The sequence below is a fragment of the Microcaecilia unicolor genome, chromosome 2 (assembly GCF_901765095.1).
Source record: "Microcaecilia unicolor chromosome 2, aMicUni1.1, whole genome shotgun sequence".
Lineage (NCBI taxonomy): Eukaryota > Metazoa > Chordata > Amphibia > Gymnophiona > Siphonopidae > Microcaecilia > Microcaecilia unicolor.
Window position 1 is genome coordinate 310,469,600 of NC_044032.1, and position 72,089 is coordinate 310,541,688.

The following is a 72,089-nucleotide window of genomic DNA, read 5'->3' on the forward strand; positions in this document are numbered from 1 at the left end:
AAAACAATATAACACTTGTAGCCTTTCTACATTTTCTTTTCCCAGTTTTCGAGGGATTATCTAAAAAAAACTGTTTGTGTCCCTCTTTTCATATCAGGCAGCTAACCTTTTGAATTCTTTTTCATCGATGTTAATGAATGTATCTAGTTATACCAGTTTAAAAAGACATTAAAAACCTGTCTGTTCTCTAAATTTGTCTTAAAGAACTGAGATACAGTAGCCATAATTTGGTCAATCATTGATAGTTTTTGATAACTTTGTGAGTTTACGAGTATTAAGTATTATGTGAACTGTCTTTTGTTGCATCCTAGATTGATATGTAAACTAGTTTCTCTTGGTTGTAACCCACTTTGAACTCATTTGTTGGTATTAGTGGGCTATAAATCAAATAACTGTAACTGATTATAGGGCGAAGACGGATATTACAGAGCCAGTTTAATGAGAATCTAAGCTAAGTAACTGGCAGCAGTCACACATTATTCAATTGTAAAGGAAAGTAAAGCATAGATATTAATCCTGTGTGCTATGGATACATGAGATGCTTAGCGGTATTTTTTTGTATGGATTGACTACTGTGGAGTTTTTTGTGGCGAGATGATGGTGCACCGTGCCTATGCCTTATAGTCGGTAAAGTTCTAGCTGGCTGGGTGGTGATACTGAAGCCTTTTTCTCCACTTACAAGAATAACAAGAAGAAAATAAGAAAAATATAAAAAATTTTAAAAAATAATAAAAAAAGAAAGTAGAAGAACAAGTGATACTGCTGGGCTATAGCGTGTTGTGTATCCATTGTAATACACAGCGTTTTGAGTTTCAGACTGATTATAGAAAGCCAGGACATTCACACCTAAATCATGAATATGTGCATATTATTAATATTTGGATATTCCTCACATCTTTTCCTGTATTCCTTTTTCCTTTATATGACAAGGGACTTGGCCTGGATGTGTTTTGGACAGGACTAGGGCGGGACTAAAAAAAATACACATGTATTCCCCTTTTCAGAAGAGAAATGCACATGGGCAGAAGAACATTAATATACCTATTGGAAAACAAAACAAGCTGGATTAGTACAGATTAATTTTACACAGATACTTGATGTTAACACAATACCCAGCCTTTTTCACACATGAACAGAGGTGGCCCCTCATGAAGTACAGAATAAGCAGGAACTGGATCAGGCTCTTGAAAACAGACTCAGGATTCCCAATGTGAAATTAAAGCTGTTTATTTAAAATGACTAGACATGGTACCATGTTTCAGCACACACATGCCTGCTTCAGGGCATTTTATGTTTTTATTACATTTGTACCCTGCGCTTTCCCACTCATGGCAGGCTCAATGCAGCTTACATTGGGCAATGAAGGGTTAAGTGACTTGCCCAGAGTCACAAGGAGCTGCCTGTGCCTGAAGTGGGAATCAAACTTAGCTCCTCAGGACCAAAGTCCACCACCCTAACCACTAGGCCACTCCTCCACACTTTTTCTTTCATCAACAGTCTTTAAAAGACCAGCTTATTTTTATTTTACAAGACTTATTGCCAAGGATAGATGTGATTGTCAAGTATACATATCAAGACTCCTGAGAAAATATGGTACCGTGTTGAGTTATTTAAATAGCTTTAATTTCACAGTGGGAGTCCTGAATCTGTTTTCACAGAGCCTGATCCATTTCCCACTCTTTGTTCTTTGGCTTTGTCTATCCCATGAGACTTTTGTGTTCTTTCCACTTTTTGTGGAACCACAAACTACAAACTAAACTACATACTAAAAATAGTAATATCTACGTAAAAATTAAACTGAAACCCCAGGAAGCCATAATCTGCATACAGGGCAAACCCAAAGAAACAGTGACACTTCCCTTTGTACCGTGCAAAATATAAAGAGAGCAGATGTAAATTTCAAAAACTGACATATTCCAAATGCTACATTAAAAAATGAACAAATAACAACAGAAAACAAGATGATACTTTTTTTATTGGACTAACTTATTACATTTTTTGACTAATGTGGAGGGGCATAATCGAACGTCGCCAGCGAAATAGCTCACCGGCGATCTATTTTGGCGGCAACGCAACAGCTGGCCGGAACCGTATTATCGAAAAAGATGGTTGGCTATCTTTTTTTTCGATAATACGGTTTAGCACGGCCAAATGCCAGAGTTCACCGGCTTTGAGATCGCCAGTTTTGTTTTTCAGCGATAATGGAAAAAAATGCCGGCCATCTCAAACCTGGCGAAATCCAAGGCATTTGGTCAAGGGAGGAGCCAGCATTTATAGTGCACTGGTCCCCCTGACATGCCAGGACACCAACCGGGCACCCTAGGGGGCACTTCTAAAATTTTTAAAAATTACATAAAAACTCCCAGGTGCATAGCTCCCTTACCTTGGGTGCTGAGCCCCCCAAATCCCCCCAAATCCACTCCCCACAACTCTACACCATTACCATAGCCCTTATGGGTGAAGGGGGCACCTACATGTGGGTACAGTGGGTTTTGGCGGGTTTGGAAGGCTCAACACTTAGCACCACAAGTGTAACAGGTAGGAGGGGGATGGACCTGGGTCTGCCTGCCTGAAGTGCACTGCACCCATTAAAAACTGCTCCAGGGACTAGCATACTGCTGTCAGGGAGCTGGGTATGACATTTGAGGCTGGCATACAGGCTGGCAAAAAAGGTTTTTATTTTTATTGACCATGGGGAGGTCATCCCCCATTCCCTCCAGTGGTCAGTTGGGGCACCTTTTTGAGGCTTGGTCGTGAAAATAAAAGGAACAAGTAAACCCGGAAAATACTGCTTAACGCCGCTTTTTTTTCCATTATCCACGAAAGCCGGCTATCTGGTAGCCATGCCCATGCCCAGCCATGTCCCGCCTTTGCTAAGCTGCCGACACGCCCCCTTGAACTTTCGCCGGTGAGGCGACAGGAAAGCGGCGATGCTGTCAAAAAAGCCGCTTTCGATTATACCGATTTCACCGCATTTGAGAGATCGCCGGCCATCTCCTGATTTATGTCAGGAAATGGCCGGCGATCACTTTCGAAAATTTATTTATTTATTGCATTTGTATCCCACATTATCCCACCTCTTTGCAGGCTCAATGTGGCTTACAATTCATCATGGATACTGGAAGTAGAAGAGAATATACATTTGGTTTACAGAGGGTTATGTGTTACATGGTGGTGAAATACATAATAGTGATAAAGCAGCAGACATTATAAGACAATTCTAGAAGTTTTAAAGATTGTACAGTTACACATATTGATCTTTGTGATATATCTTGTCGAAGAGATAGGTTTTCAGTAGTTTTCGGAAATTGGTCAGTTCATAAGCCGTTTTCAGGTTCCGTGGCAACGTGTTCCAGAGCTCCGTGCTTGTATAGGAAAAGGTAGATGCATGCATCAATTTGTATTTCAGACCTTTACATTTGGGAGGATGAAGAATAAGGAAAGTGTGAGAAGATTTTTTTGCATTCCTGGGTGGTAGTTCTATTAGGTCTGACATGTAGGCTGTGGCGTTACCATGGATTATTTTATGGACTAGGGTGCAGAGTTTAAATGTGATGCGTTCTTTTAGTGGGAGCCAGTGTAGTTTTTCTCGTAGGGGTTTCGCGCTTTCATATTTTGATGAGCCGAATATTAGTCTGGCTGCCGTGTTCTGGGCCGTCTGGAGTTTTTTAAATATTTGCTCTTTGATAGTGTCTCAGCCTAAGAAGTAGGTTTTGGCCTTCAAACGTTAGTCAAAAAATGTATATAGTCTATTATAAAGGTGTCACCTTTATATTGTTTTTTTCTTTTATTTATATTTATTAACTTTTAAAGTGGGCTAACATGGCTACCACATTACTTCATCCCAAATTAAAAATAAAATTATTTTTCTACCTTTGCTGTCTGGCCATTTAATTTTTCTAATTGTGTTGGTCCCAGTCTCTGGTTACTGCTTCCTTCACCAGTCTGGAAGTTTATATCAGAGGAGGTGGTCTTGGTGCAGAAAGCACTAGGGGCACTGCAGAGAGCCGAGCCCAGTGTGTCTCCCATGGTAGTTTATTAGCGCGAGCACAGCAGAGGTGCAAAAGGAGGGAGAAAGCAAGACTGTGCTGCAGGGCCATGGAAGATGAAAGGGGAGATGGAGTGGACACAAGCACGCAGTGAAAGTATGGTTCAGGCTGAGAAGGCAGCTGAGTCTGACAACAACAAAGTAATAGCCAATCAACAGCAGTTCTAGGCAGGTGTAGAGGGCAGGGACTAGGCAGAGGCATAGCTAGATGGGTTGCCAGGGAATCAGCCACTCCCCCAAATGGACTTCTGATGGTGCCAGTGCCTATTTTTGACATGATCTGTCACATTTAAAATACACACCGGTGCCATCGGCAGTCTGCTCTCTGCTCCCCCCATACCCTCAACCTGGCTAAGCTTCTGAGACTAGGGTTTCCAGGTAATGTCAGACCCTGGCTTGTATCTGATTGGGTCCGAACTACTGGTTCCAGCTCAGCTGTTGGGAGTAGACGTTTAGGCCCAATCCACTGCAAGTGATGTCTGATTTTGCTTGGAAAGCCTGAAGAGGTGGAGAAGCAGAGGGATGGGAAATACTTTTTTTTTAACTACTGTCCAAATTTGTTCTTTGTTACTAAGTACAAAAGTGTAACTTAAATGTAAAGTGGGAAAATGTAGGGTATAAATGTACCACAAATAAATAAATAAACTCATTGCAAGTAAAAAGTATTTAAAAAAAATTTAATTTGTTACAAGTAAAAGTGCTTAAGTACTTGAGGCCCTTTTACTAAGTCGCGTGAAAGGCACCTATGCATGCCCAAAATGCCCCAATTCAGTACTACCTGGCTACCGCGTGGTCCGGGTGGTAATTTCCTTTTTTATGCGTGCCCACTACAAGTGCCGGAAAAAACATTTTATTTTCCAAAGAGCTGTGCTAACTAGGTGGTAATCGGCATTGTATGGGCACTAACAATTACTACCCGATTAACGCATGAGACCTCACCACTAAGTGAATGGGTGGTGGTAAGGTCTCAGGCCCAAAATGGATGCACAACAATTGTCATTTTGCTGCACTTCCATTTTCGGCCCCCAAAAAGGCCTTTTTTGCAGATGCACTGAAAAATGGACCTGCACACATCCAATACATGCGTCTACACCAACACAGGCCCCTAAATACTGTAACAAAGTTACAAGTACTTTGTTACTACCCATCTCATGTCATTGTGGGGGGGGGGGGGGGGGGGGGGGGGTTGGGGGTCTTTTTAGTTGCAATGGCCATTTAGGGCCTTATTCTATAAAACATGTACTCCTAAATTTACACTCCTAATATATGAGCATAATTTATGCTCCTAAATGTATGCTCTTAAATTATGAGCATAATCTATTTTGAAGCATAGAACATGCTCCTAATTTAGGAGCATAAATTTTCTCATAAATTTTAGGAGCATAAATTTAGGAGCATAACTTATATAGAATAAGGCCCTTAGGGGCCCTTTTATTAAGCCTTGGTAAAAAGTGGTCTGTGGTAGTGTAGGCCTGTGTATTAGGTGCGCACCAGGCCAGTTTTTACCACATCTGCAAAAAAGGTTTTTTTTTAATGTAACGGCAAAAGGGCATATGGTAAAACTGAAACCAGAACACATGTAAAACCATTTGGTTCCTGTTAGCTATTAAAACAGAGGGAAAAGACTGAAATTAATAACACTGGAAAGAAATCTGTCATTTTGGGGTTTATTCCTGTCATTTAGGATTAGAAACAATGTGAAACAGCAAGGGAAATATAATTTACATTTCCAATGTAATTTCAAATGGATGCCCTTAATGCCACCCATTGATCTAGCGGTAAGGGCTCACGTGCTACACGCGTGGTGACCGGTTGGCGCACGCCAACTTCCGATTACTGACAAAACAGTGCAAGTGGGAGGAAATAAATAAATAATTCATCCAGGTGTTATGGGCATGCGCCAAATCTGAATTTACTGCCAGGGGAGGGCATTGGCTTGGTAGTATTCTCATTTGGGTGTGTGCTGTATGTGCATAGAGCCTACCAAGGCTTAATAAAAGTTCACCTTAGTGCATTGCCAATAGTGCAGATAAAACCATACTATCTGCAATGCACACGGAGGATTGATTTGATTTGACTTGATTTAATTGCTTAGTATATCGCTTAATAATTCTATAACAGGATTCAAAGGATAAGGAAGTGAGCAATTGAGTATTTCAAGCCTATTCAATAAAGAAATGAAGGCACCTGGCTGGAACCCTGCTCAAGCTCTATATAAAGGAGTAGGTGGGACCAGAGAAATAAGAAGCAATAAACAATATTTTCACATAGGTATGCATATCATCCAGCCTATAAACAAAATAGGCACTTGCAATCAGAGAGGTACTGATTCACCTGGTCCTTCCAAATCAACAGCTTACCAAATTTAGCAAAGGATGAAAAATGTGCTTACTGTTAGTGACAGTAGATGCTGACAGAGCTGGCACCCAATATCTAAGAAGATTTTATAATTTATAGTGCAAAACGTTTCTACAAAGGATGAAGATCTAATCACTGCAGACATGTATTCATCGAGGGAGCCCTCTTACTAAGCTGCATTAGACACTAAGGTGCATCTAATGCAGGAAAAATATCCTAACACAGCACATGCCAAAATGTTCCGTATTAATTTTCTCATCTGTGCACACTAACCCCTAAATTCCATATAGTGTGACTTGAATCATGTGTACAAATCTGGGCGTATTCTGATTTGCATGTGCAGCTCAATTAGTTAACAAGCCAATCAGCATTATCAGGAGTGAAAACTGAGCTGAGACCAACAGGGCAGACCCCTCCTCCTTTTCAAAGGCTTTCTAGAGTACAGAGAAAATAAACTGCCAAACAATAGTCAGAATATAAGACAGCCTCATGTAGAAGTGAAGGACAACATCTCAGAATGTGAAACATTCTATTGGCCACAACTTGCTATCACATAAGAATAATAATAAACTTTATTTATCGCCCACATATCTAAAACATTCTAAGTGGAGATGCTTTGACTTTATACTAACCCTACTATTCATTAGCTATCATAAGAACATAAGAATAGCTATATTGGATCAGACCGATGGGCCATCTAGCCCAATATCCTGCTTTCAACAGTGGCCATTCCAGATCACAAGTACCTGGCAGAAACCCAATGAGTAGCAACATCCCATTCTACCAAACCCAGGGCAAGCAGTGGCTTCCCCCATGTCTATCTCCTGCAACTTGTTCAAACCTTTTTTAAACCCAGATATGTTATCCACTGTTACCACATCCTCCGGCAACAAGTTCCAGAGATTATTTGAGTGAAAATATAAATTCCTCCTATCTATTTTAAAACCGAGGTGCACATGGAAGGGTGTGTTCAGAAAGGCTGCATCCAACTGCCAGGTTAAGGACTGCAACAGACATATTTCCTCTATGTTCCCTATGCAGGTGACAACATGGAGACAAAGCTTAGAGATAACATGCTTAGTAGATAAGGTGCTTTTTTTCATTGTTCACAAGATATAGAAACCAGTGCATACTTTTAAATGGGTCAAGGAAGGCAACCGTCAATCAAGCCATATGAATGCTTTTGAAATTGTCCTGAAGGTGACTTGTTAAGGTCATGAGTGGCAAAAGGAAAATCAGACTGTGAATTCCAGTATCTTGGTTTTCAGGTAAGCAAATATTCCTCATATGTATTTATTCCAGAGATTCAAAAAACAGATGGGGTGGGAATTGATCCCATGACCTTGGCATTGTTAGTACCAGGTATGGACCAGCTTATGCTGCTAGGCAGAAACATATTTATACTTAATGAAGGTTTTCCAATGATAGATATGTTAATTGGAGTCAGTATGGTAAGCCCATGAGATGCTCTTAAAGAAATACCTCAACATTTTAATTTCTTCTACACAGAGCTTTATGTTCCTGATAATATTGCCATTTATCCCCTGGAAATGCTCACTAGACACAAAATAAACAGTAAAACAGTGCAAAGAGTCGTAATAACAGACTATATAAAAACACAAACGACACTGTTTCACTCAATTGCTTTCAAAATAACCCTATTTCCCCATTCATTGTGTAGTGCCAGCAAAGAGCTATTCTGCTTTATACAGTATCTGTTGGGCAGATAAAATCCTGCTTGTCATACACATTCTGAGTAAATATATGTAGTAGGTACACAATCTCTCTTCACCTTAACACCTTCCTTGTTCATTGGTATTTTACCTATCACATAGTTCATAAATTGTTTTAGCCACAATGGGTTTGTTTTATCAAGGGCTTTCTTTTCCCACAGGCTCAGAATGGGAGAAACACCATAGATTAATGAGACTCACTGTTTTTGTTAATAATTATTTAATTGCTTTCCCTTTATTTGTTTCCTCAGTGACTTCCCTTGGTAGCAATTATCACTTGTAGAAAAAATAACTCTCTGAGGAGAATTACATTGCATTTTTGGGTTGGGTATGTCTTACAGTAAAGGTTCATGGTGAATCACCAGATTCTTCTCAAATATCAATGAAGTGGCATTATTTACTGCCACAATAGCCAACTTTCACTGGAAGGCTTAAGCAAGAACCCACTGGTGCCAGGCTGTCTTCTTTGAAGTTCTCTGTGCAACGATTAGGCTTGAATTGCACTTCAAAGGTGTTGATTGTCTACAGTGGCTTGATGCCACTCAGAAAACACTGAGCATCACTCAGCAAAACCTACAGATTTTTGAACATGTTTATTTCCTTGTTCCTATGTTGTGTACTGAACTTCATGTTGGTCTCCTAGTCCCTGAACCATGTTATTATGGAAACGAGAACATATGCTAGTCCTGTAAACTGTACCCAGAAGAATCCATGGTGAAAACTCACGTTATTGTAGTATTCTTTGAGCAGATGGGGTAATTTTAAAAGGCTTGCATTGGTCTATAGGCTCCTAAAAATTGAGGTTGCATACATACAAAATAAGTTATACGCATGAAGCAATTTTTAAAAGAAAGGTGATGTGTTCATATAGGAGAGTTTGTGCATAACAGTGAGGGTAACAAAGGTTGTTTGGGAGCATGCTGGTATGTGAGTATAATGTATTAATACCTCTCCAACGGGGGATAACTATACTGTCTAGGAGCAAGAGCACACATAAATTATCAAAATCAAATGCCCCTAATAAAGTTATTAACAATACCTTTATTTCAATATTTTATATCTACCCAACCACCCCTATTCCATACATTACAGTCTCAGGAACTCAATCTCGCAAACCTTTCACTGCGCCATTCAGCTTCCATACCTGTTCCTTATTAATTGAACATGGTTCATCCTAACTTATTTAACATGCTAACCCGCTCACACAATACACAATACTAGTATGGTCAATTTAACCACCTAGAGCAAAACACCATCCAGGAGCTAGACTCCCAGATGTATTGTCCATGTGTGTTGTGCCTATGCACAAAGTCCTTACTGCTGAAGCAGAGTAGCCTTTATAGAAAATAATCCTTTAACCAGGTGAACCTTTGTCCATACACAGGTTATGATCACAGGTCAGCTCAATGGATCAGCGTAGCTTAAAGAGAGCTTTCGTTTGACTGCACCAAACTTGCATTAAAATTCCTCTCCAGCTTTATGCTCCTCTATGCGAGATCACATTTTGGTTCAACCTTCCTCAGGAGGACCAACTCCCAAAACCTGAAAAAATAAAGAATCATACTCATACCCACATGTCAAACGCCAACCTATTATTAATCTCATCATATATAATTTAATGCAACTATTAGAGGCAGCATACCTTAGGGTCCAAAGCGTCCCATCACACTGATCGATTCAGCTGAATGAATGAGCTGCACTAGCTACTCACCCCCTTATATCTCTAAGGTTAACCACTTACACCTGAAAGTAGGAGCAGATAATCTGTCAAAGTCACTCCACCTCTAGGTTTAGACCCCTGGGAGCCACCGTATTCCAGTTACAGATGAACCTTTGTTCCATGGTGCACAATTGTGTAGTGACGTCACCACTACACTAACATAGTAACATAGTAGATGACGGCAGAAAAAGACCTGCACGGTCCATCCAGTGCCCAACAAGATAAACTCACATGTGCCATTTTTTGTATATACCTTACCTTGATTTGTACCTGTCTTTTTTAGGACACAGACCGTATAAGTCTGCCCAGCACTATCCCCAACCCCCAACCACCCGCCCCACCTCCCACCACCAGCTCTGGCACAGACTGTATAAGTCTGCCCAGCACTATCCCCGCCTCCCAACCACCAGCCCTGCCTCCCACCACCAGCTCTGGCACAGACCGTATAAGTCTGCCCAGCACTATCCTCATCTCCCAACCACCAGCCCTGCCTCCCACCACCAGCTAAGCTTCTGAGGATCCCTTCCTTCTGAGCAGGATTTCTTTATGTTTATCCCATGCATGTTTGAATTCCGTTACCGTTTTCCTCTCCACCACCTCCCGATGGAGGGCATTCCAAGTATCCACCACTCTCTCTGTGAAAAAATACTTTCTGACATTTTTCTTGAGTCTGCCCCCCTTCAATCTCATTTCATGTCCTCTAGTTCTACCGCCTTCCCATCTCCGGAAAAGGTTCGTTTGCGGATTAATACCTTTCAAATATTTGAACGTATGTATCATATCACCCCTATTTCTCCTTTCCTCCAGGGTATACATGTTCAGGTCAACACTAGTATTGTGTATTGTGTGAGCAGGTTAGCATGTTAAATAAGTTAGGATGAACCATGTTCAATTAATAAGGAACAGGTGTGGAAGCTGAATGGCGCAGTGAAAGGTTTGAGAGATTGAGTTCCTGAGACTGTAATGTATGGAATAGGGGTGGTTGAGTAAATATAAAATATTGAAATAAAGATATTGTTAATAACTTTATTAGGGGCATTTGATTTTTATAATATAATGTATTAATGCCAATAGATCATCACATACACACACATTTACATCTTCTGTATAAGATGGTATGGGAAAACTAACTTGTTTGTTGGGACCCGGTGATAAGATTATTTATTTATTTATTTATTTATTTATTTATTTATTTGATTTATTTTAAAAATGTATAGACCACACTATTTTACAATTCTAAGAAATTTCCAAAATACATCCACAATAAAATCTTAACAAAGAAGATACTATTCTTCAAACATATTAGAAAAGACAGAGAATAAAACATTAAGGAAAAAAATAATAAGAATAAAACTTAACATCAGTCCTTAATTGTTAGCTGAAGCTTGTGTAAACATCTGAGCTTTGAAACATTTTCTAAACTGTAGAATAGAGCAAGTTTTGCGCAGAACTTCAGGTAGGGCATTCCAGAGAAAGGTCCTTCAATATAGAAAATTGAAGAATGATACACATCCAATCTCACCTGCCGAAAAGTAGGAACTTCCAAGAATGATTTACCACTAGATCTCAAAGATCTAGTTGGTTGCAGATTTTCCAAGCACTGGCCAAAATTAAAGGACCATTGTCATTCAAAACTTTATTGACCAAGGTCAAAACCTTAAATATAATCCTTGTGCTAGAGAGATTTGACTTCTTGATTAGTGCTTGTCAGTCTTTGTACTTCTCTGTCTTTTTGGTCCTTTTACCATGCTCTTTCTTTAATAACAGGGGTGGGGGGAGGTTGTCTCTGATGTGATTAATGCCATTCTTTATCTTCCTTAAGTTTCTGCCTACTCTTTGCCTCTATTGATTTTGTATAATTAACTTCCTGCTTCTGCTCTTTGGGGCTGGGGTTGTGTGTCTGGGCTTCTCTCTTTCTTCCCCCCCCCCCCCCCCCCCCTGTGTGTATATATATGTGTGTGTGTGTGTGTGTGTTTCTGTTTAGGATTATTGCAATGATTGTGGGTCTAGTTATATCATTGGTGGTAATATTTCTAGTATAATTGCACTGAATATGTACTATGTGTAAGATCTCACATAGGAGGGGACATCAGAGGAGAAGTAGATATCATCTGTTCAGGATGTACCAATACAGGACTCAGTTCCTGAACTCATCAGAGGAGCAATGACTACAGAGGTTTAGATTCGTTAAGGTGAGTATTAATCACCTCTGCCAAGACTTACAAAATGAGTTGCACTTTTCCATTTGGAATGGATATGCCATGCAGTACATTCAAAGGACACCACAGCTATCACTTTTATGGCCACTGGACGATTCCAGAAGTGGGATGGGCTGTCATTAGCAATGACATGGAAATGTTAACGATATAGCCCATGTTATTAACAAATGAAACTGAGCAGAAAAACCCACATTTTATGTTTTCTTTTCATTTGCTGATTAGAGTATATACACAAAAAAGGTGCACTATGTGCAAAGAGGGCACACTTTTTTGAAAGAATGTGCATTCTGTTCCCGATAGTGCACCCATTCAAACTGTTGTGTATGCACAAATCATCATGGATACGCAAACCGCTGTAAATGAAAATGAATAAAATAAACATTCCTAAAAACAACACAGGAAATTACATGAAATTTAAATGTTCTAGTTGCCCATCCAGAATTTTGAAATCTAATGAACAGAAACAGGGGCAGAAGCTGTGTGAAGTCGTAAGTTACCCAGGGAACAGCAATATTCAGTGACAGTATCTGAATAGCTAGTCAAATAACTTACAGTAGGAAAAAAGCTGTCCTAGGTTTTCTGGATTGTTATCCAGATATTGATGCTGAATATCACCATTATCCAGATAACAGTGGCAGATGTCGCCATACCCAGATATTCAGCACCAAATATCTAGATATCAGCTGACACTTAAGTGATAATTCCATAGTGGGAACCTCCTTGTAGGCACCCTGATACCACACTGTGAAACCCTATTGTATAACAGCATCTAGGATCCATTATTGTAACAGTGTTTTTTCAGGTTGCACCAAAGCTTCATTGCATAGTTTGCAGGTAATACAGAATAGGGTGGCCAGGCTGATTTATTCTCTGAATCGATTTGATTCAGTTACATCATATTTGTTTGAGATGCACTGGCTGCCAGTGGAGCTGAGGGTGCAGTTTAAACTTAGGACTCTCGTTTTTAGGATATTGCATAGTGAGGCACCATACTATCTTGTAAAAATGGTTAATATTTCAACTGGTTTTAAGTCTGATCGTTTAAGAAAACAATGTTTGCAGTACTTTCCGTCGGTACGTAATGTTAGATTTAAGGGACTATTTTCTACTTCTATTTCTTATAAGCCAGTATCATTTTGCAACTCCTTACCATTAGAACTTAGATTGATGGAAAATTATCTATATTTTTAGGAAGTCACTTAAGACTTTTTTTCAGAAGTATTTCAATGTATAGAAATTAGTCCTGTACTTATTAACTGAGTGATAGACTCTGTGACCTTCAGGTTGGAAGATAGTTGCCTTCCAAGAGGAGCTATTCTGTCTCTTGGGAGACTGCTATAGCCAGCCTATACCTAGCTGTATCCTACATTTTTGGAAATCTGTGTTCCTGTTTCCTGACTGGCTCTTTGCTTTCAGAAGTCTTTGTGTACTTTTTTGTAATAGAGGCACTTCTTCGAGGTACAATGACATTAAGAATTACTTTGAACAGGAAGGGAGTATGTCACTGTGAGTGATGGCTGCCTGAGCTGTTTCCTCATCACTCCTCACCACTAATCGTTGCAATATCCTGGGCATTGCTTGGCAAATCAGTGCTATTTTGTGCTGTGCTCTATGTCCTCTGAATTGAAGAGGGTAGATTTGACCAAGTTGTCTTTTTCTAGCATGGCTCAGACCCTTGATATTGATATGAATATTCTGAATAAACTGGTTTTTGATATTATCTCCCTATTGGTTTGCGCATTTGTCAGCCTCTACTTTTGCTGTTTTGCTTTGACTTTCTGTGGAGGCTCCTTCTGTCTTCTTGGATTTGCTCAGACCCTGAAGCAACATGGCAGACAACCCACATGTGATAACAGCAGAGCCGGAACTTATGGCTGCCCAAATCAGTGATACTGAGTCCAAACTAGACCCCATAGGAGAAATTTGAGCCTGGTTTCAGGAAGTAAAAGATGATATTAAGGCAGTACGCAATGAGCTGACCACCCTAGGTGCTGACCTTGGTCATCAGATTTAAGAAGTGGATCAGTGCATAGAAGAGCACTCAGAAGCATTGTTATCTCTGGATAAACAATTTGGTGAATTAAGACCTGAGCAGCACAAGGTAGCTTTGAAATTGGAAGACCCTGAAAACAGATCTCATCACTTCAATGTTCGGGTTTGCGGTGTGCCTGAGCTTCCTAACTATGTGGATTGTGAAAAAGTGGTGCAAGGGGTGGTAAGTAAGTTACTATCTGAAAATGAAGTACAAGTGGCACCTACAGAAGTGGTGATAGTGCAAGCCCAGAGAGCACTGGAAAGGACCCACCAGAGTGCAGCAGAGATAGCATGGCCTACTTTCAAGACTACAAAATGAATGATGCTCTGTTAAAAGTGGCCCATGCTAAAACTAAAATTACCTGGGACTCTTATGACGTATCATATAAAGATGTGGCAGCTGTAGCTTTTCACCACTAGGGGGAGCTACATTACCTGATGGCCCGCCTGCGTGACGAAGGGATGAGATATTGCTGGCAATTCTCCGTTGCACTTGTCTTCACCAGGAATGGCCCGATATACTGTATTAAATCTAAAGAGAGGTGCTGCAACTATTCCCTGATGATGCCCAGGATGCGCAACATAAAGAATTCAGTGGGATGACTCACAGTTTTAAAGAGAAGGCTTGGTGGCAGGCGAGTCATCAATGGACACAGACTTTTGCAGTGGTAGGCCTGTGCCACCAGCATGTTGGGAGTTCCACCAAGCTGAAGGACTGGTTTCCTGGCAGTGGAGAGCCACAGTGGCTCATTTTTACTGGAGTGAAGGTGACAATGGTGGGGTGGTATACATGCTGATATACTTCAATTGTTATCTGTTAGATTTTCACACGTATATGACTATGTGCTGCAATGTTATATTTGTTAGCCTGGAGTGTAATACCATACGCTTTTTACTGCAAATGTTGCCTTCCTGTATTTTATGTTGTGATCCTTTGATTTGTGCTATGGGTGTGGATGTTTAATCTATTTTGTTGAAATGGAGGGCTGGAAGATGAAGGGGGAATCACTTTTCTCTGAGGAGGCCTGTCTAGGAGGAAGATGACAGGGGTCTTATTAGGCACTGAGTGGAGTGGGGGAGGGGGAAGGGATATGAGACAAAGGAGGGAGGATAGTGGAAGGGGAAGGGGTTGATTTTTAAGTTGCACTTGGTCACGGAATGTCACCAGAGGGAGTTCTATTTGATCTGGAATTCCAGCTTAATTTGGGAGATTGCCGGTGAACCATGGTCAATATGAGTGATCTTAAGTTTGTGTCTATTAATGTAAAATGTCTGAACTCTCCATATAAAGAGCTGTTAAGGCTTTCAACTTATATTTGCTTTCTGCAGGAGAACCATCTTTTACGCCTAGAGAAGAAACTTTTTCATTGTAAACCAGGGTTATCCAACCTCAGCCTGTGCCAGGTCAAGTTTTCAGGATTTCCACAATGATTATGCATGAGATCTATTTGTATGCAATATAGGCAGTGCATGCAAATAAATCTCATGCATATTCATTGGAGAATTCTTGAAAATACGACTGAACTGTGGCTCTCAAGGTCCAAGGTTGGATACCCCGTTGTAAACAATATCCACATAAATTTTTTGCCTTGCTGACATCACAAAAAAGCAGATGGTGGGTGTTTTAATCTCCCTTACACTTACTCCAGTAGTCATAGCTAAAATCATTAATCCTAATGCCTGTTACAATGCATTACAGGTAGAGCTTCAGCGTACATTGTACAATTTGGTTATGTTCCAAATGACAACCAGAGACAGATTTATATTGCATTGGAGCAAGCTCTTCTTAGATGAACTGAAGGTCTTTGGGTGATTAGGAGGGATTTTAACATGACCTCGGCTTCTATCTGGATTCTACAGCCTGTCATCATTATAGGTGAACAGATAGGTGGCATTCAAGGGGTTTCACACTGTGGCACTCTCACTGTGCCCTCTAGACCACCCCCACTATCCTTCTACTTTATCCACCTGGCTGTGTGGCTGTCTGGCATCTTGGCTTCTGAGGTACACAGTGCTCAGTGGTGTGCTGGTAAATTTTTAACAACAGGCTCTCTCTCCCCAGTCCCCCTCTGTGCCCCCACGTCCCCCTCTGCATCCCCCAAATTGCAGAGTTGGCTATAGTCAGGGAGATAGCCTGGGGGGGGGGGGGGTGGCAATGCATTACTCCAGGAAAAAAAAATTAAATGATCCCAGGTTCCAATCTAATTCATGTTTAATGTGCGATAAAAAGCCATAAATAAGTAAATAAATATAAACTTTTAATTTGAGCACCTGATTCTCAAAGTGAACATATTCCAAAAACTATAATGAAAATAAAATGATTTTTTTCTACTTTTGTTGTCTGGTGACTGTTTTTCTAATCATGCTGGCCCAGTATCTGATTCTGCTGCCATCTGTCCTCTTAACTCCGTCTCCATGGCTTCCTTTCCATTTATTTCTTTCCTTTCCTCCTTTCTTCTTCATTTCTGGACTTGACTGTCCAGTGGATCCAGCTTCTGCCTATTTTCTTCATCCATGTACAGTTTTTCTCCTCTCTTCCTTTTCCCTCATCTCATCTCCTTCCTCACGCTTCCTTCCCCTCCATCCATGTCCAGCATTTCTTCTCTCTCCCCTCCTCTTCCCTGCCCTCCATCCACCCATGTCCAGTGACCCTTCTCTCCCCCTGCCCTCCATCCACCCATGTCCAGCAACCCTCCTCTCCCCTGCCCTGCATGCACCCATACCCAGCGAGCCTCCTCTCCCCTGCCCTGCATGCACCCATACCCAGCGACCCTCCTCTCCCCTGCCCTGCCCTCCCCTCCATGCACCCATACCCAGCGACCCTCCTCTCCCCTGCCCTGCCCTCCATGCACCCATACCCAGTGACCCTCCTCTCCCCTGCCCTGCCCTCCATCCACCCATGTCCAGCGACCCTCCCCTCCCCTGCCCTCCATCCAACCAACCATGTCCAGCAACCCTCCTCTCCCCTGCCCTCCCCTCCATCCACCCATGCCCAGCGACTCCCTTCTCTCCCCTGCCCTCCCCTCCATCCACCCATGCCCAGCGACTCCCTTCTCTCCCCTGCCCTCCCCACCAGCCACCCATGACCAGCACGACTCTCCTCTCTCCCCTTCCCCCCTCCAGCCACCTATGCCCAACGATTGCCCTCTCTCCCATGCCCCCCTCCAGCCACCAATGCCCACCGATTGCCCTCTCCCCTGCCCCCCCTCCAGCCATCCATGCCCAGCGACTCCCTTCTCTCCCTTGCCCCCTCCTCCAGCCACCCATGTCCAGTGAATCCCTTCTCTCCCCTGCCCCCCTTCCTCCTCCATCCACCCATATCCAGTGACTCCCTTCTCTCCCCTGCCCCCCCTCCAGCCACCCATGTCCAGTGACTCCCTTCTCTCTCCTGCCACCCCCTCCCGAGTTGTTTAGCGAATTCTTCGGGGCAGGCAGTCTTGCCTGCCCGCTACTGGAGCTGACTCTCCCACGTTGCCGGATCGCTCTTCAAAATGGCTGCCGAGACTTAAAAGGGCGGCCTCCAAGACTTCAGCAGAAGTCTCGCGAGGCTGCCTCTGGAAGTCTCGGCAGTCATTTTTAAAGAGCGAACCTGCAGCGGGGGAGGGTCAGTGCCAGCAGCGGGCAGGCAAGACTGCCTGCCCCGAAGAATTTGCTGAACAACTCGGGAGGGGGTGGAAGGGGAGAGAAGGGAGTCACTGGACATGGTGATGCATTTCCTGTTTTCCGCGAGGGCGGGACACTGTGTGAAGAGGGAAGGGAGAAGCTGGAGGCGAGCCTGCAGGGCCTTCTTCTTTCCTGATGTCACTGCCACAGAAGGTAAAACACGTGGGGGGGGGGAGGAGGAGGAACAGAGAGGAGACAGGCTGCCAGTCGGTGAGCCGAGCCGGGAGGGAAGGAGCCCTGCGCTTGTGGGGGCAGCAGGGGAAGAAGGTCACGGTTGGGCCGGCACAAAAAAAGCACTGGTTATATGTTTTACAAACCTTGCCACTGCGTTTACTCCACTGGGATGTCAAACCATTGCAGAAGTTGCTGAGCACTTTTTTCTGGTTGGGTAGGAAGCCAAAGATGAGATGGCAGTATATGATTGGCAATTGGAGTCATGGCAGTCTAGGTATCCCAGATATAAAACTTTACAATCAAGTGTGTCTGCTACGTCATCTGCAGGTTTGCATATCTTTCTTATGAATTAGCTTATTTCCACTCCTGGCCCTGAAGAGCACAGGTACAAATCAAAGTAGGGTATACACAAAAAGCAGCAAATATGAGTTATCTTGTTGGGCAGACTGGATGGACCGTGCAGGCCTTTTTCTGCTGTCATCTACTATGTTACTATCAAGCTCATTTTCAAAGCACTTAGCTTCCCAAAGTTCCATCGAAACCTATGGAACTTAGCCTCCCAAAGTGCTTTGAAAATATGCCTATATGTTACTATTGCTCTTCTCCACACTCGGTTGGCGGATATTCCACATCAGCTTCAGAGTAGTCTTCTAGCATGGCCTCTGTGACATCTTTGGAGGGGATTATTCCCTTATTGCAGTCAGAATCCTAATAGTAATGTGCTCTTGCCTCTGATGGGTAACATTACGTTCCAACCTGGCTTAGATAATGTTATATTTTCCAAGCTGGAACTAGGTTTGTGAGCCCTTGGACCACTGCCGAGGAGCGGCAGGGGCAGGCAAAACCACCCCACACCAGAAGCAAGGCAGAACTCTGACAAACAGTGAGACGTCACCTGCACATGGCCACCTTTCACCAGGAGTTGAGCCCCCGGCTGCAAGTGGCCGGCAGGACTTATAGGACAAGGCAGGAACAGGATCCCAACAAGGCTGCACAGAAACTGAGGGTCAGAGGGGAAAGGAATAAACAGGGACCGCAGGGCAAGGAAGGGATAAGCTAAAGGACTGAAAGCTGCAAGAAGCCACTAAAACAGGGAACAAATACTGACAGCAAGGAGACAGGACTGGAAGCTGCAGAGCAGCCACAAAAACACAAACAGACAAGGACTAGACACAAAACTACAACCCAGGGACAAGACTAGAGAACAAGCAACAACCTAATCTAAACTACCCACAGACTAACTAGAACAGACAAGAATCTCAGGCAAGAATCAATACAATAAAAACAGACTAGGCAGACTTACACACAGCACACCGACAAACCTCAGGGCCTTAGGCGATGCAAAGGCCAAGCAGAAAGATTTCAGAATGGCTAATAAGCCCAGCAGCAGCTGAGGCTCAGATGCAGAAATCCCTAGGCAACTACCGGGGCTGTGCAGGTTCAAACAAACAGAGCAAGTCTGGCAGTCTGGAAGATCCGGACCAGACTGGCCTGAAATCTGGAACGGGTGACAATAACTAGACAGTTCATTGCAGCCACCAGGTCTGGCCACCAGGTGGCGAGAGGAAGGAGAGCACGAAACATGGGCACAACCATGACAGATAACATGATATTTCGGCATTAGAGAACTAATGGCATCACTTTTGTGGAACATTTAATGTATTCTGATAGTTCAGTGCTGTTTTGTGCAGAGTTTCAACAGCAGTTCACCACTACCCCATCAGATATGTTTGCATATGCCCAATTTGCTTATTTCTTTCATAGCCTGCCTTCCGCTAGTTTCACTTTTCGGTTTGGGTCACAGTTGTGGGAGTTTCTTGAAGGTGATACCATGGGTCAAACCTCTATATCCTGATTCTATAAGCTGATGAACAAATGTAAACCCCCGATTGTTACAAGATAATGGACTAGAGATCTTGGTCAGCTCTTGGGATTTATAATTGGGGCTCATCTCATTTCTCCCACCCCCACTTTGGTTTATCAAGCTGAGTTATAGGAGTGTCACTATCGAGTGATGTATAGAACTTATTTCTCACAGAGTAGAGCCTTTCGGACCATTTGTGTGGACTCCGCTAGTTGCTTAAAAAGCAGTGCACAAGAAAATATGCTATCTCATGGATTATGGTCCTGTAGGAGGTTCAAGGCATTTTGGGTGGCTCTTCTCTTATATTTACAGTTACTTTTGGGGCATCCTCTATCTTTGTCAATGTAAGGTATTCTGTACAATAGATTAACTTTGTTGGGGGTCAGAGGCAAAGGGGCCTGCTCGTTTTTGATCAAGGCGTTTAATTTGGGTAAGAAATGTGTACTCAATCATTGGACACAGGCAGTACCTCCCACCTTTTGGTTTTGGAGGAATAAATTACACTCACTGATATTATGGGAATCTTATGGAGCTTGTAATCATCCTAAATGACAAAAATCTTTTTTGCTTATCTGGGACCCTTATCTAGCAAAGATCTCCCCAAATGCATGTAGCCAGTTTTGAATACATTTAGGGACTATAATTAGATACTGTCATAGCTTATGTGAGTGGGTAAGGAATAGAACTGTTAGGGGGAGGGACCTTTGGGGTTTTAAAGGAAAATATGGGGGTTTGAGGTCATAAAAGACCAGACCTTGGACCCAAACTGACCTTTTGTATGGATTGTCTTTTGATGTGTTGTGGGGGATTGGGGGGGTGAAGGATGTTTAATCTTTTTTTTATTTTGAAGTGTTCTTTGCCCATTGTATTGTTTCATTTTATCAATAAAAAGATATATTAATAAAAATAAAACATGTCCTTTGTTGTTTCAACCTATGCTTGCAGGATTAATCATGGAGTACTCATCTACCTACTTCTCCAGCCAGAGGACCACTGTGTCATGGTACGATTACAGCAGAAGAGTAGCATCAACAGATAAGAGGACTTCAATCTTTGCTGATATCACAGCTGTTGAATAATACAGGACATCCAATCTATCAACATCTACATAGAAGGAAAGAAAGAAGACAGACAAAGGGAGAAACTAGGGCAAGAAACCATTGCACAAGAACGAACACAGGATCAGAGAATATTAAAAAGTAACAAGATTAATCAATCCCACCATGAAGCAGAGGAAAAGGCAAACAAGTCTTGCAACAGGGAACACCTACACATACATACCTCAGATGCAGCAGGCATGTGGTCACATGAACATGCACAACAAATATATGAAATCATAATTGCAGGGAAAACACACATCTTATGTTTTGAGAATATAGTTTAAAAAATGCATATTGTGAAAGTATCCATGCATTTTCAGATACCAAAAATCCTCTGGCTTGGACTCTAAACAGGTTCTTCTACAGCTGACCCATTTAGCCCAGGTATCCATCAACAGACTCCTCTGGCAGGAGGAACAGGGCATTTGCCAGTCCCACATTCGCCTGTCAAACACAAACATGAAAACACATAAAAGGCAGTTGTATGAGATGACACTTAAATTTAGGTCCAAAGAAAATAAATGGGAACAACAAATTCTACATAGTTCTCCTTAATAATATAAACAAAATATGTGACTACTATTAAACATTACATACATCATTTTATTCAACCATAAATACCCCTCAATCCCATGGACCAACTATTAAATCGCAAAAATGGTTTTTATATCAATCATATCCCAAATATACTCCCACAATACACAAGAATATATATATATATATATATATATATATATATATATCTACCAACGCAGAATGTCTCTTTGAAAAAGAAATACATTTTAACTTCAGTAATATATAGTAAGTCAATTCCCTTGATTCTGTATCTTCTATATGGAAGAAGAAAAAAAGCAATCCAAAGATCAAATCCATAAAGAAGCAGTCCAAAAGACTTCCAGATGATCCCAACTTGTGCTGAAATATGCAATGAACATTTCCTCTCAAAATAAAGCCTCACAAGGCTTCATGATGTTCAAAACAGCTGAATGCAGTTCAACATCAATTAAAAAGCAGCTCAGTCCATTTATAAACAGTGCGACACAGTTCTGTGTTTCGCCTTATGGCATCTTCAGGAGCCGTAAACTACTAGTGAGAAATGACGGAACCTCCATCAGGAATTGACTCTGCTAACTGGTAACTGCTATGTATATTTTTGTTCCCAGTCATTTCAGGGGATTTTGATTGTTTCGAGGTCTTCCCTATTATTATGCTGTTATTACATCAGTTATATCATTTCCTGCCGTGGGAACATTGAAAAAGGCCATTCTATCCATGATCTCAAGTGATAGAAGGGTGGGAGAATGGTAATTATGACAAGATTTTAAATTATAAAGAGCAGCACTGGATATTTTCCTTAAACACTGTGAACCCAGCTGGGCCCAATGCAGAAACAGAGTAGATAACAGTAGTTTGAATCCAGGCTTGTGATTGGCTGTCTTAGGTATCAGCTGATAATAAAAATTAATGCTGGGGAGACGCTGCCACCATTGCTTAAATTTCTATATTGGCAAGATATGTCGGATATGTTAAAGAGAATTTTATCAACTAATTAAACTGTTGGGTTTAAGTGTTGCAAACACAACAGTAAACCATCATATATTTTTTTTTTCTGTAGTGGGTAATCCTTGAAAAAACTTATTTAAGCAAAACACGTGCCGTGTCGGATGAGAAGAACCCTTAGCCATCAAAACTCAAATGCGTATTTTTTTACTACATATAAGTTTATGTGACAAGTTAAGAGTATAGAAAGAGTTACTTTAAAGAGGACCAATGAAGAGGTGGCATGTCAGACATGATGGTGAAAGTTTAGCTCCATGCATTGTGTCTGAGGTCCATAGTAACACATATATAATTAATTGTGTTTGAATGTCTAGAATGCTGAAGGAGGTATTTCCTAAGACTGTCATAATCCAATCTATAAAAATGTTAAATACTTTTTCTTTTCTACCTTTATTCTCTTGGCATTTTATTTCTTCAACTGGATTGATCTCAGTCTCTCTTTTCTATTTTCCTTGTGTCAGTCTTCTCCTAAGTTCTTTTTCAGAGTCTCTTTTCATTTCTTCTCTCTCAACAAACAGTGAACTACAAATAAACAGCAGATATAAATAACAAAATGAATAAAAATATAAATGTAAACTCCAATTTATTTATTTAAATTTTTTGTATATCACCAATCTAGATAGTCTTAAAAAACATGGACAATAAATATCAATAACAGACAAACCTTAAAAATCAGTAACAGTTCACAACAATGAATAAAATCACTCACTGCATATTCAAGCTGCTTTTACTTGAAGAAAGAGAATTGGCTTTTTTTTCAATTGTTTAAAATCCTTTTTCATTCATAAATTATCTAGATGGGAATTCCATGTTATAGGACCTATCACAGAAATTATTTGACTATGAGCAAATGTCTCTTTGCCACCTGCAATGAAGGAATGTATAGTAAACTTGACCTTGAGACTACCATATTGGGCTTACCACCTATTAGTAAAAGGAGCCCTAAGGCCTTGTTTACTAAGCCTGGCTATAGGCATGCTAACATTTTTAGCATGCACTAAAAATTAGCCTGCACTAATGCTTGAGACACCCATAGGAATATATGGGTGTCTCTAATGTTAGCATGCGCGAGAAAAGCTAGCACACCTTAGTAAACAGGGCCCTAAGCAGGGCCGCCAAGAGCCAGAGCCGGGCCCGGGACAAGGCCGCTCCCGGCCCCCCGGGCCCCCCACCACCACCTGAGGTCATCGTCGTCGTCGCCGGGCCCCCCTCCAACCGCTACCGGGCCAGGCCCTGCACTAACCTTAAACGCCTCCTTTCAGCACGTTTGCAGCAAGCAGCAGGGCAGACCTCTCCTTCCTTCCGTGCCCCGCCCTCGCGGACGTTACGTCAGGTGAGGGCGGGACACGGAAGGAAGGAGTGGCCTGTCCTGCTGCTGCTTGCTGCGAACGTGCTGAAAGGAGGCATTTAAGGTTAGTGCTGGGAGCGACGGAGGGAGGGCGGGTCGGGGACTTTTGTCTCCCCTGTCCCCCCCTCTCGGCGGCCCTGGCCCTAAGTATTTAATTACATCTGTTCCTAACTCGTTTTACTGGTCTAACATTATACGATGTATTTTACTTTCTGTTAATGAATTTTGAACATGTTCATGTTTTTCAAATTGTTATGTAAGCCACATTGAACCTGAGCTCTACTTGGGCTAATGTGGCATATAAATGTCATAAATGAAATAAAATAAATAAAAGATGAAAAAGTAAAGGAAGGAAAGCCTCAAAGAGTTCCAGCTCAAACTGAACCTTCAGAACTGGAACTTTTCATCATAGGCATTAAAAACCTTCCTGATTAACCATCTCTATAATTTCATTAATCTGTATTTTGATAATCCGCTAAATTCAAAGTCCAGTATCAAAGAGTGCAAGTAATAGCTAACAAGCTTAACGCATGCACTTATCTTTCAATATTCAGGATGGGGCGCAACCCAGCACTGAGCCATCTTCATACTTCATGCTTTAGTAGACAAGATATCAAACTAATGACCAACGATGGCCAGCATTTCGCTATGCTGCTTCAGGGTCATGCAATCTCAGATGTCTAACAGCATACTCCTGCTGTTTTTTTGTGGCTCATCAGTTAAGCTTGTTAGCTATTACTTGCATTATTTGAATTTTGCAGATTATCAAAATACAGATTCTATCTTAATGTAGCAATACATTATTGTTTCTCATTATTATGTTGTGGGAATTGATTTTGCTTTGATATTTACTATAGTGTTTGCACATTCCCTCACTGTCTAAGTGGCTATAGTGGATGCTTAACAATTCCACAACTCCCCTACCTGACTGCTATTATAGCATAATTTAGTTTTACAGCAGGAAGAGTACATGCAGAGGTCTGAGCAAAGGCTTTTCAACTAAAAGTAAGACATGTAGCAACTTTTTTCAATCAAAGTGTGATCTGTCATAGAAAAGTGAGCAAACTTCCATACCTTATCTGAAAGGACATCTGATCCAGGTCACAGTCAACTCTAAAATCTAAAGTCTAACAATATTTACTGTGTCAGAGGATCACAGCATGAGTAAAACCAAAATCATAGCCAGTAGAGGGCAGTGGTCACCAGTACATGTGCAAAAGCTTCAATGCAATCTTACAAATAGAAAAGCAGATTTTGATTTGAGTAGAATCACTTTGAATAGTGACTAAACAGTATATGTAAATCAAAATAATAACTTTTAATGTAACGGTAACAGTACACCTGCAAATTGAATATAATGTATAGTATTAAAATGTAACAGCACAATACTAATATGTTTTAAGTACTACAGCAAATATCCTTGTGAAACTTTTGTTTTTGACATTTCCAGGATGTTGCATCCTTGGCATGAACTTTTCCCCTCTACTTATGTAGAATTGTATTATTTTTATTGGACGTTTGGCATCATTCTCCTTATGTTACAGTTCCTGAAAGCTAGTCACAGAAGTATTTTTATTTGAAATAGAGATATCACCTACATGTTTGTTGACCATTATCATTCTGTCCAGTCCTACAGAGTGTTGGAAAGAAATTATACACAAGGGGTTTTAGAAGGAGGCAAAGTACTTTTCTGAAAATAATTTCTGTTTCTGCTCTTGCCCGCCTCTTTTATTTCTCACTGAATTCTGCTCTTCTGCACTGCTTCAGTCTACATGGCTGTCTTTCTTCACAGATTTCTCACTTATCACAGAGTAGCTAACTATGTGGTAGTCTATGCCCAGAGACTGTAGGTAGTGTCATTCCTTGGCCTTGGCTTGCACCTGATGGTAGAGGTCCCACATAGAAGTCATTACTGCACTGCTCCTAATTAAGCACAGCTGGGTTTATTATTTATTGACTTATTTGTGGGTGCTTTTAATCTGATTTTAAAAATCTGTCATGGGACATCACAGTTGACATCATCAGTCCCATGCAACTTGAAAATCTCTTTATGGCACAGATTACGATCATTGTGTCACCGTAAAGTATATAGAGGGGCATAATCGAACGGCGCTGGCCAAATAGATGGCTGGCCATCTTAGGGGCCGGCTCCACAAGGGGGCGGAGCCAACCGTATTTTCGAAATACAGTTGAGGCCAGCTAAATCGATCGCCAGGTTTAGAGGAGATGGCCGGCTTCGTTTTTCTGCCATAATGGAAACCAGGCCCGGCCATCTCAAACCCAGCGAAATGCAAGGCATTTGGTAGTGGGAGGAGCCAGCATTTGTAGTGCACTGGCCCCCCCTCACATGCCAGGACACCAACTAGGTACCCTAGGGGGCACTTCTAGAAATTAAAAAAAATAGCTCCCAGGTGCATAGCTCCCTTACCTTGGGTACTGAGCCCCCCAAATCCCCCTCAAACCCCACTCCCCACAACTCTACACTATTACCATAGCCCTAAGGGGTGAAGGGGGGCACCTACATGTGGGTATAGTGGGTTTTGGGGTTTTTTGGAGGGCTCAACATTAACCACCACAAGTGGAGCAGGTAGGGGGGGGGAGATGGGCCTAGGTCCACCTGCCTGAAGTGCACTGCACCCACTAAATACTGCTCCAGGGACCTGCATACTGCTGTCAGGGAGCTGGGTATGACATTTCAGGCTGGCATAAAGGCTGGCAAAAAACTTGGTGGGAGGGGGTTGGTGACCACTGGGGGAGTAAGGTAAGGTCATCCCCGTATCCCTCCGGTGGTCATCTGGTCAATTGGGGCACTTTTTTGTGACTAGGACCTAAAAGTAAATGGACCAAGTGCAGCTGGTGAAATGCTCGTCTGAGCCAGCCATCTTTTTTCCATTATGGGGTGAAGCTGGCTATCTCGTAACCATGCCCCTGTCCCGCCCCCACCTCGCCCCGTTCCGCCTACTATACCTTCCCTTGAAGGTTGGCCAGCTCCATGATGAAAAGCAGTTGGGGCCGGCTAAAATCGGCTTTCGATTATACCGATTTGGCCAGGACCAGGAGATTGCCGGCCATCTCCCGATTTGTGTCGGAAGATGGCCGGCAATCTCTTTCGAAAATAAGCTCAATAGTGGCTTAAACAGGACTGGTCAGAACATGGGAAGAGTAGAAAGCAGTGGGTCAGATCTAACAGGCATCTGTAGTAATACAGCGCTGCATAACCCTAAATTGTACAGCGCTGTGTAACCCTAGTAGCGCTTTAGAAATGTTAAGTAGTAGTAGTAGATGTAGTTTAGTTTCATTTATTTGATACACTACCTGCATGTCTGTATCAAGGCAGTTTATAATGAATTTACAAATATCACATGAATTTTTAATTATACAATGATTGAGAGAAAAAGAAGGTAAGATCACATCAAAGAGAAGAAATAATAGGGAGTGTAAAGGTCAGAGGCTGAAGCAAACGTCAGTAAGAATGGAATAAGACAGACAAACAGGATTAGTGAGCCATTGCCACTGCCCTTCAATTTTGGGTTAAAGCATTTCAGAGACCTCTGATTATTCTGTTTCCTCAAACACTATGCAAAAGATCCAGGTCTTTAGGCCTGCTTTAAAACACAAACATGAAGGTTCAATCCTTAGAGAGGAAGAGCATTCCAGAGGGATGTAGTCATATAAATCAGAGTATTGGGTCAATTCCTACCTTGCTTTAGAAAGAGGTGGGACAGCTAGTAAGATACATAACAAGGAACTGTGCTTATGCATGGGTTTATGGGGCAAGTAGGTTCACAATAAAAACTGGTGCTGAGTGGTAAATAGCACTATAAGTGGGTGTTATACTAATACTTTTTAAACAAATAGGAGAAAATATTTTTTTCACTCAAAACCTTAGTTAAGCTCTGGAATTTATTGCCAGGGGATATGGTAAAAGCAGTTAGCTTAACTGGGTTTAACAAAGATTTGGGGAAAGTCACTGCTTATCCCTGGGTATAAGTACAATGGAATCAGTGGTGTAGCTAGGGTAGTTGACACCCGGGGCCGGTCATTTTTTAACACCCCCCTCCAAAATCCAGTATTAGGCATGCCGAGAATTCAAAACACTCAGGACCTATAGAGCAATTCTACCATACCATAAGCAGTCATTTCTACGAATCACACAAGGAAAAGGAAAGCATCTTAAAACACTACAGTGAGCACTAGAACATCAATTCACCTATTGTAAAATGAAACCAGACAGAATAGTACAGATAGTCGATCCTGCACAGTCAATGCCAATTGAAAGCCATGTCTTTTTCACAAACACAGATACACCCTAATCCACTATAGAATAAGTAGTAATATTTAAACTTTCTATTTAGACAAAAATTAAACTGAACCCCCAAGATGCCAGACTCTGTATACAATGCAACACCACAGAAACAGAAAATGTCCCTTAGTACTGTGCAAAATATAAAGACAGCAGATGTAAATTTGAAAAAAAACTAACAAATACCAATCACCACTTTACAAATCAACAAATAGAAATAAAACAAATATAGAAAATAAAATAATACCATTTTATTGGACTAATACTTTTAGCTTTCAGAGGCCAAAACATCCTTCCTCAGGTCAATACAGTATAGTACTGTTACAGTATCCTATCTTGACCTGAGGAAGGGGGTTTTGTTCTCCGAAAGTTAGCCAAAATGTATTCAAATTTATTAACACAGCTACAATACTACTTTATCCTAAAGCAAAAAAATAAAATATATATTTTATTTACAGTTTGTTGTCTCTGGTTTCTGCTTTCCTCATCTTATTTTCACTGTCTTCCTTCCATCCAGCATCTGTCTTCGGTCTCTCTCTGCCATCCAGTGTATGCCCTCTCTGCTGTACCCTCCATCCAATGTCTGCCCTGTCTCCCTGCTCCTTCCATCCACATCTGCCCTCTATCTCTGCCCCTTCCATCCACCATCTGCCCCTGTCTGCCCTCTCTCTCTCCACCTTCCATTCACTGCCTGCCCTTTCTATCCCTTCCATCCACTGTCTGCCCTTTCTCTCTGCCCCTTCAATCCACCATTTGCCCTCCCTCTCCCATCCATCCAGGGTCTGCCCTCCCTCTCGCTCCCCCTTCCATCCAGGATCTGCCCCTCTCTCTGCCCCTTTTTTTAGCCCCCAGTTCCAGCCACACTATCCCACCAGTCCCCTGTTTCAGCCCCAGCCCTTTTCTCCCATCAGACCTGAGCTTCAGCCCCCAGCCACTTCTCCCTGCCCCCTTTTCAGCCCCCAGTTTCAACCCCAGCCTTTTTCTCTCACCAGTTCCAAGCTTCAGCCCCAGCCACTTCTCCCTGTCTCCTTTTCAGCCCCCCAGTCCCCACAGTTTCAGCCCCTGCCCCTTTTCAGCCTCTAGTCCCAGTACTAGCCCTCTTATCCCACCTACCCTCCTTTTCAGCCCCCAGTTCCAGCCCCCTTCATCCACATGCCTAATATTAGGGCCCCCCTTTTCAGCCCCAGAACCATTCTCCCACTTGACCCACGCATGCCCCATTTTCCCACCAGCCCCAGGTATGGCCCCCATTTTCCCATATGGCCCCTTCTCAGACCCCAGTTCTAGCCCCCTTCTCCCATCTGAGAGCCCCCTCCCCTCCTCCCATTTGAGAACCCCCTCCCCTCCCCTCCCCACCCTAGTCCCTTTCTCCCATCCAAGAACCTCCTCCCCTCCCCAGTCCCCTTCAACCATCCGAGAACCCCCTCCCCACCCCTTCTCCCATCCAAGAACCCCCTCCCCACCCCAGTCCTCTTCTCCCATCCGAGAACCCCCTCCCATCCCCTCTGAGAACCCCCTCCCTACCCCAGTCCCCTTCTCCCATCCGAGAACCCCCTCCCTACCCCAGTCCCCTTCTCCCATCCGAGAACCCCATCCCCACCCCAGTCCCCTTCTCCCATCCAAGAACCCCAGTCCCCTCCCCACCCCACCCCACCCGTCCCCTCCTCCCATCCGAGAACCCCAGTACCCTCCCCACCCCACCCGTCCCATCCAAGAACCCTCTCCCCTCCCCAACCCCAGTCCCCAACCCCAGTCCCCTTCTCCCATCCAAGAACCCCCTCCCCTCCCCACCCCTTCCCCCATCTGAGAACCCCCACCCCAACCCTTCTCCCATCTGAGTCCCCGCCCGACCCAACCCAACCCACCTACCAGCTCCGTTCTCCTGCCAGCACCCTCACTGCCTTTAAAAAAAATTTGCGAAGCGCCGGAGTGGCAGGCAGCGCCTCGCGTCTGCCCTGCTAGTAAAAATCTCCTCAACGTAGTTGGGCCTTCCCACACTGAGTCCCGCCCACCCTCGAGAAGGCCCGACGACGTCGAGGAGATTTTTACTAGCAGGGTAGACGCGAGGCGCTGCCTGCCACTCCGGCGCTTGACAAATATATTTTTAAAGGCAGGACAGGGTGGGAGCTGTGGGAGCGGAGCACCCCCCCCCACCCACTGACACCCGGGATGGACTGCCCCCACCGCCCCGCCCTTGCTACGCCACTGAATGGAATCTTGCTATTTGGGATTCTTCCAGATACTTGTGATCTGGATTGGCCACTGTTAGAAGCAGGATATTGGGCTAGTTTAGAGGAAAGGTCAGGGATTAAAGAACAAGAGTGTGGATCAACCTGAAGAAAGAGGTGGATTTCAGCAACACACACACACACATATATATATATAAAGACCAAAATGACTGAATAAGGAATGCAAGAGGAGCAGAAAAATATTAAGAAAAAATTTGTCAAGAACAGATGCCTAAGGGTTACTACAGTGGAATAGTAGGGAAGCAAAAACAGAGTTTGACTATTGGACCTGAAATAGTCTATTAGCCAAATAGAATTTAAAACAAATAAAACGGTTCCTGGAATGTGGAATTCTAGAAGCCTATGAAGAAGAAAAGAATGTTTTATCATAGCAAAGGTCTCCGATAGTAGAACAGCTTTCTATTTATCAAAACCTAATGTAATCAATCGGAGCCAAAAGACTAGTTTCAGTACTATAGCCAGCCCGGAAGTCGATGGAGTACACTAATTGAATTATGGAACATACACAAATTGAGAAACAATTGTCTTTTCAGTGACCTTAGAGAGGAAAAATAAAGTAGAGATTGGATGGTAGAGATTCCCTCAATTGAAACAAAACTGAAACAGTATTACACTCATAAGGCACTACTCCATCCCAGAGGGTACAAGTAATTATAGAAAAATAGTAAGGAAAGAAATGAGACAAAAAATGCTTCATAAGTAGAGTATGCAATGTATCAGCAGGGGAAGTAGAAGAGTGCATGGCAGATATCATGTAGACTAGAATACTATCCCCCTCCACCCCCCCCCCCTCCTACTGATATTCATCTGGTGTCAGGCTGCGTGGTGACTGCCTGACGCTGGTGGTCATTCTGGATAGTCAATGCTGGGCAATATCCAGGGACCGGCATTGAATATCCAGTTTGTGACCATGGAAACTTAGGGGTCCTTTTACAAAGGCGAACTGAAAAATGGCTTGTGGTAGTGTAGGCGCGGGTTTTGGGCACACGCTGATCCATCTTTCAGTGCGCCTGTAAAAAAGGCCTCTTTTTTGCTGAAAATGGACATGTGGCAAAATCAAAATTGCCGTGCGTCCATTTTGGATCTGAGACCTTACCACCAGCCATTGCCCTAGCGGTAAAGAATCCGGGCGGTAATGACCCACACGCGTCAAATGCCACTTGGCGCACGTCTGAAAATAAAAAATATTTTTCAGACGCACGTATCTGACGCACACCAAAAATGAAATCACCACAAGAGCCACGTGGTAGTCGCGCGGTAACTCCATTTTGGCGCACGTTGGGTGCGCTTAGACGCTTATGTGGCTTAGTAAAAGGACCCCTTAACTTGTTAATACAATATTCAGTACTAACTGGTTAAGCGCTTAGTGGTTAAATATAGGTCTGCTATTTATGCAGCCTATTTTAACTGCTTAACATAGCCAGTTTGGCACTGAATGTCAGTGCCTAACTGGCTATGTTGCATGATATAGTTGGTTATCTGCTAACTGCGAATGTTCAGTGGGAGATAACCAGTTATCTCCTACTGAATATCAGTGATTAGGTATTAAAACACTATTTAACTAGCCATGAGCCATTCCTAGCTGGTTAAATCGTTTTGAATATTGGCTAGTATAAGTTATATGCACGTAGACAAGAGCATTTGCACCAGCTCTATGGCTGGCGTAAGTGCTTGTGCTCAAACACATATTAGTGTACATACTTGGGTTATGCATGTATTCTATAAAAGAAAGTAAGCAGGCCTCTTCCCTTGCTACAAAGGCTCCATATAGCCCCCCCCCCCCCCCCCCCCCCCCCCCCACACACACACATACCCAGGCTCCTAAAGTTAGGTGTCCCTTTACAAAATTACCCTCAGAATATCTATGCTTTTGCTGTTGGATTCAGATCATAAAAGAGTATTTCAAATACAACAAACATTAACTAAATTTACCTTGCAGGCAGGCAGATATCTAGCAGACCCAGGTGGAGGGGCATCTGAGAGATAAGGAGCCTATGGCCCCATACAACTGGGGTATAAGTTGAAAGAGGTCCAAAAAATATAAAAAGCCATGTATGGAAAACAATTACCGTGAAAGAAGGAAAATTAACACCTAATGGAGGAAGACTTAAGAGAATGGCTGTTGGATTATCACTGAGGAGGGACATGTAACAATCAGCTGGGTTGTTACACTTCTCTCCTCAGCTTAGTTGTGGGACGAATGATATAATGGCATTGTATCGTTCCATGGTGTGACCGCACCTTGAGTATTGTGTCCAATTCTGGTCACTGCATCTCAAGAAAGATATAGTGGAATTGGAAAAGGTGCAGCGAAGGGTGACGAAAATGATAGCGGGGATGGGACGACTTCCCTATGAAAAAACATTACGGAGGCTAGGGCTTTTCAGCTTGGAGAAGAGACGGCTGAGGGGAGACATGATAGAGGTATATAAAATAATGAGTGGAGTGGAACAGGTGGATGTGAAGCGTCTGTTCACGCTTTCCAAAAATAGTAGGACTAGGGGGCATGCGATGAAACTACAGTGTAGTACATTTAAAACAATTAGGAGAAAACTTTTCTTCACCCAACGCGTAATTAAACTCTGGAATTCATTGCCGGAGAGCTTGATGAAGGCGGTTAGCTTGGCAGAGTTTAAAAAGGGTTTGGACGGTTTCCTAAAGGAGAAGTCCATAGATCGCTACTAAATGGACTTGGAAAAATCCACAATTTTGGGAATAACATGTATAGAATGTTTGTACGTTTGGGAAGCTGCCAGGTGCCCTTGACCTGGATTGGCCACTGTTGGGGCAGGATGCTGGGCTTGATGGGCCTTTGGTCTTTTCCTAGTATGGCATTACTTATGTACTTATGTACAGTCCTTAGCTTGGAACTCTCCAAGTTTAGAGACTCGACAGAGGGTCTGTGGGAGAGCAACAAAAGATCTCTGGCTGCTAAAAACATCTTAGAGAAAGATCAACTACACTGGCTCTCAATTGGTTTTTCAGACCAATTTCAGCCCTCTTGAGCTTGTTTTTCCAATCTGTGTAAAGGTATAGTCCATCTTATATGAAAAATAAACTGGAATAGTACCACTGTGATTGTCAGTTGTGTTCTACCCAAAGAGTCTTATTTCCTCATCTTTATAGAGTAAATATCCAGCAGACATAATGTAGGAGAAAAAAACTTTTTTTTAAGTCTTAGTATTTTTATTGATTTTGTTACAAGAAAAGGAATTGGTAACAACAATTGCATTACAATACAATATAGGATTTAAATTATCATTGTGAGTACAGAAATAGAGAAAAAGAGAGAGAGAGAAAGAGAGAAAACAAACAAAAACAAAACAGAGGATGCAAAGCAGAATATGATTCATGCATATATCACAGATGGTAACGATCAACAATAATATAAAAAGAAATATAATAAAATATGTATACTTTTATGGTTTTGCAAGAATTTAAAAACCATCAGCCTAATATTCACCTGCACTCATACCCTGATTCTCCTCCTCTTCCATGTCCTGAACGTGTGCCCAATGTTCAAAAAGAGTTATCCAAACATAGGCACCCTTTATCTGAATAATTCCCTTAGTTGGAACTCTATCCTGCTTATTTTGGAAGGAGAAGGGCGCCCATCTTCTGACCCAAATCGGCATAATCGAAAGCCGATTTTAGGCGTCCTCAACTGCTTTCTGTTGCGGGGACGACCAAAGTTCAAGGGGGTGTGTTGGCAGTGTACTGAAGGCGGGATGGGGGTGTGGTTAACAGATGGGCCTCGGCCAATAATGGAAAAAAGAAGGGCGTCCCTGACAAGCATTTGGCCGACTTTACTTGGTCCATTTTTTTTCACGGCCAAGCATCAAAAAGGTACCTGAACTGACCAGATGACCACCGGAGGGAATCGGGGATGACCTCCCCTGACTTCCCCAATGGTCACTAACCACCTCCCACCCTGAAAAAAAACAAGTTCAAAAACTTTTGTCTTTTAGAGTATGTCCTTTGCTATGCCTCTGCTCTTGTGATGCTTCTAACACCCTTTTTTTTTAATTTATTTGGATTTTGGATCACAGGTAGCAGTAGTGGGATTTGAACCAGCTGCCTCTGGCTTGCAAGACCAGTGCTCTAATCACTAGGCCACTCTACTGCTACTCCTCCATACCCCTCCACTCCACTCTCTTGAAATTTGGCCATCCCTGTGGGGGGGGGGGGGGAGGTATGTGTGTGTAGAGTGGAGGAATGGCAGAGTGGCCTAGTGGTTCAAGCACTGGTCTTGCAATCTAGAGGTGGCCAGTTCAAATTCCACTGCTGCTACTTGTGATCCAAAATCTAAATAAAGAGGGTATCAGAGGCATAGCACAAGGCATGGATGTCTTTCTCACAAAAACATCCACATTTTGGATGTCCTCAACTGCTGTCACTTCCCCTCCTTAGGAAGGAAATCATGTGCAAATGAGCTAACAGCATGCCCTTTCCTTTCCGGATCAGTAAGGAAAGGCCTTTTTACATTCAGTTAGTGGGACCAGTGCACTACGAATGCTGGCTCCTCCCATGACCAAATGGTTTGGATTTGGTTGTTTCTGAGATAGGCATCCTCAGTTTCCATTATCGCCGAAAACTGGGGATGACCATCTCTAAGGTCGACCTAAATTTCATGATTTGGGCGTCCCCAACCGTATTATCGAAACAAAAGATGGACGTCCATCTTGTTTTGATGATACGGGTTGCCCTGCCCCTTTACAGGGTTGTCCTTAGAGATGGCCGCCCCTGTTTGATTATCCCCCTCTATGGCACTTATTTTCAAAGCAGATGGATGTCTCAAAGGCCAAAAAATGTCCATCTGCCGAAAATGTCCAAATCATGATTTTCAAAAAGCAGAATTTGGATGTTTCCACTGCAATAGACCCAAATAGCAAGGGGACATGTTGGAGGCAAGTTTTGGGCAGGATTAGATGATGTTTTTATCTAGATTAGTTTCAATCCAGAGTACAAAAAGATTCCCTCACTGAGCAGATTATCACTGAAGGGATGAAGGAATGACCCCTCCTTCATCTCATAAGTACATAAGTACATAAGTAATGCCACACTGGGAAAAGACTAAGGGTCCATCAAGCCCAGCATCCTGTCCACAAAAGCGGCCAATCCAGGCCAAGGGCACCTGGCAAGCTTCCCAAACGTACAAACATTCTATACATGTTATTCCTGGAATTGTAGATTTTTCCCAAGTCCATTTAGTAGTGGTTTATGGACTTGTCCTTTAGGAAACCGTCTAACCCCTTTTTAAACTCTGCTAAGCTAACCTCCTTCACCACGCTCTCCGGCAACGAATTTAATTATGCGTTGGGTGAAGAAACATTTTCTCCGATTTGTTTTAAATTTACTACACTGTAGTTTCATTGCATGCCCCCTAGTCCTAGTATTTTTGGAAAGCGTGAACAGACGCTTTACATCCACCTGCTCCACTCCACTCATTATTTTGTATACCTCTACCATGTCTCCCCTCAGCCGTCTCTTCTCGAAGCTGAAAAGCCCTAGCCTCCTTAGTCTTTCTCCCACTGGTTACTGCTCACTCCCCTAAAAGTGAAAGTGACAGTGAATACTAGGCTCTATGACTGCTTCAGGTAGTATGGTCATTCCTAATAGAGCAAGTGTAAGGAGTAGCCTAGTGGTCAGTGCAGTGGACTTTGAGCAATGGGACTCAAGTGTAACTCCTACTTTAACTTTTTTATTTCTGTACAAATATATGAGCCCTCCTGACACATAGAAATATCTACTGTACCTGAATTTATAAGACACCTGCAAGTGTGATAGCTATTGTAGTAGTGTAACCTTAGGTACAGTAGGTTTTTATATATTCCTGGAGGGCTCACAATAACATATAAAGAAATGAAGGTGGCATTTGTACCTGGGTTACATTATTTAAAGTCCACTGCACTGACCACTAGGCTGCCCATCTGCAGATATGTCTGTGTGGTCATTTTTGTACAAATGACACCAGACAGACATTTTTGTGCCTGCTTTCTTTGAATTCATATTTTGGATATTTCAGTTTGGAAATAGTTCATTTTGGACACTAAGAACATAGTGTTGCCATACTGGAACAGTCGGAGGTCTATCAAGCCCAGTATCCTGTTTCCAAATATGGCCAATCCAGGTCACAAGTACCTGGCAAGATTCCAGAGCAGCAAAACAGATTTTATGTTGCTTACACTAGGAATAAGCAGTTGATTTTCCCAAGTCCATCCTAATAATGGCTTATGGACTTTTCTTTTAGGAAGTTATCCAAATCTTTTTTAAACCCTGCTAAGCTTATTGCTTTTACCACATTCTCTGGCAAATAATTCTAGAGTTTAATTACTTGTTGAAATATTTTCTCCGATTTGTTTTAAATTTACAACTTAGTAGCAATTCACGTCTTACCCATTCCACTCCACTCAGTATTTTATAGACCTCTATAATATGTCCCCTCAGCCATTGCTTACCAAGCTGAAGAGCCCTAGCCACTTTAGCCATTCCTCATAGGGAAGTCATCCCATCCCCTTTATCATTTTTGTCACCCTTCTCTGCACCTTTTCTAATTCCGCTATGTCTTTTTTGAGATGCAGTGACCAGAATTGCACATAGTATTTGAGGTGCTTTCCATTTCTTTCCTGATAATTCCTAACATTCTATTTACTTTCTTAGCTGCCACTGCACACTTAGCAGAGGGTTTCAATGTATCATCAATGATGACACCTAGATCCTTTTCCTGGACGGTGACTCCTAATGTGGAACCTTGTATTGCGTAGCTATATTTTGGGTTCCTCTTTCCCACATGCATCACTTTGAACTTGCTCACATTAAACATCATCTGCCTTTTGGATGCCCAGTCTCGTAAGGTCCTCTTGTAACTTTACACAATCCTCTTGCGATTTAACAACTTTGAATAACTTTGTGTCGTCAGCAAATTTAATTACCGCACTAGTTACTCCCATCTCTAGATCATTTATAAATATGTTAAAAAGCAGCAGTCCCAGCACAGACCCCTAGGTAAACCCATTATCTTCCCTTCTCCATTTAACTCTACTCTCTGTTTTCTTTTAACCCATTTTTAATCCACAATAGAACACTACCTCCTATCCCATGACTCTCCACTTTCCTCTGGAGTCTTTTGTGAGGTACTTTGTCTAATGCCTTTTGAAAATCCAAAAATCCAGATACACAGTATCAATCGGCTCGCCTTTATCCACATGTTTGTTCACCCCTTCAAAGAAATGTAGTAGATTGGTGAGGCAAGATTTCTCTTCTCCAAATCCATGTTGGCTTTGTCTCATTAATCCATGCTTTTGAATATGCTCTGTAATTTTGTTCTTTATAATAGTCTCTACAATTTTGCCAGGATCACCGGTCTATAATTTCCCGGGTCACCTATGGAATCTTATTTAAAAATCAGTGTTACATTGGCCACCCTCCAATCTTCCAGTACCATGCTTGGTTTTAAAGATAATTTACATATTACTAACAAGAGTTCTGCAAGTTCATTTTTCAGTTCTATCCAGAAATCTTATTTTAAGCTAAAACAATTAAAACTGTTGCGTTCCTATTTTTTGAAAGATCATTTCAGAACTATTGCTCAGCTGTCCATTTTAGCATTGTTGGGTTATGGATATTCTTTGTGGTGCCCTTTTGCAAAGCGGCAGTAAGCTCAACATGGGCTTACTGCTCGCTAAAAGGGAAGTACTGCTGGACTATCATAGCAGCCTGGCGGTAGTTCCCACTCCCAGCACACACCATTTCCAGCGCTACAAAAATACATTTATTTTTGTAGCACCGGTGTGCTTCACATGCCGCATATACATTTCTTTAAACAAAAAAAACCCTGCCTTTTACCCACTGCAGTAAAAACCTGCCTTTTACCCACATACATCGACACCAGCACAGGCCCCTTTTGACACAGCTTTGTAAAAGGACCCCTTTGGGAATAGCAACAATTAATAGCATTCAGTTACTACAACATTCAACATTGATGTATCGTTAATCAAGATTTGATCATGTTACACCATTGTTAGTGAATTTGCATTGGCTTCCAATATGGGTTCATTTTAAAGTGATTGGCTTGCTTTTTAAGATTTTACAAGGTTATTGCCCAGAAGGACCATTTCCATTGAATAATCTATTAAGTTCTACCGTGGAAACTATGAGTTGTAATTATTTGCTTTTGGCCTTTCCATCTGTTAGAAAAAAAAACATTTTCTCTCATTCTTTTATGTATCTCGCTGCGCACTTGTTGAATGATCTTCCTATAGAAATTCTTTCTTTAAGATGTTGTTTTTCCTTTCTTAAATTTGTGAAAACATATTTGTTTTCTAAATTTTTTAAATGTAGTTTTGAATAGTTCGTGTAAATTTTGAAAAACAGCACCTTTTTGTATTCCGCTTTAGAACCTTATTTGAGGGAGTTGGTGGGTTATAAATCCATTATAATAATATAACATAACAAGTAACTACCTTTTCCCTCATGTTCTGCAGATCCTGAGGGTGGTGCTGTCTGGCTGCTGGCTTCCTGGGTGCCAGATGGGAGCGGGAAGGGACCTGCTGGGTATGAAGAGTGGTGGTCTGGGCCTCAGGGTAAGCCTGCACGTCCCTCTGGAGAGCCACAAACTGCAGCCATGTGCTGTCCCAAGCCTCATGAAAGACCTACTGTATCTCCTGCAGTACAAGCAGGCAGCTGTCTTGTGCCTTTACAGTCCCTGCTTTGGGGTAATCTGGGGCCTGTTATCTCTTTCCGCCACCTGCAGTCTATTGTGAGACTCTCCTTTCTGTGCCCTCTCTGCTAAGCTATTTCCTCACCTCATGGTTTGCAGAACACAGAGCAAATTCCAGTCTATGCACTGGCAGAGAATACCGCCAGACCTATGCCTTGGATTACACAACAGACCTTTCAGTTCTTTTCCTTTACTCTATTTCTTTTTTGACCTATCCCTTTATTTCTGTGTAAAAGCCTGTATATATGTAGCTATATAAGAATAATAACATAAAAATAGCCATACTGGGTCAGACCAGATTCAAAATTGACTACTCCCCAGAAAAAGTCAATTTTTTGGACACCACAGTTTCAATCAGCAATGGCTACATATAAACATCCATATATAGGAAACCCACAGACAAATGCAGCTACCTCCACAACTCCAGCTTCCACCCTTCACATACAAAAAAATCCATTATTCATAGCCAAGCCACAAGATACCACCGTATCTGCTCTGACCCAGGGGACAGAGATAGGCACCTCAAAATCCTGACTACATCCTTCGAACAGAAAGGCTACAACCCCAAAATAATCTCCAAGAATATTGCCTCCTCCCTCAAAACACCCAGGGAAAATCTGCTACAATACAAAGAAAAGAAAGCCACAGACAGAACCCCCCTTATAGTGACATACAACCAAGAGCTGGAAAAATTAAGAAAAATCATAAGAGATCTGCAGCCACTACTCCAGGAGGATGAATTACTGAGAGAGATATTCCCATCACCACCAGTGCTGGCCTTCCGAAAGCCACCCAATTTAAAACACAAGCTAGTGAGAAGTAAACTCTCAACAAAGACCCATAAAGAAGAGAATGGCACACATCCTTGCAATATATCCAGCTGCAAACTATGCCAAAACATTTCACAAGACCCCACATTCATTCACACAGGAAAAATATTCAACATAAAGGAATCCTTCACATGCTCATCTTCCAATGTAGTATATGTCATCAGTGTAAAAAATGTGATGAAGGATGAAATGGAGAAACAAGCCAGAAGCTGAAGAAGATATTTAATTTACATAGACATCATATGAAAAATACCAGTGCCAACCAGGATGTTACCTCTGTGGGACAGCACTTCACAAAACCAGAACACTGTACTAATGATTTTATGGTGAGAATACTTAAGGAAAACTTTAAAACAATACAGGAACGCAAGACCTTTGAAGCCAAAATGATTAAATATTTTGACACCCACCAGACAGGACTTAACAAAGATCTGGGTTTTCTAGCCCATTATAAACCATGAAATTTCACTGCTTTGTCACCCTCTAATCACCATGCATATCTCCCTATCCACCATCCTCTCAGCCCTCTCTGTTTTTCACCTAGCCCACCCCTCCCTCACCCTTTCAGACCATCACTGAAATACTTTGATGTTTCACTTATATATGCTGTTACTTATCAAAATTTGCTTATTTCTGATCTGACGAAGAATGGCTACCTTCGAAAGCTAATCAAAAAATGTATTAAGTTAGTCCAATAAAAAAGGTATCATCTTATTTTCTTTTCTATGTTTTATTCTATTCTATTTCTATTGACTGATTATTCTTCCCAATGTGCATCATTTTGCATTTGGCCACATTAAATTTAATCTGCCATTTTGATACCCCATCTTTCTGTTTCCTAAGGTCTTCCTGCAATTTTTCACACTCTGCATGTGCATACACAGTTCCCCCCCCCCCCCCCAAGCTACACCAGTAGGAGAGAGAGAGAGAGGACAGATGAAGAGAGAGGGCTAATGCTAGATTAAAAGGGGAGAGGGAAGCCAGACAGAGAGAGAGGGCCGATGAAGTATGAAAGAAGAGAGAGATAGGAAAGACACTGGATGGAAGAGGCAGTGAGAGAGAGAGAAAGAGCAGACACTGGATGGAAGGGGAGAAAGAGGGCAGACATGGGATGGAAAGGGGAAGGGAAAAAAGGTCTGAAGCTGGATAGAAGAGGAAAGAGAAAGAGGGCAAATGTTGTATGAAAGAGGGCAAAGAAAAAAGGGCAGATGCTAGATGGAGGGGAAACAAAGAGAGCAGTGCTGGATGGTTAGGGGGAGAAAGAAGATAGAATTAGTGAGAGGTTGGGGAATACAAAGAAGTGGAAAAGGAAAACTCGTGTGAGGGAAAGTTGTGGGTAGATATGTAAAAAGAGGGAAATTGAAAGCTGGATAGTATGGAAGAAATCTGGACAAAGAGGCAGAAAAATAAATTGAAGGAATCTGGAAGGAAAAGGAGAGAGAAAAATGCCAAATGGACAGAAAATCCTGGCAAGAAAGTTAAGAGAAAGGAAAGCAAAAACCAGAGACTAGAACCAACGCAATTAGAAAATGTAAATGGCCAGATAAGGTAGAAAAAGAATTTTATTTTTAGTTTAGGAGAAAGGGAAATGGGACTTGATATACAGCCTTTCTGAGGTTTTTGCAACTACATTCAAAGCAGTTTACATATATTCAGGTACTTATTTTGTACCAGGGGCAATGGAGGGTTAAGTGACTTGCCCAGAGTCACAAGGAGCTGCAGTGGGAATTGAACTCAGTTCCCCAGGATCAAAGTCCATTGCACTAACCACTAGTGTGATAAATGAGTTAATAAATATTAATAAATAGAAAATGGACTAATTTCAATATATTTTTGACTATTGGAAACCAAAAGCTCCTTCCTCAGGTCAGAACAGGATACCATAACAGCAGTATTCTGTCCTGACGTGAAGCAGGTTTTGTCCTCTGAAAGCTAATTGAAAGACTGTATTTTGTCCAATAAAATAATATCATCTTATTTTACATTTTTTGTTTTATAGATATTTGTAAATTTGTAATGTAATTGGAATATTTCAGTTTTTGAAATTTATATCTGCTGTCTTTATAGTTTGCACAGTACAGGGGGAGGACATGTATCACTGTTCCACTTGCTTTGGTGTTGCACTGTATGCAGAATCTGGTTTCCTGTGGCTCAATTTAATTTTTCTTTATATATGTGACCTATTGAGCAAAAAGGTACCAAATAACAGAAAAAAAGGCTATAAAAGTTTAGAGGAGTGAGTTTAAGTTTTGAAAGTTTTGTGTACTATAGGATCAGTAGAATGGACTTTGATGTTTTTCATGTGGTATAGCCTAAACACTGAAGGCACCTACAGTGGGACATGTGATTTCTGGGCTTAATTACTTTTTTATTTATTTTAAAGAAGTAATTAGTTCATACTTGAGGCTGAAATTTTGCAGGGTTATGCAGTTGATTTTCCTCTACCTTGTGGTATAAATAAATCAAATACCACAATTTTGTACCTTTTCACTCAGTGGGCAACATTTCTGTTTTAGTTTGTGGTTATTTTGTTTTATTCTATACTGGGTGAGGGTCTATCTGTGTTCTCTGTGTGTTAAAGAGACATGGCTTTCTGTTAGCATTGACTGTGCAGGATCAATATGTACTAATCTGGCTTGTTTAGTTTTCCAATAGGTGCATTGATCTTATAGTGTCCTCTGCAATTTTTATGATACACTTTTTCCTAAGTAGGCCCTTGTGTGAGTCGTAGAGGTTACTACTGTTATGGTATGGTAGAATTGCTCTGTAGGTCCTGAATGACATTTGTAGTGTTTTGCATTATTTCACAGTATGTCTGGTACTGGATTTTGGATTTGGATTTAGATCACAGCTTTCTCAGTAGCAGCTCAAGGCTAGTTACATTAAGGTACAGTAGGTATTATTATCTGTATTAGCTGTACCTAATATTTGGCAACTCAACAGTAAATTAAAGACTAGAAGAGCCTGGTGGCCATTTGGCAACCTACCAAAAACAATGATAGGGAATGTTAAAAAATCATCTGTACTGGGAGTCAAATAATCTAGATACACCACTGGTGCAACTGAAAAGTCATGGATAGGGCCTGGTTAGGGCATTTATTCAGATAGTGGGTGCCACTATCCAGATAAGTGTTTTTGAACATCTGGCCAAAGGTATTTAGGTTATCAAAGTATAATTACAATTTTAAAAATTATGTACCTATTCAGCATGCCACATTTCCTTATAAACATATACCCTATTTCTCAGTAGCGAATCAGAAATGTATATACAGATACCAATAATACTTATGCACAGAATAGCATTCCAGACACTAACATGCATATAATATATGCACATGTATCTCCAAGTGCTGATAGAATTTATTTCTGTGCAAAATATCAGGTTATGTTAATAGTCTATAAGAGAATCTGGGCACCCAAATGCCATTATAGGTAGGCTTTTATTTTTTTATTACATTTGTACCCTGCACTTTCCTGCTCATGGCAGGCTCAATGTGACAATGAAGGGTTAAGTGACTTGCCAAGAGTCACAAGGAGCTGCCTGTGCCTGAAGTGGGAATTGAACTCAGTTTGTTGGGACCAAAGTCCACCATCCTAACCACTAGGCGACTCCGCCAAGAGGAGTTTGGTGCCTAAATAAAGACATCCACTCGTAGAATTTTCTCCATAATGTGTAAATATCTTTGTCAGTGCCTCATTTTATTATCATATGGGAAGTACTGGAGTGCAGAAATATTTCCAAAATTTCATCTTCAGATTGTATCTTTGAGCATTTTGTTTGCTCGTTTTACATTTTTTCTGAGCAACAACTGATCATATAGAAAAGGGCACCAACTGTGTATATAATATAAATTAGAACTCATACTCATACTACCCCTCTCCTCAAGTCGCTTCACTGGCTCCCTATCCGATTTCGTATCCTGTTCAAACTTCTTCTATTAACCTATAAATGTACTCACTCTGCTGCTCCCCAGTATCTCTCCACACTCGTCCTTCCCTACACCCCTTCCCGTGCACTCCGCTCCATGGATAAATCCTTCTTATCTGTTCCCTTCTGCACTACTGCCAACTCCAGACTTCGCGCCTTCTGTCTCACTGCACCCTACGCCTGGAATAAACTTCCTGAGCCCCTACGTCTTGCCCCATCCTTGGCCACCTTTAAATCTAGACTGAAAGCCCACCTCTTTGACATTGCTTTTGACTCGTAACCACTTGCCTCCTCTCCTCCTTCCTGTACACATTAATTGATTTGATTTGCTTACTTTATTTTTTGTCTATTAGATTGTAAGCTCTTTGAGCAGGGACTGTCTTTCTTCTATGTTTGTGCAGCGCTGCGTACACCTTGTAGCGCTATAGAAATGCTAAATAGTAGTAGTAGTAGTAGTAGAACATGCATGATAATACACGTTGAAGATCCAGGTAATAAATCATGGTCAAATGGCTAAAATACAGGTAAGAGATCTTTGTTTCATATGTTATATGTTAAAAACATATCCTTCTCTTCTTATAAAATCATCAGCATTTCTGTATAACCAATCCATCATTCCCAACGAAGGTAAGAAGGTAGGTGGGAATGCATGTTGCTAGGGCAGTATTTCCAGCTTCTCTTTCAACACTCTATGGGAGTGACTCAATATGCAGCTGCTTTACTTTAGTCCATTATATGGGGAAAAAAATCTTGAAGTAGGTGTTGGAAAATCAGAACTGGTTTACATATTCCTTGCATCCTAGAATCCTCTTTGCCCCTTGTCCTCTCTGTGTTTTAACTTTCCAGGCTTCTCACTCTTCTGCTTTCATTTCTTACACCTGATGAAACACTTGTCTTCTTAGTCCTGATTCACATGAAAGACAAAGAATTCATTTTCGATATGATGTCTAAGTCTGAATTTGGCCGTTTTGCAAGACCCATACCATTTTTGTTACTTTTCTCTGGACCAATTCTTTTTATGTCCTTAGTTATTTACAGCCTCCAAAACTGTACTCCAAGTGAAGACTAACCAATGATTTGTATAGGGTCACTAACACCTCTTTTCTCCTGCTGGTTATACCTCTCTCTATGGAGACCAGCATCTTTCTAGCTATATCCAACATCTTGTCTCATTGCTTCACTGCCTTGAGATTCTCAGATACTATCACCTCAAGGTCTCACTTCTGAAACATGCTTATCAGTCTCTCACCCCCTATCTCATACGTGTCCTTTGGATTTCTACAAAATTATAAACTCAGGAATCTAATTATCATCAATACTTCCTCAAAAATCAAATGAACTACAATAATAGAAAGTTTCTTTGGAAATATCTTTATTGTGTCATGAATGTAACAAGTCAGTACAGTGCCAAGACATCCCTCGGTCAAGCAGTCAATAACAAAGCAAAATTGTTCAATAAACCCGACTATGCACCCAGTCTCTGGCTCTTTTATATCACCAGACAAAGAAACCAATAGGCCCACCTGAGCAGAGTTCCAGCCAGCTATTCCATATGCCATATTTCAAAAAAAAAAAAAAGAAAGTTTCTAGACTATAACTACAAAATATTTAGATATAACGAAATACAATTTTATTAAGTTAAATTAAACACATTTTCTCAATATCAAGAAAGGCACAACACTCATTCCACCCTTCCCTTATGACATATTTTTAAAACATATTTTTTTAAAAGAGAAATTTCCTTTTTGATCAGAAGAGTCAGTCCATGGGAAGTATATCCAACTGTACCATTACAATCACTAGATGTTTGGTAACAAGTCCGTCCACGTAGTTCGTTGGAATTGAAAAAATCACTGTTCTCCCACGGAACTTCAATCACAAACTCTTCAGTTCATAATTTCTCACATCAGTATAGGCACAAACTGATATTCTACAACTCCAGTTATAATAGAGATCATCCAGCCCGACACAAATTCATGTTTCGCCCCAAGGGCGTCATCAAGAGCTGTCAGTCTGTGTGTACAAAGTGTTACAGTTTACCCAAAAGTTCATCATATTACAATATTAACCATAATACAAAATATATAGCAAAAAGTAAAATAAAAAACTCACCAGCAAACAAACAAACAAACCTAATTTTTAGCAAGACACAGTTGCGGAATCCAAACAGCCTTTCTTTTTCTTTTTATTTGTTACATTTGAATCCCACATTTTCCCACCTATTTGTAGGCTCAATGTGGCTTACTGTTATGATTGGGGTCTGAACCCCTCTCAAACTTACCTCTTTCCTGGGGGTCAGCTTCTTAGCTGGCTTCTGTTTCTTTTGTCTGTCCTTTCTGAGCTGGCTCTGTCTCTCTGTGCTGGCAGCTTCCAGCAGCATGGCTCTAATTGTTTCATTATACTGCACCTGTGTGGGTAGTCTGAGTTGCTCTAACTCTCTTTGGGTGTACTGGCTTCAAGTGTTTCACGGTTTTGCATTGGTGTGGGTTGGGCCTCTCTGGGTCAGTGTGCTTTTGCCTAGGTCTAGGGAGTGTGTCATCATCAGGGAGGGCCTTGATAAGGAAGTGGTCTTGTTTCCTTCAGGGCCTTTGCAACAGTGGTGTTTGCTGTAGGTAGGGTGGTGCAGTGTGCACTTCTGACTCTGTGTCTAGTTTCCCTGCTTGCTTTTGCTAAGGTCCAGGTTAGTGTTAGTGCAGTGTGCACTGGTGTTTGTGTGTTTGGTCCCCCTGCTTTTCTCTCTTGGTTTTGGAAGCATTGCTGTGTGTAGGGCTTTGGAAGCTCTGTTGCTGATAGAAGTACTTCAGGGTTTGGTGTTGTTAGGAACACTGCAGAGTTTGCTGTTAGAAGTACTTCTGGTGTTTGTGCTATTGGGAGCATTGCAGTCTTTGCTGTTGGTGTTTGGTGATTTAGAATCACTTTTGGCTTATGTGTTAGCTTCCCTTCTTTTTCCTTGTGGCTCCCCTGTCTTCCCTTTTAGTGCTAGGAGCTCTTCTGGTTGCTTGCCAGAGTAGTGCTTAGGAAGCACCTTGTTAGTTGTATCTAGCTTGCTAGAGCAGTGCTTAGGTAGCTGGTTAGTTCTCTGTTTAGCTTATTAGTGTAAAGCTCTGCTTGTAGCTTGGTGCTTAGTAGCACCTGTGTTAGCTTTGTGTTTAGTTCCCTGCTCTGTTAGTTTAGGGCTTAGGAAGTCCCTTTCTTGAGCAGGGATTAGGAGCTCCTGTTTAGTATAGGGCTTAGGAAGTCCTTTTGTCAGTTTACTGTTAGGAACACTCCTGCTGGTTTAGGGCTTGGGAGCAAGTAGATCAGTTTAGGTTTAGGAGCACTTCTGTTTCCAGTCCTGGTCCCTATGTCATCCGGTATCCAGTAAGTCCTGTCGGCTACTCGAACCCAGGAGCTCAACTTCTGGGGGGCTTAGTAGCTAAGTGCAGGTGAAGCTGTGTGGACCAGTCCAGTGTGCTCCAGTCCCGTGTTCCAGTCCTGTGTCCTCCAGTCCGGGGGACCAGTCCAGTGTGCTCCAGTCCCGTGTTCCAGTCCTTTGTCCTCCAGTCCGGGGGACCAGTCCAGTGTGCTCCAGTCCAGTGTGTTCCGATCCTGTGGGTGTTCCAGTCTGGTGTGCTCCAGTCCAGTGTGTTCCGGTCCGGTGTGTGTTCCAGTCCGGGGGATTCCAGTCCATGTGTTCCGGTTCGCTGGGCAGTGCCTGCAGTCCCTGCCGGTGTGCTTACCCAGTGTTGGTTGGTGGGTTTTGCCTACTGCTGTCGCTCCTCGTCAGCAGCCCAAGGGCTCACGTTTGCTCCAGAGCCCAGCCCCGCGGGCTCTGAACCTGAGAACCTGACAGATTGCAAAGGCCATGAGCCCGGCAAGAACCCCCGCCCAGCTGACCCAGCTGGGGTCCAGCTCCATCGTTGTTCTTGATCCTTCTATGACTCTTCGTCAGTATCGTGGGAAACTTTTGTCTCATCCTGTTTTGAAGAAGACCCCTGAAGCGGCAGCTGAGAGAAAACGTGTCCGGTGGCTTGGAATTGCTGAAAACCCAGTTTCAGATATGGACCCTTTTATCACGCTCGCTGAATATCGCCGCAGCCTGGTCTTGAATCCAGCTTTGTGGGATACTCCTGAAGCTGTCGCTGAGAGGAGACGTCTTGGGAATTCCACGCTCTGGGCCCAGCAGGGGTCCAGTCCCGTTCAAGCAGCGCGCCTAGACAAGCCTCTGAATCCAGTCCAAGCAGCACGTCCAGCCAAGCTTCAGAGTCCAGTCCGAGGGACGCTTCTAACCGAGCCGCCTATCCCAGTTCAGGTGGCGCTTCCATTCGACTCTCCGAGTCCAGTCCGAGGGATGCTTTCGACCGAGTCTCCGATTCCAGTCCAAGCAGCGCTTCAAGCCAAGTCTCTGCATCCAGTTCAAGTGGCGCTGTCTACTGAGCCTCCTAGTTCCAGTTTGGATCCCAGTTCCAACCCCATTTTTGATCTGGATCCGTTTCTGACACTCCAGGATTACCGGGTTGCACTTTTGTCTGATCCAGCCTTGAAGAATACTCCTGAAGCTGCAGCAGAGAGAAGGCGTGTCTCCTGGCTTGGGTTCGAAGAGAACCCAGTTTCTGCTATTGACCCTTCTACCAAGCTCTTCTTTTATCGCTTCCAGCTTCTCTCGGATCCAGCCCTGCGGGATACTCCTGAAGCCCAAGCTGAAAGAAGGTGGCTTCCTGATTTTTCCCGCCAAACTTCTGAGTCCAGCCTGAAGGGCTTTGCCTGCCAAGATGCTGAGTCTGGATCGAGTGGCAGCAGTGGCAGCCGAGATGCTGAGTCTGGAGTGAGTTGCAGCATTGACAGTCAAGATGCTGAGTCTGGATCGAGTTGCAGTTCCAGTCAAGATGCTGAGTCTGGATCGAGTTGTAGTTCCAGTCAAGATGCTGAGTCTGGAGTGAGTTGCAGCATTGACAGTCAAGATGCTGAGTCTGGATCGAGTTGGAGTTCCAGTCAAGATGCTGAGTCTGAATGGAGTTGGAGTTCCAGTCAAGATGCTGAGTCTGGATCGAGTTGCAGTTCCAGTCAAGATGCTGAGTCTGGATCGAGTTGCAGTTCCAGTCAAGATGCTGAGTCTGGTTCGAGTTGTAGTTCCAGTCAAGATGCTGAGTCTGGATTGAGTTGTAGTTCCAGTCACGATGCTGAGTCTGGATTGAGTTGTAGTTCCAGTCACGATGCTGAGTCTGGAGTGAGTTGCAGCATTGGCAGTCAAGATGCTGAGTCTGGATCGAGTTGTAGTTCCAGTCAAGATGCTGAGTCTGGATCGAGTTGTAGTTCCAGTCAAGATGCTGAGTCTGGATTGAGTTGCGGTTCCAGTCAAGATGCTGAGTCTTGATCGAGTTGCGGTTCCAGTCAAGATGCGGAGTCTGGATCAAGTGGTAGTTCCAGTCAAGATGCTGAGTCTGGATCGAGGTGTAGTTCCAGTCAAGATGCTGAGTCTGGATCGAGGTGTAGTTCCAGTCAAGATGCTGAGTCTGGAGCGAGTTGTAGTTCCAGTCAAGATGCTGAGTCTGGATCGAGTTGCAGTCCCAGCCGGGATGCTGAGTCTACACCGAGTGATGAGTCCATGATGAGTGCTGAGTCTGCACTGAGTGTAGAGGTCAGCCGAGATACTGAGTCCACGATGAGTGCTGAGTCTGCACTGAGTACTGAGTCCACGATGAGTGCTGAGTCTGCACTGAGTACAGAGTCCAGCCGAGATACTGAGTCCACGATGAGTGCTGAGTCTACACCGAGTACAGAGCCCAGCCAAGATGACGAGTCCACGATGAGTGCTGAGTCTGCACCGAGTGCAGAGTTCAGCCGAGATACCGAATCAGAATTGAGTTACAGCCCCGGGCAAGATGCTGAGTCCGGGTCAAGTTATAGTCTCGGCCAAGATGCTGAGTCTGGTGAGAGTTGCCGTCCCGGTCAAGATGCTGAGTCCGGGTCAAGTTGGAGTTACAGTCCCGGGCAAGATGCTGAGTCCGGGTCAAGTTGCAGTCCCGGCCAAGATGCTGAGTCCGGGTCAAGTTGTAGTTCCAGTCCCAGGCCAGATGCTGAGTCCGGGTCAAGTTGGAGTTCCAGTTCCAGGCAAGATGCTGAGTCTGGGTCAAGTTGCAGTCCCGGTCAAGATGCTGAGTCCGGGTCAAGTTGCAGTTCCGGCCAAGATGCTGAGTCCGGAGCGAGTTCCAGTGCCAGCCGAGATGCTAAGTCTATGCTGAGTACCGAGTCCAGCCAAGATGCTGAGTCCGAGTTGAGTGGCAGTTGCGGCCCAGATGCTGAGTCCGGAGCGAGTTCCAGTGCCAGCCGAGATGCTGAGTCTATGCTGAGTACCAAGTCCAGCCAAGATGCTGAGTCCAAATTGAGTGGCAGTTCCGGCCAAGATGCTGAGGCCGGATCAGATTGCAGTCTCAGGCAAGATGCTGAGTCTACTCTAAGTTCCCACTTCAACCAAGATGTTGAACCCCTCCTGAGTTCCAGCTCCAGCCAAGAGGCAAGGTCCAGTCTGAAGTCCAGTTCGAGTTCCTGTCTGGCTTCAGATTCCAGGATGGGTGTGGGCTCTAGCCCAGTTCTGGCTGCTACAGTGGAGTGCCAGGAAGTCAAGGAAGTTGTGGACTCCTTCAGGAGATGGTTCCTGTTGAATAGAACTCCGCTTGTTGCATCCAAGACTCTGCTCCTGCCTAGCAGCCGTACTAAAGAGCCTCGTGGCGGCCAAAACCACTCTGGTTTCCAAGTTCCAGATGTACTAGTTACTTCCTGCCCAGCCATCCAGATTTATGTTGTGAAACCCATTGGGAGATTTCATCACAGCTACCCATGGAGACCTAAATTGTATTTTGAGACCTGGAGCTCCCGTGGGGACACGGGAGCCTTGAGGGGGAGGTGCTGTTATGATTGGGGTCTGAACCCCTCTCAAACTTACCTCTTTCCTGGGGGTCAGCTTCTTAGCTGGCTTCTGTTTCTTTTGTCTGTCCTTTCTGAGCTGGCTCTGTCTCTCTGTGCTGGCAGCTTCCAGCAGCATGGCTCTAATTGTTTCATTATACTGCACCTGTGTGGGTAGTCTGAGTTGCTCTAACTCTCTTTGGGTGTACTGGCTTCAAGTGTTTCACGGTTTTGCATTGGTGTGGGTTGGGCCTCTCTGGGTCAGTGTGCTTTTGCCTAGGTCTAGGGAGTGTGTCATCATCAGGGAGGGCCTTGATAAGGAAGTGGTCTTGTTTCCTTCAGGGCCTTTGCAACAGTGGTGTTTGCTGTAGGTAGGGTGGTGCAGTGTGCACTTCTGACTCTGTGTCTAGTTTCCCTGCTTGCTTTTGCTAAGGTCCAGGTTAGTGTTAGTGCAGTGTGCACTGGTGTTTGTGTGTTTGGTCCCCCTGCTTTTCTCTCTTGGTTTTGGAAGCATTGCTGTGTGTAGGGCTTTGGAAGCTCTGTTGCTGATAGAAGTACTTCAGGGTTTGGTGTTGTTAGGAACACTGCAGAGTTTGCTGTTAGAAGTACTTCTGGTGTTTGTGCTATTGGGAGCATTGCAGTCTTTGCTGTTGGTGTTTGGTGATTTAGAATCACTTTTGGCTTATGTGTTAGCTTCCCTTCTTTTTCCTTGTGGCTCCCCTGTCTTCCCTTTTAGTGCTAGGAGCTCTTCTGGTTGCTTGCCAGAGTAGTGCTTAGGAAGCACCTTGTTAGTTGTATCTAGCTTGCTAGAGCAGTGCTTAGGTAGCTGGTTAGTTCTCTGTTTAGCTTATTAGTGTAAAGCTCTGCTTGTAGCTTGGTGCTTAGTAGCACCTGTGTTAGCTTTGTGTTTAGTTCCCTGCTCTGTTAGTTTAGGGCTTAGGAAGTCCCTTTCTTGAGCAGGGATTAGGAGCTCCTGTTTAGTATAGGGCTTAGGAAGTCCTTTTGTCAGTTTACTGTTAGGAACACTCCTGCTGGTTTAGGGCTTGGGAGCAAGTAGATCAGTTTAGGTTTAGGAGCACTTCTGTTTCCAGTCCTGGTCCCTATGTCATCCGGTATCCAGTAAGTCCTGTCGGCTACTCGAACCCAGGAGCTCAACTTCTGGGGGGCTTAGTAGCTAAGTGCAGGTGAAGCTGTGTGGACCAGTCCAGTGTGCTCCAGTCCCGTGTTCCAGTCCTGTGTCCTCCAGTCCGGGGGACCAGTCCAGTGTGCTCCAGTCCCGTGTTCCAGTCCTTTGTCCTCCAGTCCGGGGGACCAGTCCAGTGTGCTCCAGTCCAGTGTGTTCCGGTTCGCTGGGCAGTGCCTGCAGTCCCTGCCGGTGTGCTTACCCAGTGTTGGTTGGTGGGTTTTGCCTACTGCTGTCGCTCCTCGTCAGCAGCCCAAGGGCTCACGTTTGCTCCAGAGCCCAGCCCCGCGGGCTCTGAACCTGAGAACCTGACACTTACATAGTACCGGAGAGGCCTTTGCAGGCTCCGGTGTAAACAAATACAGGGTGATGTTGTGGTAAGATCAAGTTTATGTGGCATAGCCACATTAGGGAATCACTTGTCATGCTTAAAAGCATGTTAACACATGCGTATTCGACTTCAGGAGGCAGCCCTTTAACTGTATATATATATATATATATATATATATATATATATATATATATATATATATATAAAGATTCAAAGTTAGCCTATCAGAATGCAACATCACATTTTATCCATAATTACTCCAATTAAGTTCCACAAATCACTTCAAAATGTCCCATTATATTTCTCGGTTTAATCCAAATGGTTCAAGCGTGTTATTTCTGATAGATGAATCTTTGTTCTATATAATGAAGCCTTTGAGATACATTCCCACCTCTATAATCACATGGGTATGTGAGGGAGGGGGATGTTTGAGAGACCATATGGCATGCAGGTGAGAGAGAGAGAGACGAAATCATTTGTGGGACAAGGCGGAGTTCTTCTGCCCACCCATCTTGGGCCCAGGCCCACCCAAAATTGGGTGTCTGGCTAAGCCACTGTAAAGGACATTCAGCCTCCATCCTGTTTCTTCAATCTGATGCTACTCAGGTGTTCCGCTACCCTAATTTTAATTTTACGCTTTGTTTGACCTATATACCATCTGTAGCATGGACAGCATATGGCATATACCACTTTCATTGAGTTAGACAGTTTTACTTTTGAGACAGTGTATTCGTTGTCCAAAAACAACTTGTTCAGTACAAATACAATGCTTACACTCTACATGACCTCTATCCACAATCTCTTCCGGCGTCTTGTATCTGCTAGTAGAGAATAATTCTCCTAAATTCCAGGCCCTTATGTATGCTATTTTTGTAGGGTCATTAAACACCTGATGAATCGATAAAAAATTCCAATATTTGAAAAGTACTCTCCATAGTTGTAACGCTTCTTTAGAATATGGGAGAATACATGTTAAGCAATCTTCTTGCTTGTTTTTTTGATCATTCATTAACCATTCCCTATGTGTATTTTTAGCCCATTTTACAGCTTTATTAATAACAGTTCGCAGATATTTACGTTGAGAGAAAAACTCCACTACTAGTGATGCGTGACGTCTAAAGTCATCATTCGTAGAGCATAATCTTTTCGCCCTCAAGAGTTGACCCATGGGGATTCCATGTCTTCAATTTTTAGGGTGATAGCTATGATAGTGAAGAAAAGAGGTACAATGTGTCTGTTTCCTGAATACTGTCGTTTTAAATCTCCCATCAGACAGATATCCAGGAAACTGATACATTTGCTATCAATTTTTTCTTCAAAACAGATATTAGTATCATAGTAGTACAGATAGTTAATAAACTCACTTAGGCTATCCTTATTCCCCACCTAAACAAAAAATATATCATCAATAAAACGTCACAATATGGGGATATTCACAAAGTGTCTAGAACCATAAACAAAAGTTTTTTTTTAAAAAGACCTATATATAGGCAAGCGATGGTTGGGGCTACCGTTGCCCCAATTGCTACTCCCTTGGTTTGTAAATAGAACTTGTCCATAAACATAAAGTAATTGTTTTGAATATCTAATGTGACCATTTTTTGCATTAATAGAATTTCATTACATGTTAGTCCTGTCTGTTTCAAATATTGAGTTACTATCCCTTTAACTTGAATTTGAGTGATATTTGTATATAATGCTCGGACACAAGCAGGCTTATTTTCGAAAGAGAATAACACCCATCTTTTGACACAAATCGCAAGATGGGTGTCCTTCTCACAGGATCGCCCAAATCGGCGTAATCGAAAGCCAATTTTGGGTGTCCTCAACTGCTTTCCGTCGCAGCGACGACCAAAGTTCATGGGGGTGTGTTGGAGGCATAGCGAAGGCGGGACTGGGGCATGCCTAACACATGGAGGGGCATAATCGAACGGCGCCGGCGAAATAGATCACCGGCACAACAGCTGGCCGTAAACGTATTATCAAAAAAGATGGCTGGCCATCTTTTTTTTCGATAATATGGTTCGAACCGGCCAAATGCCTTGGATTTAGCCGGGTTAGAGATGGCCGCTTTTGTTTTTCAGTGATAATGGAAGCTAAAAGCGGCCATCTCAACCCCGATTACATCCTACTACTACTACTACTACTACTTAACATTTCTAGAGCGCTACTAGGGTTACGCAGCGCTATACAAATTAACAATTAAGGACGGTCCCTGCTCAGAAGAGCTTACAATCTAAAGAACGAAATGTCAAGTTGGGGTAGTTAAGATTTCCTGAGAAGAGGTGTAGTGATTAGGTGCCGAAGGCGACATTGAAGAGGTGGGCTTTGAGCATTGATTTGAAGATGGGTAGAGAGGGGGCACGGCGTATGGGCTCAGGGAGTTTGTTCCAGGCATGGGGTGAGGCGAGACAGAAAGGGCGGAGCCTGGAGTTGGAGGTGGTGGAGAAGGGTACTGAAAGGAGGGATTTGTCTTGAGAGCGGAGGTTACGGGTAGGGACGTAAGGGGAGATGAGGGTAGAGAGGGCCGCAGATCGAGTGCATTTGTAGGTGAGTAAGAGAAGCTTGAACTGTATGCGGTATCTGATTGGGAGCCAGTGGACTGACTTGAGGAGAGGGGTGATATGGGTATATCGGTTAAGGCGGAAGATAAGACGTGTGGCAGAGTTCTGGATGGACTGAAGGGGGATAGATGGCTACGTGGAAGGCCGGTCAGGAGTAGGTTGCAGTAGTCAAGGCGAGAGGTAATGAGAGAGTGGATGAGAGTTCGGGTGGTGTGCTCGGAGAAGAAGGGGCGAATTTTGCTAATGTTATAGAGGAAGAAGCGACAGGTCTTGGCTATCTGCTGGATATGCGCAGAGAAGGAGAGGGAGGAGTCGAAGATGACACAGAGGTTGCGGGCAGATGAGACGGGGACGATGAGGGTGTTATCAACTGAGATAGAGAGTGAAGGGAGAGGGGAAGTGGGTTATGGTTAGGGTTAGGGTTAGGGTCGTGGGAGGAGCCAGCATTTGTAGTGCACTGGTCCCCCTGACATGCCAGGACACCAACCGGGCACCCTAGGGGGCACTTCTAAAAAAATGTTTTAAATACACAAATAGCTCCCAGGTGCATAGCTCCCTTACCTTGGGTGCTGAGCCCCCCAAAATCCTCCCCAAAACCCACTCCCCACAACTCTACACCACTACCATAGTCCTTATGGGTGAAGGGGGGGCACCTACATGTGTGTACAGTGGGTTTGGGGGGGGGGGGGTTGGAGGGCTCAACAGCACCACAAGTGTAACAGGTAGGGGGCGGGGGGTGGACCTGGGACTGCCTGCCTGAAGTGCACTGCATCCATTAAAAACTGCTCCAGGGACTTGGATACTGCTGTCAGGGAGCTGGGTACCACATTTGAGGCTGGCAAACAGGTTGGCAAAAAAGGTTTTTATTTTTAATTTTTTAGTGTGGGAGGGGGTTGGTGACCACTGGGGGAGTATGGGGAGGTCACCCCCATTCCCTCCGGTGGTCATCTGGCGAGTTGGGGGCACCCTTTTTAGGCTTGGTCATGAAAATAAAAGGACCAAGTAAACCCGGTGAAATACTGATTAACGACGCTTTTTTCCCATTATCTGCGAAAGCCGGCCATCTGGTAGCCACACCCATGGCCGCCCATGTCCCACCTTCGCTACGCCACCAACACGCCCCCTTGAACTTTCGCCGGCTCGGCGACGGGAAAGCGGCGATGGTGTCAAAAAAGCAGCTTTCGATTATACCGATTTCACCGCTTTTGAGAGATCGCCGGCCATCTCCCGATTTATGTTGGAAGATGCCCGGCGATCAGTTTCGAAAATAAGCCTGATAGGCGTCCTCGACCGATAATGGAAAAAATAAGGGCGTCCCTGACGAACACTTGGACAACTTTACCTGGTCCTTTTTTTCTTACGACCAAGCCACAAAAATGTGCCCTAAATGACCAGATGGCCACCGGAGGGAATCGGAGATGACCTCCCCTTATTTCCCCAGTGGTCACTAACCCCCTCCCACCCTCAAAAAAAAATTTAAAAAATATTTTTTCCAGCCTCTATGCCAGCCTCAAATATCATACCCAGCGCCATGACAGCAGTATGCAGATCCCTGGAGCAGTTTTAGTGGGTGCAGTGCACTTCAGGCAGGCGGACCCAGGCCCATCCCCCCCCCAACCTGTTACACTTCTAGTGGTAAATGCGAGCCCTTCAAAATCCACACTGTACCCACATGTAGGTGCCCCCCCCCTTCACCACTTAGGGCTATGGTAGTGTTGTACAGTTGTGGGGAGTGGGTTTTGGGGGGGTTGGGAGGCTCAGCACACAAGGTAAGGGAGCTATGCACTTGGGAGCAATTTCTGAAGTCCACTGCAGTGCCCCCTAGGGTGCCCGGTTGGTGTCTTGGCATGTCAGGGGGACCAGTGCACTACAAATGCTGGCTCCTCCCATGACCAAATGGCTTGGATTCAATCGTTTCTGAGATGGGCATCCTCGGTTTCGCCAAAAATCGGGGATGACCATCTCTAAAGTCTACCTAAATTTTGTAATTTAGTCATCCCCAACCGTATTATCGAAACGAAAGATGGACGCCCATCTTGTTTCGATAATACAGGTTTCCCCGCCCCTTCGCTGGGACCTCCTACGAGGACGTCCTCAGGAAAACTTGGGTGCCCCTTTCGATTATGCCCCTCTCAAGTGTCACTAGTCTAATTTCTTTTTGTTGCGAGAGATCCAGCGAGTCCAGAATTTGTATTAAATACATGGAATCTCTCAAGTACGATTGTAATTGTAAGATAAAATTATTTAAATTGAAATTCAAATATTGTGAAAGTGGTTCTACAAGTGAGTTTTTATTTGACACACTGGCTTGCTTATTTTCGAAAGAGAAGGGCGGCCATCTTCCGACACAAATCGGGAGATGGCTGGCCATCTCTCAAGTCCGGCGAAATCGGTATAATCGAAAGCCAGTGTTGGCTGGCCTCAACTGCAGTCCGTCGCGGAGCCGGCCAAACTTCAAGTGGGCATGTCGGCAGGGTACAGAAGGTGGGAAGGGGGTGTTGTTAAGAGATGGCCAGCTTCGCCCGATAATGGAAAAAGAAAGCCGGCCCTGACGAGCATTGGGCCAACCTTACTTGGTCCCTTTTTGGTCATGACCAACCCTCAAAAAGGTGCCCCAACTGACCAGATGACCACCGGAGGAAATGGGAGATCACCTCCCCTTACTCCCCCAGTGGTCACCAACCCCCTCCCACCCAAAAAATAAAAAACATTTTTTGCCAGCCTCTATGCCAGCCTCAAATGTCATACCCAGCTCCATGACAGCAGTATGCAGGTCCCTGGAGCAGTTTTTAGTGGGTGCAGTGCACTTCAGGCAGGTGGACCCAGGCCCATCCCCCCTACCTGTTACACTTAGGGTGTAAATGGGAGCCCTCCACCCCCCCCCAAAACGCACTTTACCCACATCTAGGTGCCCCCTGTCACCCATAAGGGCTATGGTAGTGGTGTACAGTTGTGGGGAGTGGGTTTTGGGGGGGATTTGGGGGTCTCAGCACACAAGGTAAGGGAGGTATGCACCTGGGAGCAATTTTTGAAGTCCACTGCAGTGCCCCTTAGGGTGCCCGGTTGGTGTCCTGGCATGTCATGGAGACAAGTGCACTACAAATGCTGGCCCCTCCCACGACCAAATGCCTTGGATTTGGCCGAGTTTGAGATGGCCGGCATCGGCTTCCACTATTGGCGAAAACTGATGCCGGCCATCTCAAACCCAGCCATCTCTGACATTTGGCCAGCCCCAACCGTATTAATGAAACGAAAGATGGCCAGCCATCTTTTTCGATAATACGGTTCAGGACTGCTCTTTGTGGCGCCGGCCATATGGATGGCCGCCCATGTAGATGGCCGGCGCTGTTCGATTATGCCCCTCCAGGTCTCCCTGTTGGAGATTCCAGCGATGTATGTATTCTTGGTAGAAAGTATATTACAGGTATTCTAGGTGATTCATTATATAGATATCTATATTCCTTCCCTGATATTGTGCATTCTTGGCGGGTTTGAGATAGCAATATAACTGGTGGGGTCTTCATCAAGTTGTCGATAATATTTTATATCAGTTAACTGCCTAAGAGCTTCAGCTTCGTAGGCAGTCTTATCCATTATAATGACCCCACCCCCTTTATCTGCCCTGATAATTACCAATGTTTTATCTTCCCTCAAGATTTTCAAAGCTTTATACTGGTTAACTTAATAAAATTGCATTTTGTTATATCTAAATATTTTGTAGTTATAGTCTAGAAACTTTCTATTATTGTAGTTCTTTGGATTTCTACACCACAAGTGCATCACTCTGCACTTCATCACATGAAATTTTAACTGACAGATCTTAGACCATTCTAATTTCTGTAGCTCCCAATATCTTATTTTTCACCAGTTCCGACATAGTTTCTTAGATTTGCTTTAACTTCACCGTATAAATGCTGAATATGGCTTGAATACTCTAATCTAACAGTGTCCAAATTTTTAGATATTAAATCTTTACTCACAAGTGATGTTACTTTTTTTGATGACTTTGAAATAGTGGATTACAACTTTGTAACTACCCTCCAGACTCCTTTGAGAATTACCACCATGGGAGTTTTGCATTGTAATTGTGCTCCAAATGTTTTCAGTGGTTCCATTTCAGGGAGTGGCCCCCTCAACTTGGATGCTCAGAACAGTGGTTTCTACAGTTAGCAGACCCATACTCACTTCCACCAGTTCCTCCAGGCATGATGGAGGATTGCACACTGGAGGAGACAATGATGACTCAAGTCCTAAGTTCCCCAATGCTCCTTGATCCAGGAAAACAGCAGAGATTCAACTGTGGTAAGAGCTGGGTTTCTGGCAGCATGACAATCCAACTTTTACTGAACTGGGGTGGACATTTTGGTTGCAGGGAGAGTGATCTTTACAATCCCCTTTTGCTTATGCAACATTGGAAATAAAAAGTAGAATAATTTGAGGCAAGAAACAACAGCTCTAGCCTGGAACAATGCCATCAGTCTTCATGCTGCCATCTCCTGGGTCTACATATCTAGATTAGTTTGATAGGACTTAAGGAAAGGAAATTAACAGGTAATTTTACATTTTACCTTTTTTGTCCACCCTTGTTCCTCCCCTAACCTGGCTCACAAATATAGAGTGATATCTGGCCATGTCGCTACAGAAGTGGCCATTTATTATCCATATATTTTTTAGAAATCTACAGCTAATGTTTGTCTTCATCATCCAGCTGCTATGCATAACTTCCTTTGAATATCAGCCTGTGGAAAAACGTCCCCTAGTAATCTCTTACCTCTCCCCTGCTTTGTCTAGTATCCTTCCCCCAGTAACTTTTTGGAGTGACAACTCCTAAAAGACCCTAAATAATTGAATTGCAAAAGAAACCCAGGAATATTTTGAACCTTTGAGAATAGCTAGAAAAACACCTAAATCTGCAATTTATAACAACCTGGGAATAGATCTCCTAGTTATAAGGTGCATAGAGAGTGCCTCATGTATACAGCACCCTCACTCCTTGTCTGCTCAGGTAAAAGTAATGCCAAGCCTGTGCTATCATGGTACTAGACTATTCCAGAAGGTGGCAGGAGACATAGGAGTCATCAGTGTGACCACTGTCTCTTGATATGAGGACACCCGGAGGGAGTGGAAAGCATGAAAAGGGATCTGAGGAAGCTAGAAGAATGGTCTAAGGTTTGGCAATTAAAATTCAATGTGAAGAAATGCAAAGTGATGCATTTAGGGAGTAGAAACCCACGAGAGACTTATGTGTTAGGCGAGGAGAGTCTGATAGGTACTGAGGGGGAGAGGGATCTTGGGGTGATAGTATCCGAGGATCTGAAGGCGACGAAAAAGTGTGACAAGGCGGTGGCCGTAGCGAGAAGGTTGCTAGGCTGTATAGAGAGAGGTGTGATCAGCAGAAGAAAGGAAGTGTTGATGCCCCTCTACAAGTCGTTGGTGAGGCCCCACCTGGAGTATTGTGTTCAGTTTTGGAGGCCGTACCTTGCGAAGGATGTTAAAAAAATGGAAGCGGTGCAAAGAAAAGCTTCGAGAATGGTATGGGATTTGCGTTCCAAGACGTATGAGCAGAGACTTGCTGACCTGAACATGTATACCCTGGAGGAAAGGAGGAACAGTGGTGATATGATACAGATGTTCAAATACTTGAAAAGTATTAATCCGCAAAACAATCTTTTCCGGAGATGGGAAGGCGGTAGAACGAGAGGACATGAAATGAGATTGAAGGGGGGCAGACTCAAAAAAGATGTCAGGAAGTATTTTTTCACGGAGAGGGTGGTGGATGCTTGGAATGCCCTCCCGTGGGAGGTGGTGGAGATGAAAACGGTAACGGAATTCAAACATGCGTGGGATATGCATAAAGGAATCCTGTGCAGTAGGAATGGATCCTCAGAAGCTTAGCCGAAATTGGGTGGCGGAGCAGGTGGGGGAAGAGAGGTTGGTGGTTGGGAGGCGAGGATAGTGGAGGGCAGACTTATACGGTCTGTGCCAGAGCCGGTGATGGGAGGCGGGACTGGTGATCGGGAGGTGGGAAATACTGCTGGGCAGACTTGTACGGTCTGTGCCCTGAAAAAGGCAGGTACAAATCAAGGTAAGGTATACACATATGAGTTTATCTTGTTGGGCAGACTGGATGGACCATGCAGGTCTTTTTCTGCCGTCATCTACTATTATTATTATTATTTATTATTTATTGCATTTGTATCCCACATTTTCCCACCTATTTGCGGGTTCAGTGTGGCTTACAATACATTGTAAATGATGGAAATACAATTTGTTACAACTCGGTTATGGATTACATTGTGAGGAGTTATGCGAAGACAAAGTCAGAGTATCGTTGAGGGAAAAGAACAATGGAACAATGGAAAGAGACAACTGGAAACTGATAGGGCAACAAAACAATAGTAAGAGATCATTCGGTATAACATTTTTCTGTAAGTAAAGCTATAAATTAGGTAATATTAAAGGGGGATGAAAATTCCAAGAGAGTGTATTGATGCATTACTGACAGTGTGTGTGGACTTCATGTGTTTTGATCCTTTCAATAAATTTTATCAAAGAGATGAGTCTTCAATAATTTGCGGAAGTTGGTTAGTTCATAGATCGTTTTCAGGTTGCGTGGTAGTGTATTCCAGAATTGCGTGCTCATATAAGAGAAGGTTGATGCGTGCAGCGCTTTGTATTTTATGCCTTTGCAATTAGGGAAGTGGAGGTTGAGGAAAGTTCGGGATGATCTTTTAGCATTTCTGGGTGGTAGGTCTATTAAGTCAGACATGTAGGCTGGGGCTTCAACGTGAATGATTTTGTGGACTAATGTGCATACTTTAAAAGTAATGCGTTCCTTGAGTGGGAGCCAGTGTAGCTTCTCTCATAAGGGTTTTGCACTTTCGTATTTTGGTTTTCCGAAGATGAGTCTGGCTGCTGTGTTCTGGGCTGTTTGAAGTTTCCTCAGTATTTGCTCTTTACAACCTGCGTATAGTGAGTTACAGTAATCCAGATGGCTGAGTACGAGGGATTGCACTAGGCTGCGGAAGACGGATCTTGGGAAGAATGGTCTTGTTCTTTTCAGTTTCCACATGCAGTAGAACATCTTTTTGGTTGTGTTGTTTGCATGAGTTTCGAGTGTTAGGTGGCGGTCAATAGTGACTCCAAGGATTTTTAAAGTTTCTGAGATTGGAAGGTTTATTTTTGGTGTGTTTATAGCGGTAAATTCATTCGTGTTGTATTGGGAGGTGAGTATCAGTTTTTTCTGCATTTAGTTTCAATCGAAATGCATCTGCCCAGGTGTTCATGATGTGTAGACTTTGGTTGATTTCACTGAAGATTTCCTTAATGTCTTGTTTGAAAGGGATGTATATTGTTACATCGTCAGCGTATATGTATGGGTTAAGATTATGGTTTGATAGGAGTTTTGCCAAGGGGATCATCATTAGGTTGAAAATAGTTGGTGAGAGGGGTGATCCTTGTGGTACTCCACATTCAGGTGTCCATGTAGCAGACGTAGTTGAGTTACTATGTTACTATGTTACTATGATCTAGATTAATCCATTCTTTGTTTTATCCCAGTGCTTGCATGGACTTGTAGTTCTGGGTCCTTATTCTTTTACATAAGAAAAGAAGTACTACAAGTTAATGCAGATGGAAGGTTGGGGAGGAGGAGGGTGAAGAGAGTATAAAACCAGAACTGGATTATCCTAAGGGAGGAAAGGAGGCCCAAAGGGAGGAGATCTGCTAACCTGCTGCCTGCAGCACTTTCACATGGAGGTGAGAGGCGCTGTGATTTCAATGCAGGGGCCCCAGCCTGGTGGCAGACGGTCAACGACAGAGGGTGGGTGGGACTGTTGCGCCGGGCCCCCCTTGGAGATAGAGGGTAGTGGTAAATGGAACTTTCTCTGAAGAAAATGATGTTATCAGTGGAGTACCGCAGGGATCGGTCCTTGGGTCGTCTCTTTTTACATCTTTGTGAGTGATATTGCGGAAGAGCTGTCTGATAAGGTTTGTCTCTTTGAAGATGATTCCAAACTCTGCAACAGGGTGGACACCCTGGAGGGTGTGAATGGCATGAGGAAGGACCTAGCGAAGCTGGAGGAATGGTCCGATATTTGGCAACTGAGATTTAATGCTAAAAAATGCAGGGTCATGCATTTGGGTCACAAGAATCCGAGGGAACAGTACAAGTGCTTCTGTGTACAAAGGAAGAGAGGGACTTGGGGGTGATTGTGTCTGATGACCTTAAAGCTTCCAAACAGGTAGAAAAAGCAACGGTCATAGCCAGAAGAATGTTTGGGTGCATAAAGAGAGGGATGACTAGCAGGGAAAAAAAGAGGTAATAGTGCCCTTGTATAAGTCTCTGGTGAGGCCCCTTTTACAGTACTGTGTGCAGTTCTGGAGACCGCACCTATGGAAAGAAATAAACAGGATGGAGTCAGTCCAGAGAGCGGCCACAAAACTGGTAAGCGGTCTTGATCACAAAAAATATAGGGACAGGCTTATGAACCTTAACATGTATACAGTGGGAGAGAGGAGATATGATAAAGATGTTTAAATATTGCAAGGGCATTAATGTACTGGAAGTGAGCCTTTTTCAACTGAAGGAAAACTCTGGAATGAGGGGACATATGATGAAGTTAAGTGGGAATAGGCTTAGGAAGATTCTAAGAAAGAATTATTTCACAGAAAGGGTGGTGGAAGCATGGAAGGCCTCCCAGTGGAGGTCTTGGAGTTGAGGACTGTGTCAGAGTTTAAGAAAGCGTGGGATCAGGCGACCCTCATGGGGAGGAATGCTGGCTTCGGTCTAACCCCTGGTAAGCCTTTCCTCAGCTGAGAGGTGCCCAGCTCTACCACCGGTTGCCTTTCAGGTGCTGTAGAGGTCTTGCAGCTCATCTGCATATCCTTTCAGCCTTCTCTGGGGTGACTCTCAGGTCCGCTCCGATCCATTCAGGGCCTCCGCTCTAGGTGGGGCATTTTTTTCTTTACATCTATTTTTCTCCCAGTTACTACTTATGGCTCCAATACACTTTTTCTTCTTGGCACTGTCCCTTCCTAATTTGTTTCTCCATCTTAAACCACTGTACACTGCAGGAACACATTGTCCACTATCTGTATTCATCATCTCACCATCTCTTTTTTCCTCTTCCTTTTTCTCAGCTCTCAACCTTAAACATTTCCTTCCTTCTATTCATCCATCTCCTTTCTATCTGAGTACATCTCGCCTTCGTCGCTCTCGTCGTACTTCTACTCTTCTCCGTACTCTCTTACTCCTTCTCCTGCTCTCCGCTGGGGACATTAATCCCAATCCTGGTCCTCCACATCAGCTCTCATCCTATTTCTGCAGGTCACACCGTGATATCACCAATCTAATTTCTGTTCCTCTCCTCCCCCTCCTTCCCTGCCTTTCTCTTGCACTCTGTGGAATGCCCGCTCTGTCTGTAACAAACTGTCCTACATCCAAGACCTCTTTATCTCTTGTACTCTCCATCTGCTTGCCCTAACTGAAACTTGGCTTTACCCTGAAGACTCTGCTTCAGTTGCGTCCCTATGCCATGGAAGTTATCTTTTCTTCCATACTCCTTGCCCAGTTTGCCGCGGAGGTGGTGTTGGGCTACTACTTTCACCCTCTTGTAGATTTCAACCTCTTCTTCTACCTCAGTCTCATTGCTTTTCTTCCTTCGAAGTCCACTCCATCCGTCTATTTGCTCCTCTGCCTCTCCGAGTAGCAGTCATTTATCGACCCCTGATAAGTCCCATTCTTCCTTTCTCACTGACTTTAATGCTTGGCTTTCCTTCTTTCTTGAACGTTCATCTCCTTCCCTCATTCTTGGGGATTTTAACATTCATGCTAATGATCCCTCTGACTCTTATGCTTCGCAATTTCTTGCTTTAACATCCTCTTTCAATTTCAACTGTGCTCCACTGCCCCCACTCACCAGAACGGCCACTGTCTTGATCTTATCCTCTCCTCAAACTGCTCACTCTCCAGTTTCTGTGCCTCAGCTCTTCCCCTCTCTGACCATCATCTGATAACTTTCACACTTAAACTCCCTCCTCCCCAGTCCCGTCCAATCTTAACAAATACATTTAGGAATCTTCAGGCTATTGACCCTTCTACTCTGTCCTCCAATGTTTCAAATCTCTTCTCTACCACTATGCTATCCAAGTCTGTCAATGAGGCTATCTCTTCCTATAATACTATTCTCTCCTCTGCTCTGGATACTCTCGCTCCTTTCATTCCCCGTTCTGTAAAACGTACCAAACCCCAACCTTGGCTGACCTCTAGAATCTGCTATCTACGTTCCTGTGCCCGCTCTGCTGAACGTCTTTGGTTGAAATCCCGTACCCATGCTGACTTCATACATTTCAAATTCTTGCTGACTTCCTTCCAGTCTGCTCTTTTACTTGCCAAACAGGACTTCTCGATCTATCTGCTGCTTTTGACACTGTTGATCACAGCCTACTCCTTGATACGCTGTCCTCACTTGGATTTCAGGGCTCTGTTCTTTCCTGGTTTTCTTCTTATCTCTCCCAGCGTACCTTTAGTGTATACTCTAGTGCATCCTCTTCTACTTCTATCCCACTGTCAGTTGGTGTACCTCAGGGATCTGTCCTGGGACCTCTTCTCTTCTCCATCTATACTTCTTCCCTTGGTACTCTGATCTCATCTCATGGTTTTCAGTATCATCTTTACGCTGATGACTCTCAGATCTCCCTCTCCACACCAGAAATCTCAGCCAAAACCTAGGCCAAAGTATCAGCCTGCTTGTCTGACATTGCTGCCTGGATGTCTCAGCATCATCTGAAACTAAACATGACCAAGACTGAGCTTCTTATCTTTCCCCCTAAACCAACCTCTCCTCCTCCCCCATTCTCTATTTCTGTGGATAACACTCTCATCCTTCCTGTCTCATCAGCTCGTAATCTTGGGGTCATCTTCGACTCCTCCCTCTCCTTCTCTGCACATATTCAGCAGACTGCTAAAACCTGTTGTTTTTTCCTCTATAATATCACCAAAATTCACTCTTAACCTTGTCATATGCCCCCTCATTCCAGAGCTCTCCTTCATTTGAAAAAGGCTCTCTTCCTGTACATAAATGCCCTTGAGATATTTAAACGTTTCTATCATGTCTCCTCTCTCCCAGCGTATACATGTTGAGGTTCATAAGCCTGTCCCTATAATTTTTGCATTCAAGACCACTTACTAATTTTGTAGCCACCCTCTGGACCGACTCCATCCTGTTTATATCTTTCTGTAAGTGCAATCTCCAGAACTGCAGGCAGCACTCCAAATGGGGTCTCAGTGCTATAGTATGTCTCCTTTTTCCTGCTGGTCATCCCTCTCTTTATGCTCCCAAGCATCCTTCTGGCTTTGACCGTCGCTATTTCTACTTGTTTGGAAGCTTTAAGGTCATCCCTGCATTTTTTGGGATTAAACCTTAGTTGCCAAATATCGGTCCATTCCTCTAGTCGAAGAAGACAGTCAGATTCGTCTGACACGACCTGCCACTAGTGAAGCCATGCTGCCTCAGGTCCCGCATTCCATGTAGTTCAAGAAATCTCACAATCCTTTTTAGAAGCGTTTCCATTAGCTTACTCATCACCGAGGTCAGACTGACAGGTCTGTAATTCCCAATCTCCTCCTTACTTCCACTCTTGTGCAAAGGAACCACATCCGCCCTACTCCAGTCCACCGGGATCACTCCAGTTTCTAAGGAAGCATTGAAGAGGTCCGTCAGCGGAGCCGACGGAACTTATCCAAGTTCCTTAAGCACCCTCGGGTGTATCCTATCACGCCCCATCACTCTGTCTGCTTTTAGTTTGGGAAGCTCCTCACGAACACAGTCCTCCATAAATGGGTCTTGGTCTACTATACATACATCCCCTTTAGCCTTTGCTTTCTGCAGCCCTACCCCCAGTCCAGAGGCATAGCCAGGTTTTGACATCAGGGTTAGCAGACGTTTCTAAAATAGGCGCCAATGCAAGGCTGAAGAGCTGAGAGAGAGGGGAGGGTTAAAATACTAATAAGCATATAAAGTCAGTAACTCAGCTGTTTGGGGAGGCTAGGGTGTGGTTGGGGTGGGGCTAGTTAAAATCCTTAGGGTGGGGGCAATACCCATGTAAGCATAAGCAGTAAAGGGATAGTAGTGATACTTTTGAACACAGCAGTGAAGGACCCCTTTGCTGTGTCTCTGGTGCATATGCACCAGCTATTTCCCCCTAGTATCTCTATTACTGATGGTATTATGCATACTGAATACACTCCAGAGAATTATGTGCCAAAAACATCCAAATAATGTACCACAATAATGCAAATTATTAAACAGAAGAATATTTGCAGTAGTCTGGAAATATATGTAGGTACTTTAACACTGGACTCCTAGTCAGTCCTAGCTCCCAGTCCAGCATCTTCCTGTTGGCTATGTGAACAGTGGAATTCAGCAGAACTGTAACAGAAATGTTATGGTTACTGGCAACCATAAAATAGCCTATCAAAATTTTTAGTAAGTTGCCAAATGGTCAACAGGCTTTAGATCTGCTGGTCTTTAGTTTACTGTACAGTTACCAAACTGGTTTGGAAAAAGTATTATCTGTATTAACTGTTATCTAATGGGTTAGAGAAGTGGACTGAGAACCAGGGAAGCCAGGGATCACATCCCACTGCTGCTCCTTGAGAGCTTGGGCAAGTTATTTAACTCTGCATTGCCTCCTGTACAAACTTAGACAATAAACCTCTAGGGACAGGAAAATACATGTTGTACATGAATGCAACTCACCTTCAGCTACTACTATGAAAGGTATGAGCTAAATACAAACCAAACATCCAGTACCAGGCATATTGCGAAGTAATATAAAAATCTACAAAAGTCATTCAGGAACTGAGCAACTCTACCATACCATAATAGCACTAACATCTAGGAATCTCACAAGGGGCTAGGGTCTACCTAGGAAATAGAAGCAACATAAATATTGTAGTGGGCACTAGAACATCAATACAGTATACCTATTGAAAAAAATTAACAAGCCAGATTAATACAGACTGATCCTACACAGACATTCAGTGCTTAACAGAATTCCTTGCCTCCTTCACACACACAGAACAAGTAACCATAACCTAAAAATATAAATATATAGACAAAAATTAATCTGAACTTCCAAGAAGCCAGACATTGCATATATAGCAACACCAGAAAAAAAGAAACTGTGATGTGTGCAAAACAAAGATAGCAGCTGCAAATTTCAAAAACTGATATATTCCAATCACTACATTAGAAATTAACAAACACAAATAAAGCAAAAAATAGAACATAAGGTGATATATTTTCATTGCACTAACTTAATACATTTTTTGATTAGCATTCAAAGACCAAAACTTCTTTCCTCAGGCCATGGTGGTATAATGCTTTTGTGGTATACTGTCCTGACCTGAGGAAGGTGGTTTTGCCTCTGAAAGCTGGTCAAAAATATATTAAGTTAGTCCAATAAAAAGTATCACCTAATTTTCCATTTACATTTTTTTTTTAATTTTTATTAACTTTTGGAGTTGACTAAGGGCCTCTTTTACTAAACCGCACTAGTGATTCCCAGCGTAGCAAATGAGAGGAAGCCCATTCAATTCCAATGGACTTCCTCTCAATTGCCACGCAGGAATCACTTGCACAGCTTTGTAAAAGAAGCCCTAACGTTGCTACCACACTAATTTAATCAGAATTACAAATAAAATCCTTTTTCTACCTTTCTTGTCTGGCCATTTAGTTTCTCTGGTGTTTGCTTTCTTCAGTCTAACTCTCTTTCCACGGTTTCCTCTCCATTTCTCTCTCTCCTGTCTTCTACACTTCCTCCACTACATTCATCTCTGACACTCATCTTTCAGCTTTCTTCTATTTTTCTGCATTTCTATCCATTTAGATTTTATTCATTCTTACTATCCAGTCTAAGCTCCCTTTTTTTCACGGAATCTACCTACATTTTCCATATGTTTCCCTCACTCAAGCCCATCCATTCCCCTTTCGCTTAGTCCCCAGTCTTTCATTAATTTTTCCCCCTGTCATATAACATCTCCTCTGTTTGTTTCTTTCTTTCTTTCTTTCTTTCTTTCTTTCTTTCTTTCTTTCTTTCTTTCTTTCTTTCTTTCTTTCTTTCTTTCTTTCTTTCTTTCTTTCTTTCTTTCTTTCTTTCTTTCTTTCTCTCCCCTTCTGCCCCCTCCACTATGCAGCATCTCCTCTTAGTATCTCTTTCTCTTCCCCACCTAAATGCAGCATCACCATTATCTCTTTCTCCCCCTGCCAACCAGCATCACCCCATCTCTGTTTCTTTCTCTCACTTCCCCATATCCAGCATTGCCCCATCTTTCTTTCTCTTCCCTGTTATCCAGAATTGCCCTGTTACAAGAAATGATTTATTTTGGGGAAAATAGCTCTAGAGCAACTCGCTACTGTTTATAATTTAAGAGCAAGCGCTATATTTATAAGTTTTAGGATATTAATTTCTCCACCAATCACCAAAGGTGATAATTGCAATAAATTAAATATATATAGCTTCAATATACTCAGAACACAAAGAGACCGTATTTTTAGCTTCAAAAAGGTTGATTTAATATACAATTGCACACGAGAGGTAGGTTTTAAGAAATCTTTACAGGTAATCTGTGCTTAAAATAGAACAAAGTAACAGGTAGGTTAACTTACAAGTCCTTGTTACAAGCATGCTGTGGTCCAGCTGATTGATGAGCACATGTTTCAGGAGCAAGGCATCAGCAGACCCCAAAGAGAGCAGCAGGTCCCAAGAGGAGGCAGGTCCCAAGAGGACGAGCTGGGCTGTTTCCAGGCCTTTTATAATGTTAGCAGAGAAGCATGGTGTGTGCATGTCTTGGATATTTTGCAAGGCATTATGGTTAATGTAGTCTGTTCACATGACCACATTATAAGTCCTTCCTTTCTGCACATGTCTGAAAGCTGATGGGAGGGGCAGGTATCCTGTTTATGGTTTCCCCTCTGAAGTCTTTGTCTTCAATGGGCTCTTCACACCTTTCCCACCTGTCTGTCTCCTTGCATCCTCTGGTTAGGTCCAATCTTTGTTGTGTTGATCAGAGGAATAGAGTCAATTTAAAACTTTAAAGCAGTCTTAAGTCTTTTGTTTAAGGAATGAGAAAAGGTAAGGTGAGGTCCCTGCCACTGCAGCAGTACCTTTGTCTGCACAAATATATATATATATATATATATATATATATATATATATATATATATATATATATATATATATATATATATATATATATATATGTATCTGATCCAACACAACATCATGCTACACATTTAATTCTGATGATTGGCTTATACCATAACAGCCCCATATCTCTCTCTCCTGCCCCATTCAGCATTACAGTGTCTTTTTTCTCTTCTACCCCATCCAGCATTGTGATCTCTGTTTCTCTTCCCCCATCCATCATTGCTCTCTCTCTCTCTCTCTCTCTCTCTTCCACCCAATTCAGCTTCACTTCATCTATCTCTCATCCCATCCACTATCTCCCTGTCTCTCTCTCTTCCCCTATCCAGCATCTCACCCTCTTCCTCCCTATCCAAAATCACCCCCTCTCTCCTCCTCCATACAGCATCACCTTGTCTGTCTCTCTTTCCACCTCGCACCCAGCATCATTGTCTCCCTTTCATCCCCCATCTCTCTCTTCCCATGTACCATCACCTTCTCTCATTCCCCATCCAGCATCTCTAAATCTTCCTCCCCATCCCCATCTCCGCTTCCATCGTTATCCTCCCCACCCCCCAGAGTCTTACATCTTTCGTCCGTTGTGATTTTCATTGTTCTCCTGTGTGGAGTCTTGCTCCTACTCTTGTCTCTTCCGCCCGCTCTCTCCCATCCACGCGGTCGCACGTTTTTAAAGCACTGAGGCGTTCTCCCTCCGAAACGGGCGATTGACACAGCCAGCCTTCTGCCAGCATTGGAGCCTCTCCTCAGGCACGTCCCGCCTCCTCTAATGCAACTTCCACAGAGGTGGGACGCATCTGAGGGAGAGGACCCGATGCTGGCAGAAGGCTGGCTGTGTCAATCACCGGTATTGGAGGGAGAACGCCTCAGTGCTTTAAAAATGACCCCGCTGATGGGAGAGTGCGGGTGGAAGAGACAGAAGTAGATGCAAGACACGCGGGATGGGGGAGGAGGCAGAGAAAGCTATTGGCAGGCACTTGGCGCTTAGGCGCCATCTCTTCTAAAAATCCATTTGTGCTCCCCCTGCACCCCACCTAGATACGCCACTGCCCCAGTCTTTCATTCGTGAACACAGAGCTAAAATAATTGTTAAGCAGTTCAGCTTTATCTTTATCATCTTCTACATATTTCTCTCCCTCAGCTTTGAGCCTCACAATGCTATTATGGCACTTCCTCTTGTCACTTACATATCTGAAAAAGGTCTTATCCCCCAATTTTACCGTGTTAGCTATCTTTTCCTCCATTTGCCGCTTCACTTTCCTGATAGCTTTTCCAGCTTCTCTTTGCTTATTTAGGTATTCTTTCCTGTCTTCATCTTTCTGAGTCGTCTTATAACGTGCAAAGGCTAGCCTCCTAACCCTTATCTTTTCAGCTACTACTTTCGAGTACCAGAGAGGCCTTCCTTTCCTCTTACTTTTATGTAATGTTCTAACATAAAGGTTAGTTGCCTTTAATATAGCTCCTTTCAGTCTTGTCCATTACTGTTCTACATCCTTCAGCTGTTCCCATCCCGCTAACTGTTCCTTGAGAAATTCCCCCATCTGGCAAAGTTAGTTCCTTTGAAATCCAGGACCTTCAATCTCGAATGAGCCCTCTCTTCTGTTTTAATATTGAACCATACCATATGATGATCACTAGATGCCAAATGGTCCGCCACCTTGACATCAGAAACGTACTCTCCATTCGCAAGCACCAGGTCCAGAACAGCTCCATCCCGCGTCGGTTCCATTACCCACTGCTGGAACAATTCTTCCTGTAGGGAATCTAAGATCTCTTTGCTTCTAGATGACCCTGCAACCGGGACACCCCAATCAACATCTGGCATATTGAAGTCACCTATCAGTAGTACCTCCCCTTTCCTAGTTATCTTGCGGATGTCTTCAATTAAGTCCCTGTCCATTTCCTCCGACTGTGAGGGTGGTCTGTAAATCACTCCAATATAGATACATTTTCCTTTCCCTCTTTCCAGTTTAACCCACAGCACTTCTTACATACCCCACATGTCCTGCAGTTCTGTCACTTGGATATCATTCTTAGCATATAATACCAACTTCCACCCTTTTTCCTACTCT

General features: G+C 43.3%; 1 long non-coding RNA gene across 1 annotated transcript; it reads right to left on the bottom strand.

Moving 5' to 3' along the window:
* Positions 1-21,243: 21,243 nt before the first annotated feature.
* Positions 21,244-46,173, bottom strand: LOC115462436. The gene is made up of 3 exons (XR_003940847.1): positions 46,132-46,173; positions 22,862-22,995; positions 21,244-21,357 (listed from the first exon to the last, which is right to left on the bottom strand). It is a non-coding gene; the product is annotated as an uncharacterized LOC115462436 (long non-coding RNA).
* Positions 46,174-72,089: the final 25,916 nt, after the last annotated feature.